This window comes from Nelusetta ayraudi, unplaced genomic scaffold, assembly GCF_046127955.1.
Source record: "Nelusetta ayraudi isolate G7.1 ecotype Tasmania unplaced genomic scaffold, CSIRO-AGI_Nayr_v1 ptg000136l, whole genome shotgun sequence".
NCBI lineage: Eukaryota > Metazoa > Chordata > Actinopteri > Tetraodontiformes > Monacanthidae > Nelusetta > Nelusetta ayraudi.
In genome coordinates this window covers 908,221-979,962 of record NW_027466186.1, presented here as the reverse complement: position 1 = coordinate 979,962, position 71,742 = coordinate 908,221, and the positions used below count along the sequence as shown (strand labels likewise).

Genomic DNA, 71,742 nt, shown 5'->3' with positions numbered 1-71,742 from the left:
TGTACTGCCAACCTCCTACACCACAGTCAGCCTTTTGTCACACTAAGATACTGTCCCTGATGGGATCAAGTGTTTTAGTCACAGGTAGCATTGCTCAAATTTCAGGAAGGTTTAAAAAAAAAAAAAAAATACAAAAAAAAATACGTTTTCATCATGTGTGGTTAAATTTTTTCTGAACTTTCTGTCAGGTCACTATTTGTTTGTCCACCTACTGCAGAGCCCGAGTCTTTCCCCCACGACGTCGAGGGGGTGGAGTCCTAGCCGGAAGTGATCATCGTGCTTTGACCTCAGCTCCTGAGATGATTACGTTCCGTGGACCTCGGCGTTCTGTGAAATGGGAACAACGAGGCATCATGTTAGCGAGGCATCAGAAAGACTTCTCCTTTTACCCTGATGATTAAGGTGGAATCTCTATAAAACTCTGCATGAAAAGTCATCTCGGCCGCTCGCTCTCCTTTCAAACCCGACTCCCACTTCATGCCCCGTGTCTAATCGGAGAGTCACTGACTTCACTGAGAATGTGGGACCGCGACGTGGAAAATGTGTTCTGCTCTCCTTCTCGCATGACTGGTGGGCAGAATTTGAGATATAAAAAAAAAAAAATCTTTTTCTTCAGCACTATTAAAGACGGCAAATAAAAGAGGAGCAGATGCGATGGTGGACAAAGCTGTTACAACATAATTGAATACGTAAGGATACCGTCATAAACTATCCTCGAACCCGTTGAGCAAATCTCAAAAAGGAATATTGTCCAGCAACAGCTGCCTTCACGTATCCAGGATGACGGCACATTTTCTGAAGGTTCTAAATGATATGATAATTCATGCTGACTGTCTCTTGGTCATCCTAAACTTTGAATCCGTGTACAATAATATGAATCTTGATGACAGATTGGAAGCTTTTTGATGCTGGCCCACAGGTTCTTTACCTTGGTTTATCGTTGCCTAGAACAGTGTGTTTCTCCGTCATCAACGGCCTTATATTCGTGCTCACCGGCCCAGCAACAGTTCCCACGATGTAGTGACGCACTTCAAAAGTGAGGTTTCATTTGACTTGCTGGAAAATTCACTTTCTGTTGAGTAGAGCCAGTTAGACTTTTTGTGCCAGTTAGACCAGAAGACTTTTTTTGTGTTGTGGTGTCATGCAAATTCTAAATTACAGGTTTAACACATATTAAAGTTTTAGGTCTGTCTTGCAGTCCTTCCAATAGGGTCAGAGAGTTTGTTATTGTTACATTTTTAGTTAGTTCACCAAATGCCTTATTAACACTTAATGCAGTTGTTGTAAACAATTAAATATTAATTGTGACTAAATGCTCAAGAGAACGTTCAAATTTAAAAAAGGATTTTTTTTTTAAATCTATTTTTAATCTATCTTCCCAGAAAGTCACGCGAATGACTTTTGATTCTATCATGAAACTAGCTCATTTTTACAATAACCTGTGTCTGTCACCTACATCCACACGTCGCTTCCTGCAGGTTACTAATGCAGCACTGCAGCATCTTCATACGGTATGAGGTGCAGCTGCTATACAATGCAAACACAACCAGCCAGAAGGGGAGAAAAAAAAAAACAAACTAAAAGTCCATCATGTAAACCTCAAAGACATGATTTGGCATGGACTGAAGGCACGGGATCCTCCACAGTGTGAACATCTAACGCTTGGACAACACAGTAAATCATAACTGTTGAACACGGCTTCATCCTCTCTCAGGATCCCCCCATAAATTTCACTCAAATCGTGACGGAGCAAAAGGCCGTTTCCCTTCAACTGGAATCAGTTCCTTTTTTTAACGACTTGCTCCGCTTTCACCGTAATGCATGACTGTTCCGGGTATCCCCATGGCAACCTGCTCACTCGCGTCAGCCTCCAGTAATGTCATTCATCAGTCGCGCGCACGGCAGTCTGCGCTCACGCCGCAGTCTGTTTGTTTGAGTCGGCTGAAAACACACGGATTAGAGAGCACCCCGGACGCTGTGGAGAGGCGCACAAGGGATCTCTGTGCATTAAAGCAGTGCGTGTGCGTGCACGTGTGTGTGCGTTTCCAGGCAGCGGAGGAGCGAGGCTGACGTCAAGCAGCTGTGACCCTGGCTGTGCGTGTTTACCGCTGCGTGAAGTGTCTCCTCGGGCCGACCGAGATGCCTTCCGCGAGTCTGTGATACGCTGTTGTGTAGCTCTCTCTGTGTATGTGTGTGTGTGTGTGTGTGTGTATGTGTGTGTGTGAGAGAGAGAGACAGAGGCCACGCGACACGCCAGGCGAACCCATCAACAGCAGCAGCTTTTGAAGGGTGTTATGATGACGAATAAGAGCGGACGGAAATAGACGCTCTCTCCCTTTCATATTTCACACCGTGAGGGGGAAGTGGGGATGCACGCAGGGGCGGAGCTAATGGTGGCCAGTGGTGGTCGTGACCCCCCAACCCCAACCACCAACCCACACGCCCACGGCAGGGGGGGTAATTTGACAAAAGGTCTTCCACTTCCACACTGCAGCATCTCAAGTCACACCTTTGTTGATTTTTTTAAAAATGTATTTATTATATGTATATACATATACATATATATATATATACATATACATATACATACATATAAATATACATATACATACATATACATATACACATACACATATACATATATATATATACATATACATATACATACATATAAAAATACATATACACATATACATATACATATACATATACATATACACATATACATATATATATATATATACATACATATACATATACATATACATATACACATATACATATATATACATACATATACATACATGTATATATACATATACGCACATATAAATATACATACATATATACATATATATACACATATATTTATATATATATATATATATATATATATATATATATATACATATATATATACATATTCATATACATATATACATATATAGAATAACACAAGTGGCATGTCGTCATTTCAGATATCTACTCATTGCCACCCCCGTGTGAGTCATGATCTCACCCTCTGGCCACCCCAAGGAAACAATTCTGGCTCCGCCACTGGACGCTCGCATGGCCTCAAACCACAGCTGTCACCACCATGTCGATGTTTACACGGCTGACTATTAGGAGAGGGATCTTGCGCCGAGCTGACGAAACTCCCCGCTGCGTTGTGTTATTTATGAGCTGGGAGCTCGCGCTCTGTTAGCGCCGGAGCATCGTTGATATTAACTTTACCTTCTTCGTCATACGTCAGGCTTCACACTCCCCAGCTTGTGTCAAGTTGCTCCAGGTGACTCGTCTTCCAGGAGAGGGTGCATCAGCTCTCTCAGCTGCAGACTGGGATGGTTCCAGCGCCCACAGCAACACATTTCAAGGCGAAGGCCCTGGCAGCAAACAACAAGATGTCAAGTGGGTGAAACTTGCGATTTTCAGTTGGGGTGGGCGGAGCTTGAAGGCTCCACCTGAGGCTACTGTTTCCCTGTCAGTGCCAGCTTCCTGTGTTTGCTATCAGTGGTGCTGGCAGCTTGATGACAAGCGGTACTAGAAGGTAAATATATACAGGATTCGGCCGAAAGGTGGAATTTCATTTGTCTGTGATTATTAAAACCGCACTGGGAAACTGCTGGAAGCTGGCTGTAAAGTTTTGTATGTTAACTAGGTGGTCTGGTTGCAGTTAATGTGCACTTGGGAAACACTTTGTTTTTTCCAAACTTATTTCTGCTACTTGCCACATTTTCAGCATTAATTTAAAAAATGCTAAATCAGCAGCTGCTTATTTTAGCAAAATAATCACTCTAATACAGGCTCCTAAAAAAAAAAACTTTGTTCTTGAGTTGTTTTAACTTAAAAAAAAATAAAACAAACTGCAGTCATTTGTAATAATGTTTTATGCACGATGACTTGAAAGACAAAATGTTCATGCTTTCAATTTGGAATACTGAAAATTACAGTCGTTTAATTGAGCGAAGAGAGGGGCAAGATCTGTTTTGTGGGAAGACGACTTAGAAGCTCACCACACAGGTCACCCAAGTTGAATGCACATTTGACGTTAATTGTTTTTGTCGTATTAGATTAATAAAACCCAGTGGGTGACGATTATAAACAAATACATCATTGTCTTGCTGAAAAAAAACAGAAGCAACACAAAAAATCTTTTCAGATTTCTCGAAATAATTCCTGGAAAAGCCTGCATGGTGCCTGGCGAGTTTTGGGGTATGTTTGTTGGGATGTGCTGTGCCAGCTTCTGGTCATATGAAAGCTGTTTTACTGAATCTAGATAGAGCTGGAGGTGGCCGAACTCTCTGACCCTTCTAATTTTAAACTTAAACCGCACTTTGTGTCTCAGTACAATTTTTCTTTTCTTCACTGCTGCTCAGTTGGTTTGCGGCAAGCTGAACCCTGTAACTGCATCATCAGAGATACAGATACATGCGCACGGACACACACACTATCAGGTGTTGGTGGACTCAAATGCACGACAACCACTGATGCAGTTCAAGAGGTTTATTGAAGAGTCGAGGTTGGGCAGTCCAGGGTCGAGAACCAGTGCAGGCGGTGAGAGAGGCAGGCGGAGGCAGGGTCGGAGACGGGCTGTTGTCAACCGGGGAACGAAGGAGTACAACAAGGAGACAGGCGCTGGACTACTGGTGCAAAGCAAAAGAGATAATCTGGCAACGGGGGGAACACGGGAGACTGGTTAATAAAGGCAGTGCAGATCAAAGGCGAAGATTGTTGGCTATCAAGATAATAGGGGTAGATTGGTGGCTATCAATATCAAAGGGCGTTGGCTTGGAGACTAGGGGTGTTGGCTTGGAGACCGTGACACACACATACACACACATGCATTCATTTTACTAGATGTTCGATTAATTGAAATACTCCACTTTTACTGTTGTGTACCTCTGGCAGTGCAACTTTGGATTTTTCTCATAAATATGATGATTTATGAAAGTGTTATGTTCTTGTAATTGTTCAAAAAAAAAAAAAATAGCACTTTTCATGCACTTGAAACATCTTTGCATTGACTTTGTGGGTCAAGACAGAACTATTATCCTGATTTTTTTACACACATTAACAAAAGATAGTTTGGAAAGGTTGAGACAACCAGAGGAATTCCACGTTTTCTCATTTCAATGTGTTGACTGAAGTATAGCTTGGATTGTGATTACCTTATGCCACTGGTGTTTGATGATGATGATGATGATGATGATGATGATGATGATGATGATGATGATGAATAAACAAGCATTGATGAGACGTCCTCAAAAAGCAAAAATCTGATCAGTGTTTTTTGTTTCAAACGGACATTTACTGGAACATCTAAGCGATTCCTGTAACTCCAAAAATAAACCATGCTCCTCTATTAAGGGATGGGCTGTAAATGAGATGATGATTCTTCACTCACACGATGACTAGCAGGTCTGATGCCACAGCTTTGACAGTGGAGTGCAAACCCTGGCCTGGTTGCAGCTCCCGCAGAGTCAAGCCTGTCCGTCATTTCAGCTGGATGCTTGGTGCCAGGTCCAGAGAACCCAGAGAGGCAGCGCGCTGAGCCGATAATGGGTCCACACTCTTACCATCACCTCATTACTCGGCTTCTGGGAAGTCATGCTCAGGACAAATAAAAAAAAAAAGCAACATGAAAGCATTCCTGCTACGTGGCACAACTGAACCTGGACCTGAATCCAGACACATTTCAACTGAAAATTGTACTGATGTATTGTTTTTTTGAAAAAAAAAAAAAAAAAAACAAGTTCAAATCAAAACTTACTCTTAAAGACAGAAATAGTAAATAACAACAAGTTGGGGAAAGACAATCAGACTGATGGTACGCAGACAATAGGAACGTTATAAAGAGGATAGTAACATGTTCAGAATAAAACAGGAAGTGTTTGATTATTTTTGAGATATAAGATTACCTAAAGTCAATCTGATAAAGACAACCTACAGCATCTACTGTACCAGTGCCTTGCCGCAAATGGTGGAACAAATTGCATCCATTGTCTGATGACTCCTCGCGTTTGCATTTGTCATGCGGTCTTGGCATTTCTGAAACACGTGTCCCAGAACTCGAAGAACCGCCTAGTGTATTTTCGCCATGAGCTCACTCCCAGTTGGTGTCAATCCACATAGATAAGATAGGCCCAGACAGGAAATTAAACACACACAGCATCCTGTAAATTTCAGAATACATAAATTGGCTCCCGATTGTAAGTAAGGACAGTCTACAACTATTCACTCAACAAGACTGCCGTCATCTATGCCATGGAAACATACAGCATTTTAATGCACTGGGCCAAGGAGTATTGAGTGTTGACGGCGATACACAAACAGCCTAGTAAACTGCAGCGAGCACAAATTTTAACTTTGACTTTTGTTTTTTGGAGCACGTCGTAAAAAAAAATGTTTGATTCAACTTCGGACAGAAATACAGTTTTCCTTCTTCCTTGTGGTTCTTTGTGTTTATGTTTAAAAAGAAAAGTGTTCTTGACATCCTCCTGACATGTATGTTTTTGTTTCATGACAGGAGTCACGTTTTGTTTCATTCAGCTTCATTCAACAAAATGCACATGTAATAAATGGGTGGAGGTTCAGTGTTTTAAATGAAAAATAATACAAAAGATGGAAATCAAAAAAGATGGATATGAAAAATAAAAAACAAATTTTAAATACGCATGGCAAGGCAGTGAGTCATTGTAGTTCAACTAGTTCATGGCTGGGGTCTATTGTTCGGATTCCTACTCCCTTAATTCCAATGAACGCACCGCTGGCGTAATTGCACGAAACGCGGCGCGATGTCACCCGAGAAGTTCAATTTTTCCACATTGAGAGATGATGCGATGAGGCGACAGAAGCATCAGTCGCTCCCGACAAGAGAAACGCGTCCGCTGGGGCAACATTGTGTGTCATCGTACACTGACTTGCTAGGCATTCTTGCATTCGACGCTCGTCACGCTTGGTGTGACGTTGGCGAGCGCGACGCTACGACGCAGCTGATTAGAAACGTTTCAATTTTGTGTTCCCACCTGCTCGATTACGTAGCACATATATGAGTAGCACTCGCTCATGTTTTGGAGGCTGATTTGTTGAAAGATGGAACTTTCAATGCAGTTTCAGTAGAGGTTTGACACAACCCTTACTGACAAATGGCCACAGGGAGATCAACCTGTCTGATAAAGGAAAACAAATTAGCTCATGTGCAGCCTGAAGAAAGGACTTGCGCACTAACAGGCACTGTAAGAACTCACTCACTCTCCCTGCTATGTCTCTACATGCCACACAGTTACTGTGTGGTGCATAAGAATCTCATTTCCGACGCTTTCCCTTCCATTCCCCTGCTTTAAAATACAGACAGCTGCACCATCTGTCCTCAGGGTTTAAGCTCAGGTTTAAATATGGCCCTTTTAACCCTCCTGAGTGCTCCTTCACTTTAACAATTTTACCGCACGATCCTTTTCTCCCTTTAGGAGAGCTGCAGCCACCGTGGAAGAAGAAGAAGGAGGGGAAAAAAAAGAAAAAAAGTCAGATCTTGAAAACATGTTTGATTTACAGGGTCACTGAGGGAGCTTTCCAAAGCAGGTTCACACAAGCGTAGGCTGACTCATCCTTACCAAAAACAGTGCTGCTTTCACAAAGATTTATCTTTTCTATGCTGGAATTCAGCACATCTTAGGTCTGAGGTTTGGGTTGGGAGGTTCCTTAGGTGCATTAGAAATGTTCTGTCACTGTCCCAGTCGATCTCTCGCCTTGCAAACATCTCTGGCTAGAGCAGCCGCCCTCATCCATTCTGCTCTCTGGCAGCGGCCACCTGGACGTGTGCGATTTGAACCTCCTCCAGCAGTTCTCCTCCATTGTGACTGAGTGAGTTGATCCTGGCTGGCACTCAGGCTGCTGTGGTTGCTGGTGTCCTCCAGTCACTGGGTTCGTGTGTGCACCACGTCTTCCCCGCCAAGGGGAAATGTGATCAAGGTGCCTCAGTCAAACCATAGCATGTGTTTTAAAATAGCTCCACCGGTGCTTTGTTGCTCACGTGCACCAAACAGTCGCAATTACATTGGATGCAAGACCTTTAGAAAACAGGTCTCAAAAAAAGACTATTAAGGCGCCAGAGTAAATGAAAATAAAAATTTGGCTGTTGAGCTGCATTCTTCATCAAATCCAAACACTCTCATTTAACAACTTTCCTTTATCTGTTCATTAATTTAGCTTTTTTTTAAGGCAGTCATATGGAAGCCAAACCAGGCAAGTGCCCACTTGAAGAAGACAGCTCTCCATAAGATTTACAGTAGAATAAAGGGGAGTGTCATTGCCAAGTATGTGCATATATGCGTACTGGTGCACACAAGCATGAACCTCATATGTGCAGACATGTACAGCTGCATTAGATTGTGAACACACTGAGACAGGAAGATTTGTGATCCTGAGCTTTATTCAACCTCGAACCAATTCAATCAAAACTTGAGTCAGGAAAATCTCCTTTTGTAATTTCATAAAAGGAAAGACAAATAGAAAGAGACTCCTTGACTCAACCTTCAGGCTTCAATCTGGCTTCACTTTTGTGGCTAACAAATCATTTACTGAACCTTTCTGCAATACATCTATATATAATTATCATTATTAAATCGGTTATTTGCTTTTAATATAACTTCCGAGCTTTCCACTACCTCATGAAAGCCTTTCAGTCTTGGCTTTTTTCTTGAAAGAGTGTTTTAATTTGAAGCAGCTGTCTTCAGCTAAGAGAAACAATAGTGATATGAGCTGTAAGACCGGATGATATCTTAAGCACTATAAACACTAAAGCAGTGACCGGCGGGATGCTAAAACACTATACAGAGACAATTGGGACCACACAAAACTGTCTCATCAGACCTTGACCTTTCACCTATTATAACTGAGCATAAACATGCAGTCAGGTCCACATTTATGACAGTGTCAGCAGTTAATTTTCGCTTTGGTTCGTGACAGCAGGTTTTGGTGCGATTGCAGGACTATTTTTGCACCCAATATCTGACTTTTAGCGTGTATCTCTACATAATTCGATAAAATCATCACAACAGCATCTGAAATCTTACACACTAGTTGAGTGACATTCTTTCTCCAGGGGTTGCACAAACCCCAATGGACAGATTTTGCTGACTTGGACTGAAGGCACACACACTCAATGCATGAATTAATTGATGAGGAGGGGTTAGGAAACATGAACCTCAAAAGATTTCTCCTCCCCAACGCTGTCAGCGTGTGACACAGTGAGAATACAAAGTGGCTGTCTCTCCCACAGTACCCCAGACAGCCTGCAGCCACATGGAGCACTTCGAATTGTGCAGTTCAATTTCAAAGCGCTTGTTTTTGGTGCCGAGGACCACGTTGCTCAATCTCTGCAGACTGAAAGTACCTAACGGAGAACCAAGAATCTGTCGCAATTGGCCGAAAGCGAGCAGTAATGTTTCTCCTTTTGGAAGTGTCTCCCTCGCTTGCGGCTTTGGAATCGTCAGATCCCTTTGACCACTTGGACGCAACGCGTTTATGGACGCTTGAACCTGGACCCTCTGCTGAATTAGGCAATACCTATGTTTTTTGTTATGTCTCCATAGGCTGATCCGCAAAGCACGCTGCCATGTTTAACAAAATTCGATCTGTGAGGCTGAAACTTTGTAATCAGATACAGCGATTCTGTATTAGTTGGCTTACCATAGGTGATGGTGTTTCCTGTTTTGGAAAGGGACATGATGACTCGATCACTGCACCGGGTCGTTGCGGCCATGCCTAATAAAAAGCAGAATTAGATTCTTCACATGTCTGGAAACCAAGCACACGACGGAATCAAACAGCAGAGGGAGGAACTGGACGATTAGAAGGGTACAGTAAGAAAAAAAAAAAAAAAGAACAAAAATAATGGAAAGAAAGAACGAAAAGTACAAATATTGGCACAAAAGGGGAGAAAAGTGAAACAATGATCCCTGTTATTGTTTCAGCTGAGGAGCATCTGCAGCCAGGAAGCTTTGAACAAAAGCTCTGTGGTGGGCCTGAGTGTGTCCAGTTACAGCACCGCGTCATAAAATAGGCGACAACTGCACATGCGGTTACATACGTCAGGTTTTATGTCGTTGTGGCTGTAGCGGGGATTGCAGCTGCACTCGACGGCCATCGTTTGATGCCTGTTCTCACTCCACTGTGGTTTGTGCAAAGGGACCAGCGGTGCCCTCTCAAAATATAGGCGAGCAGTGCCGGGACATTTGATAGGGTGTTGAGGAGAGCACGGGCACATACGTCCAAATAACCACATATTGTCTTTTGCGCTCACTTTTTTTTCCACTAAGTGTAATTTAACACTTGACTAAGGGTGCACATTAAAGGCACGGATGGATGTTTCGCATTTCAACTTTGAAATCTTTCTCATGTTCTTTAGAGAGAGTCCATCAACAGTCACATTTGGCCAAACTGGAGACGGTCCATATTGGAAGGTGATTGGACAAACAATGTACATGTCACATGCAAAGCATACCTCTATCCCCAACCCCAGCATGGCTTATTAGCTACTTACTGCTACTCACCTGCATGAACTCAATCAAGCGGAGAGACTTTCAGACTTCAAATCTCTTTCATCCTCAATCTTGCTGAGACGGTTCAACCTTCAGCTCCTCCATGAACTCGAAACCTCTTCACAAAGACGCATACACAAGGTTGTTTTTTTATTTGTTTTCGTTTGTGTGTGTGTGTGTGTGTGTGTGTGTGTGTGTGTGTGTGTGTGTGTGTGTGTGTGTGTGTTTGACAGAAACTCACCACACCAGGATAAATTGGAACCCCAGAAACTGATAAAATGCCTGCGTGGAGCTTGGCATGGCAACCACCAGCAGGAGCAGATGTAGGCACTCCCTCTCTCTCTATTCCCCCTCTCTATAACTCCACGTTGAGTCCTCTGTAATCTCTCACCCTCTTCGTACCACTCCCCAAATGTTTTGCTTCCCAGATTTTTGTGCGAGGCTGTCAACATGTGAGGATCAACGCGGCTGCGTTCCAAAACAACACGCTTGGGTTCATCAGCGCGAACTCATCAGCCCCATGACCTCAAACTGGACCGTAACTTCGACACAATGACTTCATGAAGCTGAGAGGAGAGGGCCTGTATGGGGGCAAAAGGAATAGTCACAGCACTAAGCAAGGCAAATGAGTATTTTTCCTTAAAACCTGAGATTGGGGTGTCAATGCACCTGTTAGTAGGATTTAAGAGATAACACTGAGCAAAATACTTTTTTTTTTTTTTTTTATCTCATTGTAAGACTGAAGTTACAGTTTTTTAGGGGCAAAAGAAATATCCAGGTATCTAAAACTTAAGCGCAGAAATCTTTAGAAGTGTTGCACATAGCATAGATAGATGCTGATAACGCATGTGCTATTTTCTAATGTTACTAATAAAACTGTATTGAAAGTTTCCCACATATATGCTATATTTGCTGGACAACAACAAAAAAAATATGACAGATCTCTTGATTTTGGAAAGACAAAAATTACGAAATGAATTGCTTTGTCCATTTCAAAATAAATTATTTTGTAAACAATGGAGATTTATGGTGGATATTTTTGAGTTAAGACAGTTACCATTGGATCTTGGCCTGCTGTGGCATTCAATCACTAGACATTCCTGGATAAAACAGTCATCGGTTTCCTGAATCAATATAAATAACCTTGTCAATGTTTACAATAAAAAATGTCTTATCTTATCTATGTCTTATCATGTTTGTGTTGTGGCTTTGTCTGTGATGGAAACCACAAGGTGTTGGTCGAGAATTGAACCAAGGAGCTCAAGGACCACAGTCAGGCTTCCTCCAGCCTGAGATATCTGTCCTGATGAGATGATGTTTCATTTTCTTGTCCTTCTCTCTCTACTTGCCCCTTTTTTCTGGAAAAAAAAAACAACAACCCAAAAACAAAACATTAAGTGTAAAGTCTGACCTTTTTTGAAAAAAATCTTCAGACCATGTTGAAATTTTGGTCTCTTTCACCTTCTTTGTTTCAAGGAACACTCATCTGTGTGTTTCAGCAAAATCCAAGCCTTGACGCCAATCTTTCAAAAAACAACAACAACAAAACCAAAAAAAAATAGATTTTAGGTTTGTTTTGATTTTTGTCTGGGTTTTGTTTGTTTTGGACACACACACACAAAAACACACGCACTCACAAACAAGTGTTGTACCTCTGGTTCACGCTGGGTTTCGATCTTGTGACCGCCGTCTTCAGTGTGTAATGCCAAATCTTCTTTTGTTAAAGTCTTCTTTCTTCTTTATCTTCAGATCTTCCCCCTGCCCCCAAAAAAATAAGAGTACAGTGTGACTTTTTTCTCAGCAAATTTTGGCCATGTTGAGTTTTTAATCTCTTTTTTGTTTGTAATCTATTATTATTATTATTATTCATTCATCTTCTATACCCGCTTATTCCTATTCAGGGTCACGGGGGTCTGCTGGAGCCTATCCCAGCTGTCTTAGGGCGAAGGCAAGGTGACACCCTGGACAAGTCGGCAGTTCATCGCAGGGCCACATAGAAACAAACAACCATTCACACTCACGTGCACACCTACGGACAATTTAGAATGTTCAATTGACCTCACATGCATGTTTTTGGACTGTGGGAGGAAGCCGGAGAACCCGGAGAGAACCCACACAGACACAGGGAGAACATGCAAACTCCACACAGAAAGGTCCCAGGCCCGGGCCCCGGAATCGAACCCACGACCTTCTTGCTGTGAGGCGGCAGCGCTAACCACTGCTGGTTTGGTTTGAAAATGGTAGTCCCTCAAAAAGTACAGCAGCTGGAATTTTTCCCTGTTCCAGGAATTAGGACCATGTTCCTACCAGTGGACATCTATTTCCAAATGTGTTGATGCTGTGGAAGCATCTGTCATTTGAGTTGAGAAACTGCTTCGCTGCGGCAGGGTTGTACTTACCTGTGCTGAGGCAGGTGTGCGCTGAGTGGTAGGGATTCCACTCGCACAGGTACGGGCCATGGAAAACCTGATAATTACTGTCATCTTTATCCAGGTAAGTATAGCCGTGCCTCGCCGGTTTTCACATCTAAGTGTTACTCCATCGCTTCCATATGGAGACTTTCGGGGGAAAAGCGGTCGCTTTTGGGAGCCAATGCTTTCACCGTCAGGCTTCTGCGATACAGTGGTTCATAAGCCTTTAACTGATGCAGTTTTAGCTTTAATGAGCGCTTCAGCGGAGAGGCATGTTGAAAATTGCTACTTTGGGCCAATAAAACATTAACACCAAGCTCCTGGTAGTCCTTATCTTTAAAAGTGTCCGTCAGTGCTCCAGTTATAACCTTTTCAAGCGCAATTCCTTTGGCTCTCTGTGGTTCCCACAAGTGTGTTAAGGGTGTTACTGGGTGTCAACTACCTAACCTAACTTTAGATAGAAATAAATAATGCATTATTATTACTGGGTAGATTCAAAGAAACACCAAGACACAGGAAGCGGTATAGCTTTTGTGTGAAACAAGACAATTAACCCCTAATTCGTAAATCAACAAAAAGTGTCAGTTGTAATCAAAGGAAAATCTTTGGCAGTTAAACTTAACAGGTGGTGTCAAGGTTTAAGGGAAGAGTGGGAGCTAAAAGTGAACTGCAATTACCACCGAGAGAACGTACATGCTGCTGTGCATCAGATGGAGGCTCATGTTCAGGGAGGACTTTTAGGGCACCTAAAAAGTCTCACAAGCAATTTCTTTTTTCTTTTTTTTTTTGGCACCATTATTGTTTTAAATCTTGACTTCTTTTATCACACTGTTTTACTAGTTTTCCCAGGGTATTCCAAATTTTTTGCAGATTAAATACATTACATTCTTAAATCTTTTGCAATTGCCGATGAAACACAAATTCAAAATGCTGCCTTGATTGTGTTTCTTGGTGGAGCACAAAGGACCAAATCTGATAGGAAAGACAGAATGTTTCTCTGATCTTCCAGCCCAGAACTGCAACGTTTCAATGAGATCATTCATCTGGATTTTCTCAAAATTTCTGACTTCATTTAATGTATTTTTTTAGCCATTGATGAGCAATTTATCAAAGTCTGTGAACTTGTTTTGCTTTTTTTTTTTTTTTTTTTTTTAATTACAAACAAAACATGTTTTATGAGATCTGCCAATGTAAGCTTCACCACTTTGCCCCAAAAATCTGAAAAGGAGTTTGAGTAGGTTTTGCCTAAGCAGTTGTTTAGCGTTACTTCAATTTCCCATGGTCAAAAACACTGCTACTTTAAAAAAACAAAAACAAAACAACCCTAAGCATTATTTATTTTAGAATTGTTTTGAGAGGAAAGTAGTGCCAATACAAAGCCACATAAAAATAGTGCTAAATTTTATCTGGGGAGAATCACTTCAGGCCTCTCACCTGACGACCTGCTCTATGAGGTGCAGCCATCCTCTCTGCACATAACAGGAATGGATAGCGTCCAAACTGTGCAGGGGGCCTTGTAACGGGCTTATCGCCAGGGAGCCTTGGTCATCAGGACAGGAAATGAACGGGAAAAAGATGGTAAAATGGGTTCTGCTCATGACTCATCAAAGAGACCTGGCAGTCAAAGCCTTACAGTCTGGCGCTTGCCCTTCAGCTTCTCTGACGTGGGCTGTTCCATAGTGTAAATGCACTGCAGGCACATAATTTGAAACACTGGTTGAGTAAAATTTCGAAGAAGAGTGTGTGTGTGTGTGTGTGTGTGTGTGTGTGTGTGTGTGTGTGTGTGTGTGTGTGTGCGCATGCGCCTCTGTCTCTACGTGTGTGCATGTTTTACTGTTTGATTCCGGTTGCCTGGACAAGTAAATAGATGTTGCAGATCCAATTCATTTTGCCTGGGTAAATAGTGCCTTGCAAGATTGTGTCTATGCAACCATAAAGATAACCAAAGGTTGATTTTTAAATCAAAGGCCAAATCTCGGCTGTAGGTGAATGCACAGAAAGAACAAGAAAGGTGAAAGTGGAACAGGTCTAAGCCTGTTTATCAAAGACCTATGTGACGGTATTCTGTTTGTTTTGTTTTGTTTTGTTTTGTTTTGTGTAACCGGCTAAAATTTGGACATTAGACGCAAAACATTTCAGAAATTATTCTCAGAATGAAACCAAAATTCAGGTTAAACAGATCCACATCAACATTTTTGGTGCTTTCAGAAAAAAAAACCATTCTTGAATTCTGATCAGATTTTAAATCTGCTAAACATTTTAGTTTATGGAATTTGTCGTAAAAGCAGGTGGATGCAAGCAAACTTTAGGGGACGTTTGTCAATTTCTAGGCCACCGAGGTTCTATCGGTCCCATTTGCTGGCGGATGTGTCAGCGCTGGGCTCTCGGACCCCTTTTTTTTTTTGTTTCAGGAAAATCTCCAGCTGGCCTTGTGTGTGGAATTACACCCCAGGATCCAAGCAGGGTAGCCTCACAGAAAAGAAAACAGCTGTCAGACAATGAATTACTGTGCTGTGACCAGACAAGTGCCTTTGCTAGGAGTGGATGAGGAAGCTGGGAGTGTGTCAAGAATCACACACTCACACGCCGTCCCTCGTGCTGTTCTTGTGCTCACGTTTGAATGCAGATGCTTGTGAACTTTACATGTGAACAAAATCTCAAGTTGAAGCACTTTTACTATCTGGACGGAACACTTGCTGGTGTCGTAAGCCAACACAGCATAAACCCACTAAGGTTGAAGATAAACACCCCGTGTTCACTAATACATTACAGTCCTAAGAAGAAGAAGGAAAAAAAAATCTCAGACTTTCTCTAAATGCTATTTGTTTTTTTTTTGTTTTTTTATTCTGGCGAGAGCTCTGAAAGGTCGGTGCAGCTAACTTTGGCAGCAGGGTGGCTTTGCAGTGCAAACAACGCACATCCTCAGACTGACCCCGGTGAACTGAGCAGGCGGCTTCACACAAGTATGTCTGAGCCCAGAGAGCTCAATGCTGCCTCAGTCTCGCACCACTGTTGGGGACTTGAGCTCAGCTTTCTACAGCTGACACAGAGCCCCTGAAGTGGCCTTGCTCAAAGACTGCCGAGGTTTCTGGTTTTGGTCTTTGACAATATAATTCTTAAGTGGTAAGTCTATGTCAAGAAAAAGTTGAGACAGTGGACGATATACTGACGTAAGAGTGATCTGGTATCAGTCATACTGGTGCATAGCACTAAAGGGAGACAAAACTATTGTCTGACCAAATTCTTTGACACATAGTTCTGTTTTGGAATAAGATTGTTGACAGAAACATAATGGCTTAGTTGACCTGTGCATGATTAGGAAATTAAGAGCAATAAGACAAATTTTGTAGATCCAGGATCCGTCTCGAACCCCTTAATGTCCGATATGGTGATGGACAGCAATCAGGATGGTTTGAAATTTGACGGGAATCTCCATGTTTGCAGATGACATTGTGATCTGTAGTGAGATCAGGGAGAACGTGGGGGGCGGGGAGAGGACTGAAGGTTAGCTGCAGCAAGACAAAAAAAAGTGTGTGTGTGAGTCAGTGAGTCCCAAGTGGAATGAATGGATGATGTTACAGGGAGTGGAGAAAAAGATGATGGGATATTTTAAGTACCAAGGGTCATCAGTCCAGAGCAACACAGTGCGGATAAGAGGAGCGAGAAGTGAATGCATGTATGTTGGAACCACTGGAGAAAAGGGTAAAGTGTGACATGTGGTAAAAGTGATGCTTCGTGTTTACGTTACGTGAACACTGGAGTCTTCAATTCTGCATCTCTTACTCCTCACAGAAAACATGAACTCTTTCCTTCAAAATTTTTTTGCACATTACAATATTGCAGGCTGGTATCTTCAAGTGCATTTTTCAAAGAATTTTACAGGATGTCTGCTCTTTGATTCTCAAAGTTTAGTCTGTCTTTAATAAACAAAACAAAACAAAAACAAAACATCTTCTGTGCTCACAGCTTATTGTTATGTTCAAAAATGCCAAAGAAATTGACTTGTACGATGAATCATGTGCAGCAATAAAATAATCAGCTTTCTGACTTTGTCAACTGTAAAACCGCTCAATATGAAAACAAACCCACAGCCAGAAGACATAACACCAAATTTTGGTTTGTGGTGTCTCTGTTAACCATATTGGGGAATGAATGTTCTTTTCAACGAGGATCGAATAACTTCACAGGACACCTGGATCCCTGAGATTTTAATTCAGAAGAATCCTACAACCGTCTTGCCAGACTCCATGGTAAAGTTCAGTGTTACATAACTGATCAGATTCCTGATAGTTGTGATGAATGGAGGAAATGAGAAAAATGCTCCTTGCAATGCCCTTCTAGCTTCAGAAGGAGACAAATGGGAAACAGGAACATGTCACGACTGAACTTGGACCTGAACCCAAAGGCAAGACTCACATACAACTCAAGCTCATTAATGAAGGGTTTTTTAAAAAAAAAAATCTCTCTCAGTGAACTTAAGGAGGAAAATTGTCAAACTACAATAATTACAAAAAGTCACCCTCAAGGAGAACATGGAAGTAGAAATTAAAACCATCTTCATCATTCAGAAGAAACAAATAGCAATAGAACACAAAAAAAGCAAAAAGGTAAAGTAAATTCAAAAACCTGGCTTGACCATCAAAGTTGATGTGGAGTAGCTGCTGGATCTGTGACATGGAAGAGGAGAGGAAGTGCCACAAGATAAAGAGAAACACAGACTGTATAAACACACAGTGTAGCAGGGAACAGGTGGAAACAATTAGGGTTGGGAAAGACAATCAGAGGGACGGCAAAGTTATCTGACACAAGAGAATGGTTGCATTTTCAAAATAAAACAGGATGTCAAGGTACTCCCTGGACATAATAAAACTAAACATGAAAAAAATCATTAGAACGTCACACTTCAGTGAAAAAGGCGGCTGCAAGACTGAATGAGGATGGTTATTTTCTATTAGAGGAAAGAAAAAAGGGCATTCAGTGTATTTAAGCCCTCAAATTGTACCAACATGAAGCCAGAAGCTGTTGCTGCATGGCTCAACTGGTAGTTAAAAATGTGATTCTTATGCTTTGAGTGTGATAAAAATTACAGCGGCATTGTTCCTTTTAGGAAACATAGCATATCAAGAGCACATAGGTGAGAGTCTCAACAATCCTCTCGTCTATTTGGATAGTTGAAAGCGTCAGGATGAGTTGTTTCCTGTTTTTAGTGACATAACTGGAACATATTTGCATTTATATTTAAAACAAGTCTGACTATTCTTTGTTCATTAAAAAAAGTGTTGCCCACTCGACTCGGCCATCAATCAGATTTAATTGGAAAGTAATGAAATCCCTGTTTTAAGCAATAACGCCTTTATGGGGATCAGGATTGCCTTATCTTGGTTTGGTTTTACGGAAGGGTACAGTGCCCTGATTCACACTAGTCTGGTTCTTTCATAGGCCCAACGTATGAAATTACATGGCTTTTATATCAACTCTGCCATCTGGGTCCTATTACCTCAGTGACTGATGAGACAGGCTAAAATGTTTTATTTGACACAGAGACAAGGAGACTGTGGTTTAGCCAGCAATCAGGATGGTTTGTTTTGTTTGTTTGTTTGTTTGTTTGTTAGAGTTAAAAAAAAAAAGAGTGCTATTCCACATCGTGTAGATAAAGTCTCTAACCCAAGACAAGAAAGGAAACAACACGTTAGTTTGCTTTACTGAACGTAATGCACTGAATAATGCGTAATACGTAAAGCAGCTGGCACATACCAAACAGTGGCCTGCAAGAGTGGACAAGGATGTTCTTGTTCTCCAGCATAGCAGCTAAACAGTCAAGTCAAAAAGCCAGATACGGATTGTGGCTGCATGACAGTCAGTCAAGAGTCTCTCCCTAGATTTTCATGCCAGCGAAAACCACAATCGCAAGTCCAATAAGTTAAACAAAATAAGAACGACATCGGAAATCTCCGACCTGCCATGTTCTGCTGGATCGCGATTATCTGTTGTGTCATTTCAACCCAACTCAAAGCCTTGATGTTCTAAATCAAAGCCGAAACCTTTTTCTTTTTCTTGTTAATGTCAATGTTTGAACGATGGATTGCTATACTCATCAGACACATTTCTGCAAACAGTCACCAGATCTTGCAGTCAATCACATATAATGACATGTAAATATGTTCACAGTCAGAAGAGGATGATACACATTCTGATGTCAGATCATTAGCTACAAGCACAATTGCCAATTCAAAAGAATGTTGTCTTTGGGAACAGTTAACTGTTTTGTTGCTTGCTTTTCATAAAAGATTTAGTGGTTTTATTTTATATGAATTTTCTCAATTCATGGCATTCCCCAAGTCACATCAACTTCACACCGACCATATTCTAACCTCCTACCTTGCACAAACAAACAATTGCAAAAACATGCCATCATCCAACACACATCCATTCCGAATAAGCAACTAATTATCGCGTTGCTATGGGCGTAGCGATGTTTACTGGCTGTGTGATGGGGGAGGTAAGCCTGCTCACAGCAGAGACCACCCAGCACATGTAGTCGTCATGACAGACATGTGTTGCTCGCCGCGCGCTACATGTGACCGCAGCCAACAGGCAGGAAATGCACACGCTCCAAACATAAACCTCTGGGCCTGCACGGTTAGTGTTGGATGAACAAAATCAATACAAAATGTCTTTTGCGGGGTTAATCGATCGTAAAGGACAGTGTTGGTTTCAACGAAAGAGCAAAGAGGAAAAAAAAAACTTTTGTTCAATCGTTTCAAATTTGGTCTCAAACATTTATATCTATAACAAATCTGCTTGCTGATCAAACCGAAAAGAGAGGCCATAGTAATCCACTGCTTGATTGGTTCATTGTGCAGCAGGATGTGGCGGCAGACCCTACTTATCAACCACAACGCCCTGCACCACAACCCTTATTTCCAACTGAGCTGCACAACAAACAATAAAACCGCGTCAATCGCAATGGATTTTTTAAAAAGGTCTTGTTGCGGCAAGTGCGAAATTCTGCACAATACAATCCTCTCAAACAACCCATCTAGACTTTTTAACACTGCAAACCATCCAATATGCAATTGATTTATCAGGATGGATGGGGAGAATTAACATCAAACAAAATTGCTAGCATGCAAGGTTCCCTTCCTGTTCTTTCATGTTTTTAATGTCACAATAAAATCTGCAAACACACAGTTACATCACAAAGAGGCAGACGTTTGCTCATGCATCGCTCCGCTAGTGGTACCGCCAACATTGTTTATGATCCGGCCATTCGATCTGGAACCTTTTCCAGCCGTCGTGGCGAAGTTTTCTACGTCGATTCCTGCACAAGTGACCACAACACATTGACCCTGCAATCAGGAGGGCGGAGCATCTAACAATGCAGGGCGAATCTGCATTTGCCACAATATTAATCGCAGAGCATGTCATAAAACTTCTGCACAGTGCTAATCTCTTTTTCCTGGTAGTTCAAAGTCAGCCTGCAATGAGGGTGATTTATATCCAAGTCGTAAATATCGCACGCTCTAAAATTTCTTGGCTTTATCGCCGGAGAGTGTTTGGACTTGGATACCTCCAATTCTTCAGAGAGGCAGCAAAATTAATTGTCTCTCAAATACTCCTTCTTCTCTATGAGGCATCGAAACCAGAAAATTTCCTTTAACTCGGTCATCTGAGGTTTCTTTAGGCTTGCGGGCGCCGCTGCTTGTTGAGCTTTTAACTCTGAAATGTCTGAAAGGTTTCATTCAATTCAATCAACTTTTAGTTGACCTTCGCACTTACCACAAAAACAGGAAGTGGCTGTTGCATGCTAATCTTAAAAACCAAAGAGCTGCAAGTAAAGCTGGAAGTGAAGTGTGAAGTGAAGGCGCTCAACTGCTTGATCTTTTTGCAATAAGGAAGAAAAAAGAAAAGCACTGAGACTTTTGGGGGTTGAAACTATATTTTCTGTGCTGCCTTTTCCAAGTGTTTTCAAGTTTAGTTAGAGATTAGTTAAAAAGGGCTAACCTGGTCAAAAAAAAAAAAAAAAAACTTGACCGACCCACTTTGCAAATACAGGCCAAGCCTTTCCCAAACATTTGCAATGGGCTCCAGCTCCTCTTCCAGATGAATACGTTAAATAAATGTAGTGGATTCTGGACTCATTCCATTTCGGTCTCTCTCGCTCTCTGCCTTCACCAAACAAAAGCCCCGTCCACGTGCCAAAACAGCACAGCCTTGGTCTGATCAGCCCAGGGGCGGCTCACCCGAGCCTTGTCGCCTCGTCGCCAGTGGTCACAGGCGGGTTCAGTCCGTCTTTGATGTGCCGTCACGTGAGCTGCCCTCAGCGGAGAACCAGAACGCAACCCTTGAACGTTAGATCTCAGCTGTTGTTGATGAAGGGAAGACAGACGGAGGTTTTGCAGGGGTTGTTGTTGTGGTGTCTTCCTCTCTGAGCTCTCTGATATTTTGCACTTTGCGTCGGCGCCCAGTTTGGCTATGACGTCATGGGACACGACAGGGCCCTCTGAATGACGGCACTGCCGCCCACCTTCATTTGAGCATCCAGTTGACTCTCGCCTGGCAAAGTACTTTGTCAGTGGAGATGTGTCCATTTGCTCTTGGTCCGGCCTCTCTGTCAAATTTGAGAACCCATTGTGGTCCACGAGTCAAAAAAGTGTGCCCACCTCTCTACTAGGCCATTCTTAGAATTCTGTGCTGTTTTGTGAATCACAGACGGACATTTTATCTTTTGGGACACTGAGATCGAAGTTGTTGCAAAAGGCGCATCGATCAAAGTGCCCATCTGAATTGCAGTTTTAATGAGGATGCATTCCTGTCATCAATTACAACATCCCAAATAGCTTTCAGTCTTCACACTTGGTATAATGTGATTTCAATACCTGATGTTATTTTTCATCAAGAAATCTTGCATGCAGTTGCTCAGTTCTAGAGTTAAAAATATATACACTGATAATTTATTCAGAGTTATTCATGCTGTATGTACTTAGAAATGTCAGTGAGGTGACAGTTCTGCTAGTAATCACATTACTGTAGCTGAGGACGTGATCGCTGCATTTCCTTTTGCCTCCCAGTTTTAAAATGTACAAAAAAAATGAAAGTGTTTTATTTTAGAGGCTGTATTTTTTCCTGTTAAAAGTCAACCTTAGTTATCTTATTTGGGAAAAATATGGCTTTACAAAAGAATACAAAGTTAGTTACCAGCTGAGACGGTTGAATAATGCTGAGAGGGAACTCTGTCTCGCTTTCCCTCTCTGTCTGTCTTGTTCAGCTCTGTCTAGCTCTGTCCCAGTTACAGAGCTAGACAGGACGCTCATCTGTCTTACAGGTATTGAAACTTACATAAGATAAACCGTCTAGCTTCACTGACACTAATCCCTGAGTAGAAAGGATCACCTTCCCAGTTAGCACTCTGTGAACCTGTCTTTTCCTCTCCTCGCACACACTGCCAGCCGTGTTAGATCCATTACACTTGTGCCTGCTCCAGTTTCTCTCTCTCTCTCTCTCTCTCTCTCTCTCTCTCTTTGGTACCCACTTGCTTTCACACCTTATCTACCCCCTTGCCAATGCTATAAATCACTCATCCTCCCAGTTCCTTTTTTATTCTCCCTCTCTCCTTCCTGTCAACAGAGACAGACGTTTATAGCTGCTCATAAATCTTCAAACTTTAGCAACAAAACCCATCGGTTTCCCGTGGCCCTTCCAACTCTCCCCACCAGCACCTGCTTCTGACGTCATTGTCTCTGCAGCAGTGTCCAGTTCCCTTTTTATCAAAAAAAATTCCCATAACTATCCAACAATACATCAACATCATTCCGCCGTAAGGCAAACACTTGTCTTGCATGGCCACTTGTTGACACAACCGCACACAACAGCTTTCCCACCTTTCCCGTCATGTTTTTTCTCATATCTATCGAGGAAACGTTACCACGGTCTCAGCGAATGAGAATAATTAGCACGCAGCAAATTCCTGCAGGTTAAACAACTTGAGCTTTCTGTAGTCTGTATGTCTAGTAAGAATAAAGGTAATTGCAAGAGCTTTGGAATTGCAGCGTTTTTAGGTGCTGTGAGTGGTTGCAAGTGTTTTGTGGTGTCGCGTTACTCATTAAAGGTGCAGGATAAAAGCCAAGCTTTAGCTTCGTCATGTGATCACGGGGAGCTCTGTAACTGCGGCCAGACAGCAAAAAGATGAAGCCACCCTGGCCCAGCAAGGTCGAGCCCCTGCAGATGTTTAAGGGCTAATGATTGCAACAGGTTTCATTCATTTCTTCCACCTTTAGGATCTGTGAGTTGATGATCTCCTGAGCGGTTTTAATGATGCCTTCGAGGGGCTTTTTTGTTCTCGAAAGTACAGTAGGGTTACTGTGCTGCAATGAAATATGTGATGACTGACTCCAGAATTTGACCAGCAGCTGTTGAAGAGGCAGCCTTCTGTTTCCCGCACAGCAGAGAGTGAAGTATTTTGCAGCAACCATTAGACAGTGCTACTGGGTCCAACAAAAGCATCGTCAAGTAAAGATTTTGAATATTTTCTGCAGATTCCGTTGATTCTCACCCACTTTGCCTTCTCAAGTCCAGTGTCATTTGTCCTTTTTCCTTTTAGCTTGAAACACAATTGTTGCCTTGTCTTTAGCTCTTCAAATCTTATCTCATGACTTGTTGATGACATTCTGTTTGTTTTTTTTTTACTCCTAATGGAATTACTTGCATATCAAATTAGGTTGTCTGACACAACGTTGGTTGTGGGGAAAAAAAAACAGAGATCAGCACATGCCCTTGTGGTACTTCAAATCTATATTCCAGTTATATTCTGTAATATTTTGGCTACTGAGGTCACAAAATTTAGGTTCAAAGTCAAGTTGTGATACATCCATCCCAAGTGAAACCACATTGGCCAAAGCACACACAACAACAACAACAACAACAACAACAACAACAACAACAATAATAATAATAATAATAATAATAATAATAATAATAATAATAATACTCTCAAACAGAAAAATTAATTTTTCCTGTGCCTCCTTAAAAGCGAATAATAACAGGAAAGCATACAGACATAATTTGTGACATCCTGAACAATTCAGAAGTCAGTTCTTAACTGTTATTGGATTTCAAAACTTTGGAAATGTAAAGCAATAAAACGCAATTCAATAAAATGCAATGTAACAAAAAGCAGCTTAAAAATCAAAGCTTAGTGTTCATGGTCATATTTTGGAACGTAAGATCATTGACATGGAAGTCAAATGCAGATGTTGGTAGAGAGCTTGAAAACGGATGGATTGTTTTTTCTGGTATTGGAAGATTTATGGCCTCACATAAATGTACATCTCAGCTTCCAGTTTTACTGCGGTGGAAACACAGAGCTGTAATTACCGAGCAGAAGTAAGCATTTTCTGAGTTCATTCTAGCAGTTTTTGTTGCCAATCAGGCAACTATAGTCTTCGGTTTCAATATATGTCATGAGATCAAATATATTTATATATATATTTTTTTAAATGTGATTGACATATAGACTTTTTGGATGCAGTTTGAAGTGAGGTAAAAGCCCAGGTCAGGGTGGTTTAGACATTTTCTTTGTAGCTACTTCGTAGCTGAACAAAAGATTTCACCACTTTCCCAACTACCTGTCCTACCTTTCACCTAAAATTGGAGTCTGAAGATGAAAGGAATCCATTGAAACAAGGTATAGATTTAATGAGCCCTTTTGGACTACATGGACTACCTTTTGGTCGCTAAGGGTTCCCCGACCACTTCAATGCTTGACAATCTCCAATCCCAAACTTGGGCTCACACTTACTCGATGAAAGTTTTAAGCGATCTGCAATATACAGGAAGGGAAAGGAAATGTCTGAGCTAGAGTGAGTGCTTTCTGCTCTGGTATGCCACTCCACAATTTTCCCCCATCTGTCCACTCCTGTGAAACCTTTGTGAGTGCGCACAAAAAAAAGTAGCAGTAATCTTAGACGGACGTATCAGTCCATCAAAAACAACCTGCGAGGAATGTGAGGTATCTGTGGTGGAAGTGAGCTAACTATCTCGGGCCGCCAGACCAGCGGTTCAAATGGAAAAGCTTGAAGGTGTGCCAGAAGCACTTGCCTACCTGAGGTAACAGGTCTGAGTTGCTAACTTGCCAGCCCCTCCACGGCCATTGACAAGGATGAAAAATGCTTCTTTCCATTTGTACAAACTCGTTTCTGGGGAATTTGTTTACAAGCTTGATGCTTTAGGGATTGGTGGGGGGTTCAAGCTCTCATGCAGTCTGCTCAGTAGTTATCCCACACTCTTAAAAATAAAAAAGTTGAAATTAAATGTTCTAGTCGCTGAAATTTTGGGTACCAAGCCACATTGTAAATCAAAACATTAGTTTGCTTGCCCGCGGCCACTGCTCCTCTCCTGGGGACTGTACTCCCAGCCAGGCTGACCCAGCAGTCAGTTTGGTGAATCCGCTCTCCAAATGGTCACCACTTATTCCATAAATCTTTCATTTGGAAAAAATTTTGTACAGCATGGAGAGGGGAAAATGGAGAGAATCCAGTGGAGACGGCCATCCCCCAATAAGTGTGCTGGAAAAGCCATTAGGGACGAGGCGAGCTTGCAGACTCGCACGTGGGATAAAGAACCATAGGGGGAATGACATGCGTCTGAGCTTTTTATTCAAAGGTAAAAAGGTTATTACAGAGACGCGCACCGCGTACAGCGGGGGATCCACTCTGCGGTTCGCAAAAGTGATCAGCCTGCTGGCGGCTAAGCTACTGCGGTAAGAGTCTCTCACAACTGACTCTTTAAACGTTTAAATCAAAGCTCCCTCAAATTAGGAGGGCTATTTTCATTTCAGGCTACGTCTCAAATTAAGGAGCAGAGATTCAGGCCCTCTGGCACCATTGTTACACCAATCGGACTTCTTTAGAGTAAACCACAAATTGGAGGGGTCCTTTAGTAGAGATTTGGGTAATCTGTGTTTAAGGGCGAAGGCTGAGACTGGAAGCACCAGCAGGTATGAGGAGCTGATGGTAAATTCTAAAGTATTCCTGCTGTCTGTTGGTAAGAAAAGATGAAGAGGCTCAAGTTCCACACTTCAGCAAGACTGTCATGTTGATTTGATTCGTGACCGCAGGATCAAAGGGCTGTCTAGCGTGAAATTAAAGCAGAGTCATTTGAGAAACATGGTCCCAATCTATAATGTTGATTTTGGGACTCGTTTTTATTATGATTAGCAGATTTTTTTTAAATTTTTTATGCAGGACACACGGAAACTATGAGTAAGAGAACCATGTTAATCACTGTTATTCATCATCTTTGGTAGTGTACAATCAGGTATCTGCCGCTAACCTTTCCTCTGATTACAAGCTATTGTGATTCCAGACAAAAAAAAAAAAGGATTCATGTGTTTTTAGAATATCTATGCATTAATTATGCCATCGCTCATCGGCAAATTGCACATGCAATGGGCACTAAATCAACCCATGCCCATCCACATTCTAAGCTATAAACTTACATCTCATTTATTTTCTATCACCACTTCTCATTCTCCAAGAGTCATAAGGGTGCTGAAGACACAGACCACCCAGAATAACAAAAGCATTTCAAATGATTTCAAAGTCAGACAAATTTTCATTCAATAAGTTTCTTTTTTTTAAATAAACTCTTTGTCTTGTCAGAGATCTCATGTGACCTTGTTTGCTTGCCGTACGGTGGTCATGAGACTCGATCTGGACCGTTTTAAGGGTGTTATTTTCTTGATGTTAGAATTAAATCAAACATCTTCGATCACAAGTCTTAGGTCTTGCGTATTAAATTAAACATATTTGATTTAATTTTAAACTCTTGGTGCTGGCAAGAACTTTCCTATTGGCTGTTGGAAGTGTTTCATGCAGAGCAACACAATTTGCTGTAGCTGTCTGCTATTTGGCTGCACGGTTTCTCACATTCATGTTGAAGTCAGTTTTTAAAAGCAGAATCTAAAAATAAAATAAACAATTCTCCCATTATATCAAAAAACCCAAATAATGCCCAGGACTGACTGATAACAACAGCCACTGGACTTGTTTGCCCTTTTTATGTGGAATTTACTCACTGAGCCCACATGGGGCAGCGTAGCAAGTTATAAACTGACCATTCACACGTTATCACCATAAAAAGTTGGGTTTACTGCTTTCACGCTGAACAATCTCATGATTTTCATTTCATTTTTTTATTGTTTTCACTGTGTCTCGTAAACATCGGTCAGTCTTTACTTGACTTTTGTCTGTTGTTTTGGTGCTACACAGCAACAGTAACATATGTTTTCCAGATGATTTTCCCGCAAAATGGTGTCTGGTTGGACACATGTTTGTGAAACAATAAAGACAAGTGTTACGTGCTTTCTGAATCCAGGGAAGATGCTGGATGGACAACAACAAATTGTCACGGCCAGATTGACAAGATTGCCTGAGCATACAGAAACGGTTGATAAAAAACATGTTGGGGTTTGGCTCATTTTAGTGTGGCAGAGTCTTTCCAGTGAACCAATGGGCCGACCACCACTCCTGGCTCCTAATGGCTTTGCTGTTCACCAAACTATTTCTAGCCAAAAAGGGCTGCTATCATGAAACTTTTGAGATTACAGTATTGACGAGGAGTTTGTGTGTGCCACGAGATCCGCCAGTAAATTAAAACCTGCCTATGCCTGCAGTCGTGTTTGAAAGCTGTGGGCTCAACATCTGAAAGGAACCCAATGTCCAAAGTAAACAAGCATAAAAAAACAAATCTCAAAGGCAATAAAATCCAAAATAACAGATGACTTTTGGATCGCTTTCTGGGCAGCACAGCTGTCTAAAGGTTGACGGGGTGAAAAACATTCTCATTACCAATGCAAATGGACGACCCAATGGAAATCTATCTCAGGATACAAGAAAAATGAAGGAAATCTATTTCAGAATGCAATTAAAGTGTTATCTCGGTTATTCCCGCTGTGTCTCAAACAGCGTGGGGGAATCCATAAAGCTAGACACACATTTTCTTAAGTCTGTCGGTTTGAAATCAATATAGACTGGACAAGATGTGCAGTACTTGTGGTCGCTGCACTCTTGGCTGTCTGACGATTCCATTCCCCCTGCAACTCCCTTGAAAGTGATGAGCCATCACTCAGCAAGCTGAAGCAGATTTTATGAATAGGCATATTTGCATTGATTATTTAAAAATAAAAGCCTTGCAACGGAAATATGGAGTACATTAAACGTGACATTTACCTCCCCGAGAGAAATTTTCACAAGTTCCTTTTGTATTTCGGCTGCACAAGCGCGACGCCAACCCTGTCAATCATCTCCCTGAGGACTCAGATGATGAGCTGTAAATGCTCTTAAGTGTCAAGGATAATGTCCTTATCACGTCTGCTATATATAGCGAATCTCTTAGTCATTCTGAGTTTTCTTCTTCATCTCCGCCCTGTATCTAGGACAGACGACCATGTGACCCGCGTCGCAGTCAGCTGTGTGGCCGGACAGTTTTATTATCAGCCTGACACTTGGACTCGGTCCTGTCCGGGACCTGACGCCGGCTGCTAGCGCATCGCTGGTGGCGTGTGGGAGAGCGAGGGAGGAAGAGCGGGAGGGAGGGACGGAGGGAGGGAGGGGGAAGGTGGGGTAGTGGGGTGATGGAGAGGGCGAGAATTTGATGAGCGAGGCAAAGATAATTCATTCTACAAAAGGGTGGAAGTCTCTATTTTGGGCGGATGCAAATCCCCTCACATTCAGCGACAGCGCTTTTCTGGCAATTCTGGATGGGCCTGTCGGTCCTGCCGGGCCCAGCAGGACGTGGCAGTGATTTAGCTCTCCGGGTGAGCGAGCAGAGAGCCCATTCGAGAGCCACCAGATGACTCACACCGGTCAAATAAGCTCTAGAAGGGTAAAAAATAGAAAAATTAGAAAAGAAATCTGGAGTTAATCAACTAAGAAGCCATTTTTTGGTTTGGCTCCGTCTGGGCTCAACCAGTGACGGCTAAGTTGATCGAGACACAGGCACATGGAAAAACAAGAGGGACCACAATCTTTGTTTTTTGTTTTTTTTCGATCTTTTATTGATGAAAACGTCTTGAACCTTTTTACCCAGTGGACACGTAACATAACAGAGAAAATAGAAAGCTGATGAGAACATCTGAAAAGCCCGACAACAGATTCCAAAAAAAAAAAAAAAGCACTGTGGCACCGAAAGTGTCCGACACAGTTATAAAAAAAAAAAAGAACAATCATAAAAAAATATACATACGAGGCAAAGGGTCTTCAACTCTCTTTTCAGACTCTTTACTTACACCACACACAAAAAACTGGAAAAAAAATCATATTTGAGACAACGGCGTACGAGACAACGCAGTAAAAAAAAAAAAAAAAACCACGACCTCTAGGCGACAGGCACGACCACTAACTGACAGTTAGACGGACTGGGGCTCGGCTGGCGGGACTTCACTGAGTATGGACAGACGGTACACAGTCTGCGCGATCCATAAGGAACCACCGACATTGGACAGTCACTGTGAGGAGGAGGGGAAAAATGAACCAACACACAAGATAAAAAGGAGGCTGAGAAAGAAATTTATTTCCATCACAGGCTGCTGGTCATCTGGACCTTCCGTCACATGCTTATGGATAAAGAAAAACCCCAAAGAAAATCCCTTTTTTTTCTGACAAAAGCTGCAGAGTATAGTGAGTGTTTGAATAAGTGGCTTGGCAAAAAAAAAAAAAAAAAAAAGCTGAAAAAAAAGCTGGAAAAGCTGTCATTGTTCCTATATTCATACACGGTTTCTGGAGTATAAAAACCATTAATATGCACTGGTAAAATCAACGGCGTGTGTCAAATGTGGAGTTTCCACTTGTGGCCTGCTGAGGCTGGTGTGAACGCGTGCACCTTTATTCCGCTTCCGCCCCATCGGTCGGTCGGTCGGAGTTCCACAGAGAGCCGACCGAGATCGACGGCTGTGTTTTATCATATCGTACAGTAATGCAAGGTGGCCCCAGAGAGACGAACCCCATCACCAGCTGCGCCCATCTCCCCAGGCTGTCTCACTCCCTGTCTCACTCCCTCCCTCCCACCCTCTTGCTCCTCCGTCTCCGCTTCCCCGACGCGCTATCGTGTCGACGGATGCCCCCCCCCCCCCCCCCCCATTAAAAGCTTCAGGGCTCCCCTGAGAACACAGGGCAGAGTCTCCGCGGGGGACCCCCAACCACCTCCACCCAGGCCTCTCACTGCACCCCGCCCCCCTCCCACAAACACCACCCCCCCCCCCCCCCCCCCAACAGGGCCCAGCTTCAAGCTCTTCGGCCGCAGCTGAGGAATTCCCTGCCAGGGTGCTACAGCAAACAGTATCTCATCGTCCCAATGGTCTGTTTCCGCAAAATATCCGTCGGGCTGCGACCAGGAAGTGCGCCTCTCTCGTCAGGGGCCACCTATTTTTGTTGTGTGTGTGTGTGTGTGTGTGTGTGTGTGTGTGTGTGTGTGTCACTGAGAGGAAAAAAAAAAAAAGAAGCACCACTGTACAAAAAGAGAGAGTGAGAGAGAGTGCAACCGCGTCGTTGCCCATGGTGCGACCGAGTCTGTCGTCCTTCCTCTCTCAATAAATACTCAACCACCGGTGATCGTTGGTGGACGTGTTTGGATCCTACAGTTAAAAATAATAATAGCCCCCTCCTCCACCTCCCAGCCCCTCAACCAAAACACTCGGCTGCTACTTGAGGGCAAAAAAGAAAAATCCACAAAAGTCACATGGCGTTTGTTGCGCACAGTCGGCGACTGTGTGCACGATTTTCACAGATACATTCACATGCCTCCGGTGCTGCTGCTGCTGCTGCTGCTGCCCGGTGTAGGGATAGGAGCGCTGGGGCTGTAATCATACGGCCTGCTCATTGGTTTCTCCACCCCCCCGCTGAGAGGCAATAGGCACTTCAGAACATGTACAAATAGACATAGGTTCATATTTCTTTTGTTGTTTGTTTGTCTGTCTGTCTGTCTGTCTGTCTGTCTGTCTGTCGCCCGTTTCAAAGTTTTCGGAGGTTAGAAACAATCAAAAATCATCTTTGGTCTGAACTCTGTAAACAACAGGAACTGTATCCAAAACTGCGACATTTCACTTCGGGCTGGTTGAGTTGAGCTTGGTGGTGGTGTGTGTGTGTGTGTGTGTGTGTGTGTGTGTATGTGTGTCTGATGCAGCTGCTTGGGTCTACGGTTTAGATTGTGCTGGCTAATCAATTCCTGACAGATTCAATCAGTGTTGTACACTTTGCTTTTAATGACGGCGGCTGCTGCTGCTGCTGCTGCTGCTGCTGCTGCTGCTGCTGCCGCCTGCGTAGCCTTTTGGCTGTGACACAGCTGCCTTCATAGCCTTTATTTCCAAATTAGACCTCGGCCAACGCCGGGCAGAATCTAACTGCGTACCAAGAAAAAATGACGTACGCACATCTTAAAGCAAACGCCCAGCAGGTCAACACTGCAGGTCTGCGTCGCTCGTCCCTGTGTAAACACATTGGCCCCCCTCTCTCTCTCTCTCTCTCTCTCCCTTTCCCTCTCTCCTCCTTCCTTCCTTCCCTCCCCGACTCAGTTGCAGGGCAGCCAAGTGGAGTACGCCGGCGGCTGGCACGCGAACATCGGCTGCACCTGCGCTATGTAGTAGTTGCTGAAGTTGCCATCGGCCACGTAGGGGGCGGGCTGGTAGTAGCAGGTGACGTTGGCCACGTTGGGGATGACGTTCTGCTCAGCCAGCACGCGCACCGCCAGCATGGCAATGAGCCCCAGCGTCTGCCGCCGCTCGTGTCCCATCAGGCACACCGTGCTCTCGTTGACCACGCTGTGCAGCGTGGTCAGGTAGTCGTACTTGCGCTCCTCCAGGCCCACGAAGTGGTTCTGCAGGTAGGACTCCAGCTTGCGCTGCTGCTCGCCGATGTCGGAGAAGTCGATGAAGAAGCGCGAGCACATGTAGCGCTGCAGCGACTTCATCTCCGACTCGGACGCGGCCCGGAAGCCCCTCACCAGCAGGTGGCAGTACTTGAGGAGGCCGCCGCCCCGGATCTCCTCGGGGCTGCGCGTGCAGATGACCTTGTGGCGCAGGTGGTCCAGGGCCTGGGCGAAGTCGCCGTAGACGCTCTCGCCCACCACGGTGGGGTGGAAGGTCTCCGCCATGGGGTTCCGCGAGCACTCGTAGAAGAGCAGCAGCGAGTCCAGCTTGATCTGGAAGGAGTCCACGCTGAACTCGAACTGCCGGCGGAGGGAGTCGACGAACTTCAGCTCCACGTTCTTGCCCCGGTTGTTGGACAGCGAGATGAGGCTCCAGCGGTCCGAGTCGTTGCACACCTTCACCATCTTCTGCACGTAGGCCTCCTGCGGAGAGACGTCCGTCAGTCAATTTTTAAATTAGAAAAAAAAAACTTCAGATGAGAAAAAACATTTCCATGTACATTCTGCATGAATCAATCTTTGCTTAGCAGAGAGATAACTTCCAATAAAGGCAAATAAAAAGAATCATTTTCATATACATTCATGCTACATGCATCTGTGTTCTGAAGCTCCTGCTATTAATCTCATTGACCTAAATATTAACAATGTACTCGGATAGCGGATCTAGGTGGTGGAACTCTGAACCTTCCCTAATTGGCTTGAGGGAATCCTCTTAACTGCAAAACCAACCTTTTACTATGACTGAACTAATCTAATTGTACATCTAATTGTTGTTAAGCCGAACGGGCACAAATTCCATTAAGTTTTGTCACTTATCTAAAAGTAAGCATGAGAATCGCGAGGAGGATGGAGGGCGGAGTGGAAGGGGTGAATGGTGGTGTGGGAGGGCGGGGGGGTGTTTGAGGGGGTCAAACACACGACGTACCTTTAACGTCAGAGGGGTGATTTTCTCTTTATTCACACAGTCCGGTAAGAAATCCAGCAGGCAGTCCAGCACGATGTCCTTGACAGTCTGGAAGTCGCTCTCTCCCTTCATGTCCGCGCAAAATATCAGGTCGAGGTCCTTGAAGCCCAGCCCGCTGTCCTCGTGCAGGATGTGGCTCGCGGCGGAGCCGTTCAGACGCACGTCGCGGACGCGGATGTGCTTCTCCTCCATGCGGCTGCGCACCACCTTGACGATCTGCCGCGGCTGCATCCCCAGCGTGGGGAAGTTCCCGCGGCCGTGGATCGGGATGGTCTCCGTCAGGATGGCGTCCAGCCGCTGCACTTGCTCCCAGCTGAGGACGCTGACGCCGCTGCAGTCCGCCGCGTCGGACGGGCAGCCGACGGCGGAGCTGCTGTCGTCCTCTGACATGGTGCCGCGAGAAAAATAAAAATAAATAATAGAAAATAAAAACTTTGTCGGGCTGTAATCGACTCGAAATAGAAAAGGATCGTCTCAAGACGGCGTTTGCGTCTTTACGCACACAAGTGGAGAGATTCTAGGTCTAGGTCTTCATCGGGATCCCAAGTGTCTGGCTCACTGCAAACTTATTGCAAAAATAAATAGATAATCTTTAAGCAAAAAAAAAAAAAAAAAAAAAAAAAAAAAAAGTAGCACCAAGGCAAGAAAAAAAGGTAAAAAGGTAACAGCTGCGATGGTCTGCGCAATACAGAGTTTTTAAGAAACAAGCAGCTTCTGCTCGGAGCTCCAAAGCTTGCAGCGGCGGTCAACAAAACACGGCAAACACAGCCCGCCTCGCGAGGAGAGAAACGAAACTTTCTCCCGTCTTCCGCCTCTTTTTAAAACGTTCTGTCGGGCGCAGACCGTCAGTGCGTCCGAGCGCTGCGCATCACAGCCTTTGAAGGTCGCCGATGAGCCAGGAGGGGGTTTGCTTTTCCGGCTGTGACTCCATCGCCCGAAGGCACGCCTATGACTGTATGAATTTGCATGAATAAGTCGCTCCACGAGCCGCACTTCTTCTTCGCTTTCTTCTTCTTCTTCTTTTTTTTTTTTTTTTGCGAAAGCGCACCGATCAATCAACCGCCCCCTTCGGTAGTCTCGTGGATTCTTACGCGCAGCGATCCTACATTTTTTTTTTTTTCCTTCTTTCTTCTTCTTCTTCTCCTCTGTTGCGATTCTCCTCTTGCTGCCAACTAAACGATCCCGGTAATGTTCTCAGGAAATCCAGCCCGCTCTCCCCTCAACGTAGTTCACTTCAACATCTCTCGCTCTCTCTCTCTCTCCCTCCCTCCCTCCCTCCCTCATTCCTTCCTCCCTCCCTCCCTCTTTCCTTCCCTTCCTGACACTTGTGCGGAAGTTAACTGTTACCTGCCCACCGGACGCGCCGCGTCCGTCTGCAGCGGCTGCAGCCTGTGCAGGGTGTGCGTCTGTCTGGAGATGAGAGCCGAACATCGACCACCAGCCCGCCGCCGCCGTCCCTCCGAGGACCACCGACTCACATGACCACACGGTTGAGACCATGCACCTCCCTCCTATCCCCACGCTGCTTTCATGACACCCGCGACGCCTTAGGGGGAAAAAAGAAGAAAAAGAAAAAGGAAACAAACTGATGCTCGTTGGGTTGATTGATTTGCTGTTTGGAAAGACGCGCCGTTTGTTCTGCAGAGCCGTTGTGCAACATATGACATACTAGAGGGAGATGGCAAATAAACAGGGGGGGGGGAGAAATGGCTTTAAAAGTACAGTGGAAAACCTCCCATTCAACTGTTGCATGTCCGCATTACTGTATGAAGCCGCCCTGGTGTCGCTACGTCGCCCTCTGTTGGCGAGTTTAGGTTCTGCTGCATAGCCGCTCATCCTCTCAACGCATGCTCTGTTTCTATTTAACGTGAACAGTTTGAGTTATACCTGTTCATACAGTCACCAAAGCGTCCCCCCAGAACTCCCAGACTAAATCAGGCAGGTAATATTGCCTTGATCCCGTAATCCAGTTGCCCCCAAACCTCTAACACCCCCCAGCCTCGGTTTGCAGCTCAGCAGAGATGCCATTTTCACCAGAAAGAAGTCCTTTGCTTGGGGCTGGATTGCAGCTATTTTATTGTATTTTATGAAAAAAAAAAAAAAAAAAAAGTAGATCTGCTCCAGGTGTGACATCAGGAGTACTGCGCACGTACCCTTTGATGCCCGTGGTTCGGAGAGCATGTGACAGGGGGTCGGGCAGGGGTTCAAGCAGGAAGCGGAGGGGTCAGTGGGTGGCATCTGTCACCGAGACTCCATTATAGGCAGTGCAAAGCCTTGCGTCACTGCAGCCGCCCAGCCCTGTAAACCCTGCTTATCCCATTTACTCCACTGCACTCGCATCTTAACTCTGCGCAGGAGAGGCTCTGGCTCGGCATAGCGCTCGTGCACACACACAAAGCCAAAGCTTTATGTAGGGGTGTGTGTGTGTGTGTTTTATTTAATTGCTGCACTTTTCAGAAGGTGTGCGCAAAAAACGCACAGTTTTGGGAACTGGCTCCATGTGATGTCATAAAGGGCACATCAGAGATGCACCTTCAACGTTAGTGACACACCGCCAGCAGGTTAAGCTGCATTTTTAGACCACTCCTGGGCATACAGGGTGTTTTGTTTTTTTCATCCCCTTGCAAATATCCTAAAGGTTCAGCAAACAACGCCTTAGTTTCAGAGGCTGAAACCCTGCACTTTTGTAAATAGGGGGCTAAATATGCTGTTTACTAAGATCTGTTGAGTCTTGTTTTTGTTTGCTTTTTTTTCTTTAGATAAATGCAAAATAGTTAAAATCTAAGAAAGAAAAAAAAAAAGTTTGTGCACAACTTTTCAACTTCATATCTCGCCTTTTGGCAAGTGGCGCGGCAGGTTAAATAGTGGGTCATTATCGAGCTCCACATCTGGAAATTTGCATGGAACCATCAGGTGGATGCGGCGGCCTCGTCGATGTGTTTGCCATGTGCGGAGGGGAGGCGGCCGCCTCGCACCGAGCCAAAACCGAATCAGAGACGCTGTCAGCAGGTAGGACGCAGGTCCAGGACGGAGCTCCGCTGACGAGCTGCTCGCAAACACACGACTCATCACCTCATTAGCGCTTAATGGATGATTCATGCGGATGCGGTGACTCGGGAGGAGTGGAGGTGCTGTTGTCATGAAATTAAAAGGGAGTTTTAAGCGCGCACACGTTCTCCCCTCAAACGGCAATGACTTTGTGCGCTTTTCTTTCTTTTCTCCTTTTGTTTTTTGTTTTTTAAGATAAGAACATCAACAACTTGAACCATAGGAAGAAGTGGTCAATATTACCAATGCACAGAACATATGGAGACTCCGATGTATACGAGGGAGTTAGTTTCCCTGTGGAGCCAGTACTTCGCTACCCCGTCTCTCGGGATCGTTGAAACATTTTCCGCCCACTCAAGATTAATAAAAAAGATTAAGAGAAAAGACAGCAGTGCAATTGTATTTTCCTGTAAGAGCCATCTGACTGTACAGGCAGTATCGTCTTAACCAAGAAAGAGAAAAGAACCTCGCTGGCCGATGGGCTTCAAAATAACAAAGACAAAGTGTGTGTGATTTACAATGAACAAAACAAAGAAACGAAGACATATATGTATATGAATACATAGATGTTTTCATAAAATAACATTGTGTTAAATTACTTAAGAAACCTTTGTGACGGATTAAAAGTGCTTCTCCCAGTGATCTAGACTGGCTAATTAAAAATCAAAGAGACTTTGAAATAACAAATAATTGATGGATTCCCGCTCTCAATTTGAGCGCTCGTGTGTTTGGCTGCGTCTGCCTCCCTTCCAACAGCTGGATGAGCTTCCCTTAGGCATAATTATTTGAATTCCTCTCTCATTAGGAACAAAACCCTGTGCCTGTTTCTACCAGACTGACCTTCGTCAGGGGAGGAGAGAACGGAACAGCTTGGGCGTGTTTACAGGGGCTCGCCTGGCCTGGCCTGGCCACGGTACGGTGTTAGGGTGTTTGCACTGGTGCTTGTTATATCACACCAAATGTGAGGAAACAGGCCAGGAGGCAGTTGGGCGGTTAACAAAAACAACACGCAAGTTCACCAAGTCTTTTGTGAGCGCAGTGAATTATTGAAATATTCTCATATTGTATCAATTTCTGATCTTTTGTTTTCTTCAGAGAAATGATATAAAAACCAAAAAGTTCTCCAGGGAACAACACCATTTAACCATCTGCTTAAAACGCATTAGCATTTTTTTGGGCCGTCAACATGTTGAGCTGGGGATAGAAGCATGGTGGCTATGAGGCCAGTCTCAGAAGGTGCTGGTGGTTACTGACAGGTAGAGGTGTCAGCGAGGTGACAGTACCCTTTGCGACATCACAGCAGGCTAAATTGTGACTTCTAGATCAGCGGGCTGAGCAAAAGAAGTAAAGGATGGACTTTTCCCATTCCTGTCCATTGATAGTCTCGAGCAGGCACGGGCAAACCCCGGCTCGGGGGCCTAATGTGGTCCGTTGAGCTTTTTAATTCGGCCTGCCAAACTTTGAGAAATGATATTAAGTAAGTAAGTCATAAAATAACTGTATTTCATCCATTTGTCAATGTTTTTAGAGTCATTTCAATAAAGAGCTAAATACCACGGGGCTTCAAAGACACATATTTTGTTGAAGCGGTTTTGTTCATTTTAGGACCCATTGTGGCCCACCAATCAAAACGTTTGTCCACTCCTGGGCTAAAGGCACATAGTATTATTATAGCAATATTGGTGAGGTGAGTACTGCACATTATTGGCTACTCAGTTATTAATAACAGTCAATGGGAGGAGAGTCTTTTTGCGTTGTCCTTGGACACAAAGAGGACCAGAAAATGTCTGTGAGGTGAAAACAAAGGTGCAGCAATCACTTCCCCACACCCTCCTTCCTTTGTGGGGAGATAAGTGTGTTCCCAGAGAAGCTGCGCTATTTCGCTGTCAAAGAGATCTTCATCGCTGCTGATGATGGTTAGTTTTGGTTTAGCATCAGACAGAAACTGAATTTATGCTCTTTTTTTTGTGTTTTTCTTCAGTGAAACCAGCTCCTCGACTACACCGACACAGAGCTGGTGAATCGTTTCTCGGATGCTAAAAGTGAAGCGTATGCACGGGGGTGAAGCAGCAGCAGCAGCAGCAGCCGCCTCGGCACAGAGAATTCCTTTCTTCCAGCTCCGCCATAGATCCTCGAGGAGGAGAGCTGGTGGGTGTGGTGGTGACTCTGGTTTCCGGTGATCCCGTCAGATCACTGCCGAGGGTTACAGAGGGGGTCTTGTTTCGCTGGGAGATAGAGAGCCTCAACCCTGCCCCTCCACCCCCCCCCCCCACCCAACTCACCTACTCAGCCTCATTATAAGCCCTTTGTGATTCCACCGCCTGCAGGTCCAGCGGCCGTAAAAAGAGGCCGAACGACGCTGCTGCTGAAGCACTTGAGATGTAATAGATGCTACAGACACGCTGGGATAATAGTGGAGCTCTGTACACCGTGTGCCGTCTCAATCTCTCTGGCTGCACTTTGCTCGGGTGGATTGGCGTTAGCAGCACATAGGCAGCCTTCCTCTCTCCCTCCCTTCCTCCCCACTGTACTGGAGACGTGCTGGAAAAACACATCAGGCAGCCACACCTTCAGTTTACAGGCTTCGAAGCGCATCTCTCCGCAGGCGCAGCTATTTAAAATAACAAACGCGTCAAATCACTCGTTTAGCATGGGGGAAAGGGGAAGGAGGATCCCCATCTAGGCAGTCGGTTGTTTATGCAGAGTAAGATCTATGATCTCTGTGTGTAGATTCTCAGTCAACAAGGCCAAAGGCAACCACAGCTGTTTTTTTGCCCTCAACCATTTGGAAGCGAAGGAGACTTTTATGGAAGACCAAACCAAAAGGAAGTCCCGCTGCCTTTGACTCAAGCGCTCAAGATCTGTTACCCTGAAACAGGGTAACAGCAGAGCTTGGCTTATCTTCTGGATAGGATTTCAGCGATTTCCTCATCAGTCAGGGGTGGAAAAAGCGATCTCGTGTTTCAACCCCATCTTGAGTGAAGATATTGAAAGGCTCCTTTCATGTGTCAGTCTACTGATACTTGCTTAGCCTACAAGCCCTGAGAAGATGAAAAGCCATGAAAAAAAAAAAAGAAACTGCCCCTTTTCATGTGTGGCAACTCCATCAAGTACCCAACTAACCCTTCAAAACCCATCCTTGGCATCTCATTAACAACATCATACTTCTTTTCATGACCAATTCTTGCCACCTCTGCCATGAACACATGCTGAAATGTTAGCCTCCAGGCTAATGTCTGCCTCCAGGCTAATGTCTGCCTCTAGACTGGCTGGAAGCAGCTTTACTGAACCGATGGCCAGAAAAATGTTATTGGCATCATAAAAGAAAAAAAAGAAAATCAGTCTCGCAAGAAAATTGCGACATTTATTGAGTCATGTACAATGGTGCCATGTTTCCTGCAGCAAATCCTGGCATAATATTGAAGTATGAAGTATTTTTTTTATTGAATAAAAGGGACTATAAATGTTTTTGTTAGAACGCCATTGAGACATCAATGCAAGTATAGACGTTCTGAATTAAATTTGAATCAATATAAAAAGTAACGCTACATCCCACTATATGTCACACATTGCTTTCAGAAAAAAAGGGGATTCCCAAGTGTGTTTTATGAGACTCTTCTGAAAACAAGGAAGCAGTCGTTCCGTTCCAAAGGTAACAGAATTATAGTTTTATGTGGGCTTCGGTGGTGTTGTTTTTTGGCCAGACAATTCCCAGGAGTCTAGTCATCGTTTTAGGGCCGCAGGCAAACAACTCTTGTAAAACCCGCAAATTCTCATGAAACCGAGAAAGGGGAGATAAAATGAGTCGGAACGGGCATGTGAGGCCCTCGCAAACCGTCACCGGTGTTACTTCTGTACAAATCCAGACTGGCGCTTCCTCACCGAGGAGCTACTGATGCTCTGATGCTAGGCTATGAGTTTCAAATGAATACAGTGTTCAAAAGTTTTTCATGTGAGAATCTAAAAACGGCCGACTCAAGAGGTTAAGGAAGGTGAAAAAAAAAGTTAGAAAATGACTCTGCAGAGAAGATTATGCGCATATATTAAGTTTTAGCAAACTAAATAAATAAAGGCTTCAGGTGCGCTACCACAGGTCATTCCTGCCTGCAGCCATTAGGCTGTAGAACTGCACTCATCTATTTGCAGTATACACTTGCTGCTGAAATTATGCTTTCCCCCCCCCCCCCAGTGTGGGATCAATAAAGTCCTTTTATTCTATTCTATTCAGAGAAAACTGAAAGGTTGCAGTTTTTCTTTAGGGAGAAAAACTGCAACTCACTCGCACTTTACATCCGTCATGCCATTCATTGAATTGGCACATGCAACGTCACAGGACTTTCCTGCCGAGAGCCACGTGACACCGAGGCTGTCAGACTGCCAGGGTGAGGCAGCCAAGAGTGACTGAATGACGGCAGGCAGGCACGTTCTGGCCGTGCTCCCTGAGCGCAGTCCACTTCCTGAGGCCCTAATAATCTCCATAAAGCTGGCAGCGGAACGGCCGCGAGGAGGACAGGTAATCCCGGGCTAATTGGCTCCATGTCTAACTGGGATTGAGCGGGCCGCTCGACCCGGCGCTCCGACTGAGACGCAGGTCCGCGTCCACTCCGAGAGAGCATATAATAACTCTTAAGTAACTCTTAAGGGACTTACTCAGGAGCGGAAATGCATTAGTGAAGCTCTGAGAAGATCAAGCGGTGGAGCTCTGCAGAGAAACTGGTGCGAGTCTTTTCCTTCACCTTATATTTCATTCTTTTGAGCAGATATGCAGTGCAGCGGTGGCCTGGAGGTTGGCGAAGGGAGCTTGTGATCGATTTGTGTGGGAAACTGCTTGTCTCCACCCCTATCAGCACCACTGACTGGAGGCCCCCGCAGCCCTGACTGGTCCGAGTTCAGGTGAATCGTGAATAGAGCGCATCAAATGCAGACGAACAAATTCCCCAAGGGGATCAATCAATAAAGATGAAAATCAGCTTTTTTAACAAGCCCTTTGTGACATCACAAATGACACTGATACACTAACTTCCAGGTGTTCTTTCTGCCCTTTGAGATCGCCTCATGTTTGTCCCTTTCCGAACAAACTGTGAGGGAACATTTCAGTGGGAGGCTGCAAACAGTGGGCTAAATATAGCATTTTTGGGGGGTTGATCCATTATGCATGGCTGAAAGTGAAGCTATATGTAACATAACGTGTATAACATGGGGCCTTTTAAAGTAGCATCTAAAATGAATTAACCCATGCTTACAACATAGCCGTCTTGCTTGCGCTTTACCGTATAACCATTGTGTCACGGTATTTATGACTTGATTTTGCACTCCATGTTCCTGTCCATTCATAAAAATACATTGTACTTTTTTTTTTGTACATTTGTATATATTTTACTCAACTAAGGCTTTTACGTTTATCATTTTCCCACTGGGGACAATTACAGTTTTTTTGAATAAAATTAAATTGATATTGAAGCTGAGGGACACGTTATGAAGGACTAATTATTGCACAAATGAAAATGCATGTCAAGCACAAAACTACACAGGCGAGATTAAGATTTCTCCTCAAAGTGCTCAATGTTTTCACCATCTAATTTCTCCACGTTCAGCACTCCTCATGGTTGGCAACAGACAAGGATTAATAAGGCATACTTGGCTTTGCTCAGAATATTAAAATTAACATCACATCTAACTAAGTCCAGTGCAGCGTTGTTATGGTTGTGTGTCTGTATAAAGTTGAGTGACGCTGTCAGAGTAGCGTCCTCTGTAATCAGTCAAGCCAAGGACAGCAGGAACGTTGCTGACAAGGACACAAGGAAGCCCGTTTTTCAAATAGTGCGAACATCATATCCCCAAACAATAATAATAACAATAAAAAAAAAACATCATCAAGGTCTTAAAAAAAAATCATTCACAAAGACAGACAAACAGGACATTTGTCATCACTTGCCATGAGAATTGTAAAACATTAAAATACAGACCTGAATGCAGGGACAGTTGGAAGAATCCTGTCATCAGCCAGGCACCTGGTGGAGGACGGTGTTGTAAAGCAGCAGTGTTTCATTAAGCCTTTGATTCACGTGTTGTCCCCACTCTGACTAATCGATCCTAATGTGCAATTAATATTTCCCCCGGTGAGCCGTCTCTTCCTGACTCCCGATGTGATGCTCTACACGCAATTACATTTAATCAGACCCCTAAATCGCCATACTCGCTGCTCAGATCAGGGTCAACACAGTTAATCACAGGCTGAGACTCGATAATGGCTGCTTGCTCATGCAGGGCAGCTAGAGTGTCAGGAGACGGCCGGATTAAATGTTATCTTGATTAAATGCGGTGAGAGCCACATCTCCTCGTATCGGACAAAGATGTGCCATTAAGAAAAAGGGAAAGACTGTAATTATGCGGAAAATGACACCGGTCTAACCTTTCATCACATCTTCTGCCACCTGTACAGAAATAGACTGGAGACGCACTCGATGCACAACGGAGAATTTATTACATGCCTTTTGCCTTTTTCACATTCTTTGATGGCTGCAACAACAAACAAACCAAAAAAAAAAAGAAAAAAGAAAAATGGCATCAAGAGACAAGAACGGAAAAGCAAATTATTTTTTGCAAAGGTTTTTGAGGTTGTCAGAATCAGTTGAGTGGGACACGACCCCGACTGCGAAGGTTTCCATTTCACTGTCTGAACGGCTTACTTCAAACGTAGAGATCATCCACAGTTCGGGCCATCCTTCGTTGCCGTTATCCTGCCACTCCTGAACGACTGAAGCAACCAGTCAAGGTAATGCAAGCATGTTAAAGCATACTTGCTGTTAAATGTTTCGCTGCACCTCTGACGCGCTTGCCTGTTCAGAGTTGGCACGACTGTTCTTCACACACACTCACTTCCACTCTAAAGAAACTTTGAGGCTTAAACACTTTCTCTTTGGCAACTTCCATTGAGCGCATAACATTGAGACGCAAGAGTTTGCTGCTTTGTGTAACAATGGCCTGCGAGGTTATAGAACGAAATGTAAAATGCGCTGAAAAAGAAAGAAACGGAGAAACCCGGGGGAGGACGTTCACTTATCGCCAGACGGACGACAGAAACAAAGTGTTGAGGAGCGACGACTCAAACGTTTGCGTAACACTGCGGAGGCGACTATCGAACGGGGCTTCGCCCACGCCGGGTGGGAGGAGCCACGGAGGCGCGTCACACTGCGGACTGATGGATTTGAAGGCGCTGGCGTTGGGAGACCGAGAGGGACTTTCTCCCTTCCTTGGCTCGCGGGAGCATCTCCGCTGGTTCACATTAGTGTTTGTTCCAGGTCGGCGCTGCTATCGGACCCTTGGAGGCCCTCTCCACTACAATGAGCTCATCGGGGTTGTCGTGCGCCCGGTAATGCAGCAGGAGTTCCTGAATTGCCCGCTCTTCAATCTGCAAGGACAGAGGGGAGGAAATTAAAGGCAGTCGCGGAGGCGACCAAGACCGCGCTTCGTTTGTGCGGCGGGACGGAAAACGCTGACGCAGGACACTCGATAATAGCGCCGGCGTTTGAAAAACGGCGAGCAGAGAAAAGCCGCGAGAGGGGAAAAGAAACTGGTTTGGTTGAGGTGCAGACAGACGCCTGGCATGGTCTCGCGCCGCGACGGCTGTCGGGGGACAAAGCTGGAAGCTGGTCATTTTTGAGCCAAGCGCTGATTGAGGCAGGATGTTTAAAGGAGCAATCTGCAATTTTCACGGAGCTCTCGCGGTGTCGTTTCTTCTGAGGTGGAGCATCACATCACAACGTCCTCTTGTTCAAGTAGAAGTAGCAGTGAAAATACACTATGACAGATACAACCTCAAATCTCTTGGTACCAGGTCGTGTTTCCAAGGACGACCAATTGTTATTAATTTCATGAAATTATTTTTTTATTCATTTGAATTAATCGAGTTGTTGTGTTGCGTTATTGCAACTAAAGTGGATCAAGTCAATTGGTTTACTTCAATGATAGTATATGTACTGTATATACCTCACATCATTTAAATGAGTTCATACAATTGTCGTAAATGAGTGCCATTAATGTATCAGGTTTGCCTAACAAGTAAAAGATTTTATTTATTGATGCTCAATGTATGGTCATTATTCTACTAAACTGACTAGAGTTAATTATACTAACTTTGAGCACTTCTTGAACCTACAATGACTTGAGCTGCTTCACTATAACGTTTCAAGGCCCTCCCGTATCATCAAATGATTTGAGTTGACTGAACTCATCGGGTTTTACAGCACAGTGGTGGACCTGCATCTGACACAGAGCTCTGCTAAAACATGCGAGCGGTTCAGTTTGATTTCAACTGACTTCAAATAAACGAAACAAAGTGAATAGAAAAAAAACAAAAAAATCCTGTGTTTGGTAGCAGGTCTGACACTGATTAATGTCTCTCCTTGGTCATGGAGTTCTGGTAAGAGGAAGAGACCCTCCAGATTTAGGGCTATACTATGTTATACTATATGCTAGCTCATTCGACATTCACACTCTTGCAGCATGATACACTTCGATCGTCACTCGACATTTTCCATGCTTGCCGAGAAGACGCGAGCGGAGCGCGAGTGTGAAGCCTCGCAGTGAAAAGAAAAAAAAAAAAAAATTGGCCATTGCCTCTAAACATGGACAGCACGAGGATGGATGCCGTGAGACCGCCCTCCGCGAGCAATGCACACAGCCACACGTCAGCACGTCACCTGAATGAGCGCCAGCGGCTTCTCCCGGCTGCGGATCAGCGCCTCCTCCTGCTGCCTCTCCTCCTCCACGATGGAGGCGAAGGTCACCGGTGAGGAGGGGGGAGGGCTGCCCACTGCTCCCAGCACCCAGGGCCTGAGGAGGGGAGCGGGTGAGGAGGGTGGGAGAAAGGTGATGACAGACAGACAGACAGACAGAGGGGGTGAGCTTCGGTGCAGCCCAGAAACGCGCAAGTGCGCGGATAAAGGTCGAGTCAACAACCACCGAGAGGCTCCTGGTGGGGGACGGAGCCGCCGCCCAACCGAATCTCACGATTCTCTTACTTGGTTCCAATAAAAGAATGGGAAAGATAATGCAGCTCACGTCCTCAGCGTGGTGCCAGATCAGAGGCACCGTCAACGATGCAGGATGACATTATCAACAGGATGATAATGTACTGATTTCACCACATCAAAATGTCACGGTATTGGCTTTACTCCAGCATTTGTAGAAAGAACAGAAAATAGCAGAGAGAGACGGAAGGACGGAAAGAAAAACTTTGGTCACGATGACGTCACAGGGTTGAAAATACTATTGTGTTTTATTGCAAATGTTGTGTGGTGAGCCACTCAACAATGAGAGGCCGCCGCCGTCTCACTCGAAACCCACTGGTCTGCTGAAACCAGGGACGGCACTCGGTTGAATTGCACCGTTGCAAAACACTGCCGGCGTTCGACAGGCAATAATTTTATGAAAATGTGTTCTTCATATTTCCCATATACAGTAAGGGTAAGCTACAGTAGCAGCATACAGCTTTGCTTCTATGGAGATAATCTGAACTGATCTGAGGCCAGAAAATGATCGACGTTTCCTTCCATTTGCTTACACACTAATTTTCAGGACATTCCTTCGACATTCTGCCATCTAAACAATGCTTAAATGTCTCTATGACTTCTGGAGTAACAACACCAACCAGGTGTTATGGCGGCTTGGCACTCATAAACAGAAAATGTCTAGGAAGGTAAAGGGCAAAGAAGAGAGAGAAGGGGAGATTTAAAGAGGTCTACCCGAGCATGGGTAATAAAACAGCCCGGTGTTGGGCTACAATATTGCTTGGCCCTCATATGAAGATATGAACATAAGATATTTTTCTCCAGCATAGTGTTCAGGAAAGCATCATTTTGTTTACCACTTGGGTTAAAGTTGAAAAGTACTGCTTCACTTCCTACACATTCATTTCATTTCAGCCGTGCAGAAGAGACTTGGTTGCCACTTGGCGGAAAGTTCCAAACAATCCAACCATATCCACACAAGAGAGAAGTTAAAGTTTCTGTTGGGTTCTATCAAACATTCATGCAACAGTTTTTTTTTTTTTATCCTTTTATAATCAGGCAACTTAAAATTTGTAGACTCACGCACACGCAGATTTCCCCCCTGCTGAGACACTGACTCAGTGAGCTGACCAGACCAACAACTGGATGTCCTGCCACCACTTTTCAACAATTAAACAGGGGGAAGACAGCCGTTATTAACAGGATCTGGCCTTATTTGTAAAACATCACTTTTGTAGGAGCTGGACATGATTGCAAGTCTGCTCACCAGCCACTTTATTAGGTACAAGGTCCCACTGCCCTTTGATTCAACGGCCAATCGTATGGCAGTTTAAGCATAATTACGAGATGAGGTGCCTAATTTTTTTTTTTTTGTCCAGTGAATGCAATGCACTGCCGTAATTACTTACATCAGAACAAAGATTATTAAAAAAATAAAAAATAAAAAAATTGTATTCTTATGCTTGTGATGTCACCAAGCTGTGTTGCCGTTTCCTATCTGTAGAATGTCCTGAATACCGTTTCCACAACACGACATAACATCCACACAGAGGAGCGAAGCTGCGCTGCATTACCGTCGTTAAAACGTGGCCAAAATTACACGCCCGAGCAGTCGGACTGAGGCTTGCTGGGTTCCTTCGGCAAGTAGAATCTTGCATTTTTGCCAGCGCACGATAAAACCTCTGGCAATGACCAGGCAGTCGTCTCAACAAAGCCATCCACGACGGAGTCTGGCCAGTGATATGGAAATGTGCATTTCATTCGCTTTCGACATGTCCATCTTCTGCGCTCGTTAAAATCCAAGCAGGAAGCTAAAACCCTGCTCGCTGTGATCCAGTAGTGCGGTGCCGAGGCTTCCGCCGGCAGCAACGTCAAGGGCCCCGCGCACCAGTGACTCACTCGGCTGTTTGTCACTGCGAGTGTGACGCAAACGCACAGCGCCAGGAGTTCCACGTTGGTTGGGGGAAGTGGGGGGAGAGAGAGGCTCTTCCGCAGAGCCAGGAAGGTTGCCTCCGTGTAAACACTTTAAAATGACGTTCGCATCGAAAACGTTCCTCACTCCGTCGCATAATACAATAAAAAAAAAAAAAAGATAATGCGCTTTTATGGTGAGCCGATGTTTTGCTTACACGGCCGAAAGAGTGCAGTTGTTTGCACAGCTGTTTACTGAATCATCCTGCAATGTTCGTCTCGTGCCCGCCCCGGCGTCAAGACTCCCAAGTTTGACTCTAATAAACTTCCTGCAAAATCTTTCTACCCGGTCAGCGAGCCAAATATAAAGGTTTAACCTTTAGAGTTATACCACATATGCCATATGCGTGTGATCATAGAAAATGATGTTTCGGCCGTGCTGCGTCTTTACAAATTAAGAGTAAAAAGTAGTGAGAAGAGGAGAACGTGGCAGGGGAAAAAAAACCCCACTTTGACAGCGATTAATCCAACCATACCCGGCTTAGCCGATTATTCCAAACTACACTTCTTAATTTCCATGTTATTGCCTTGTACGTTTTTAAACTTGCAGCCCTAAATGCTCTCTTTGTTTTAAGTTCACTCAAAACCTCAAACGTCAGCTCGCACTGCATCGCAAAAAGGAGTTTTGCGGAGTCTTATCAGTCGTTTTGACTAACAGGTAAGAGGCGCTCATAAAAAAGCATTGTAAAAATGTCATTTAGATTTTAATGACTGCAGGGTATAAAGTGTTGTGTGTAGTGTCATGTGCCTGTCTGTGGGAGGGAGCCTGGCTGCACTGCCTAATGTGGGCACTTCAACAGTGCCCCCCGATGGACACGAGTAGGCATATCAGCTGTATGAATAGCAGCAGCTCCTCCTCACTGAGGAGGACACTCACCCACTGGGCCTCTCTGGTTCGCTGTTCTCACTGCATTTGAATGTGACCTTCCGGGCAACAGGGGGCGCAGTTGAGGGGAATCCCTGGGTAGCGCGGACTTTCTGGGCTACTGTCTGTCCCACTCTGACCAACCGGTTCTCTTCCTCCTCAAGCAGGGCCCGAAAAGAGCACGAGGCTGGTGGGGACTGAGCTGCTGTTGCCCTGCAAATCACAACACACCCCGCAGAGGAACGGAGGGACTTCAGAGCACATTACAGAAAACCACGTACCATGATGTCATCATTATCTTTGATTTCAGCTAAAAGCAGCCTGCACCTATAGAGACAATACTGCATTTTGTGTTCTTAAGTTAAACTTAGACAGCTGCAATCAACATTACATAACACATTTATGTCAGTAAGAGTCATATGGGAGAAGCTGTCTCACTGTAGCCCAGTGGTTATCAAACTTTCTCTGTCAGGCCCCCAAGAAACTTTTTCATGTTGGCTAGAAGCCCCAAATTTGACGTGGCTGTGTCTTGAGGGATCCCGATGAACCTGCAAGTGGCCCCATGTCTCTAGGACAAAGTTGACTTTTGACACCATAGACTTGCATGGCATTAGTGTAGCCTCAATGAACTATAATACTGCACTCTGAGTAAAGCAGCAGCTATTGTTCCCCATGTTAAGCGCATTTCACTTTATAACAGTTTTCTCAAAAACCGGATGCCGTTTTGTAGAGATTTGAGGTTTATTGTATAATAAATCAAAGTTGCTCCACTGGAGTCCAGGACAAAGTATAAAGCTATAAGAAGCGCGTTACGTAAGACCTTTCACGCTAAAATCATTATACATGTAAACCCCGAACAATCACAACTGAGGTGCCAGTTAGTGTGATGTGCCTTCACACAAATTTGTTATGTAATATTAAGTCCACGCGTTGAGAACTAAACAATCAAGTGTGTAACAAAAATACCGCCTAAATATCTTTAACATTCAGTGTTTTAGAACTTGAGATAATGATGTGGATCATGGCTGCAACACCTCTGGCTTTTACAAACATTATTCAATTGAAAAATGATGGAAATGCCGTTAAGGATGATCATTTATTCACTTGTACACCTGTGCTGCAATATAACTGTCACATTAAGTTCCTGTGAAAAATTGAAGTAGAGTGAGCTTCTCCATTTTTTTTCTAATTTTATGCTATTGAACTGTCAAACCAAACTCAAATTTCCATTGGGAGCAGTGTAAGGCTATGCGAGGCAGAAGTTAGTTTGCAGCGGTTGCTCACCAGGCCTTGCCGCTGCTTTTAGATGGGTTGACTGTGGAAGGTGGTTTGGATGCACTGGACTCCACACTGGCCTCTTTACTGGCCATGGCCAAGATCTTCCTCTGCTTTTGAGACAGTTTAGCAGGAGTGGGGGAGTGCTTGATGCTGGTGCTGACACTGTAAAAAAAAAAAAAAAAAAAAAAAAAAAAAAAAAAAAAAGATAATAAATGAATTAAACAATGTGCACAGTCACTCAAGGACTCAGCACAGAACTGTGCGTTGACATTTTTAGAGTAAGAAAAGACCAAACTACTCGATACACAGGTGGAGGACAATGAACTTTGGTTTGTCTAATACGTCGGCAATAAAACTAGACAGTTTTAAAGAAGTGACTGAATAGCTAAGAGCTTGTTTCAATACACAGAGCATCGAACACAAGTCTCAAGCCACCACGTTGCAATTAAGCTCAAACCAACTCAATTTCTTGAGCTTCAAGTACGTAGTGCCAACAACCAAATAACTGTCTGTGAATCAGCTCATTTTGACAAATATGCATTACCAAAAAAAAAAATCTACATAGCAGTGTGCTGTTGCATCATGTGGCTTACGAGGCTATTTTTATTAGAATATTGCCAGCTGTTGCTGTGTTTTTTAGCTCCCCTGCTGTTTTTAAGATCCAAGATCCATTCTCTCATTATCTCTGCAATATTTACTTTAGAGATTTATGGCGCTTCAGAGCTCTTGAGTCGAAAATTAGACATCTGGCTTGACCTGGCTCATAGCCAAAAGGGCAGATCGATACAAATGAGACGTTTAGTTGGACACAATTGAATCAATGTGAGCCGGTCGAGGTAAATTCTTGATGTCGGCTCACTGCGTCAAGGGAAAATGCAAATAGACCGTTTGATACCTTCCAGGGCTTTTCGGAGTAGCCCCGAGGGTTTGCCGAGAGCTGGCCTCCATGTCCATGATGGCTCTTAGATCCAAGACTGGGGGTGGATGAGCTGGACTGCAGATTGAATAAACACGGGGCTCACCTCTCAATATCAATAAATCACTTTTGTCTACAGAAGAACAGTGGGTGGACACTGGATTAAAAAAAACTTTTTTTTCACAACCTTAACAGCATTTTCTGAAGTGTGAAGCCAAGAGGGAAAAGGCCGTAATATTGCAGATGTTCTGATGGACTGTGAAATGTGTCTCACCTTGGAGATACTTTGGGAATGGTCCTTGGAGCAGAGTTGGGGGGGGTGGGGAATGCGTCTCGGAAAGAGTTCGGGGTGCTGGGCGAGGCCTTCAGCTTCTGGCTGACAGCCTTGTCATCCTGCGAACGACGAACAAGTTTACCCCCCCCTTCACGCAATGATCAAGAACAATCACCGTTTGTCACACAAGATTTCTCAATCAGGAGGCACATTATTGCCAGAGCTCGGCCATTCACCTCCACTCTGTCGTGGAAAACGGGTGACTGCATGTCTCGGGGACTGCCGACTCCCATGCAGCTGCCCTCCGAGTCGGACGTGAGCAGCTCCTGCAGGGACTCGGCAGAGTTCGCCTTGCCTGACTTCACCAAAGACGGCGAGATCACTGGAAGGGGGAAAGAATCTGTGAGTAACATTACCGCACACAGCATATTCCCAAAACAACTTGGTGCTTGGCAAGCGTGTGGAGAGAATGATTGTGATGCATAAAAGACGGTTCGTGAGATGAAAAACACACTTCTCGACAATTGATCCGTTGTGTGTCGTAGCTCACCTGCAGCAGGGGGGCTCTGGATGATATCAGACAGTGTGTATCCGCCCGAGCTGTCAGAGCGACGCCGAGGTTTCTTTTTAGCCTTTATCTTTGCCTTCTTCAACAGAATTTCCCTGTACAAGTTTAAAAGAAAAGACACTTATTTTTCTGATTTGCCACTTCTGCAAAGATCTGAGAGATGCCAACATAGTACAATATCTTTATGTTCGCTGACCTGCAAGACTGATCCAATTCTGCTTCTGGCTTGGAGCTAAATGCTGGATCAAACACCTCATCCTCATACATACTGAGGTCTGGGGCAGCAGGATATGGAGTGATGATCCTCTTCTGCATGGCTGGTATCTATAAAAGATAGAAAAATACAAGCTTAATTTACTGGCTCAAATGTATTCTGCTGTCAATGTGATATTTAAAGTGAAGTAGCGCTGACCAAAGGGAACCACTTCCCTTATTACCGCTAGGTGTTACTTAAACATACTATGATCCTTTGTTATCCTCTCATGCTGCCAATGTTGCGAACTGAATTATTTTGAGATATTTAAAGAGATGAGAGATAATAAAAACGTTAAAAGTCAAAGGGGTGTTTACACTGAACCGTGCATGTGATTGTGCCACAGTGTTGTGCTGTCGTCAGTGCATCCGAGAAGCAATTTCTTTAACTTGGCACTAATCTGGTGTGCTACTGGGAGAACTGGTCAACATACAACGAGCAAACATTGACGTGATGGAAAGGGTGATGCACACTACGCTGTTTCCAGGAGCTGTGTGACTCACCATCCGTCTGTAGGCAGCAGAGAGCTCGACGAGCACTTCATCACTCAGAACATCGAGCGCTCTGAGATTAGCACAGAAATGTAAGAGAAAAAAAAAGGGGGTGGAGAAAGAAACACACAACATTTAAATACATATTTGTAATTCTTTGTAAATACAGACTACATATCAGCATTTGATGTTCAATATTTTGATATATACACACTGGAGAGACTTCAATAAAGATTGATGTGTATTTTCGGGAAAATAATCAACAAGCTAAGAATTTGTCTGCCTTGCAAACAATCAAAAAACAAAAAACTTTTCATGTTGAACATGGGCTAAGCCATTTTCATGCTCACTTGGACTCGAGCAGGGCAGCCATGTTGAGAACCATGAACTGCAGACAGGAGAGTTTCAGCTGCTCCGCGTTGTACAAGGCGGCAAACTCCAGCACCTCGGCAGCATTCTTAAGAGTCACTGCAAACGGGAGAAGCAAAGACGGAAAATTGATTAAAAAAGAAACAAGTGTGTCTAGACTATTATTATCATCATAGTTTATTTCTTTTTGCTTTGTTGGCACTCAATGCACTACAAATCAAGTCCCTTTGTCTCATTTATAATAAGAACACATTGGAAAAATGTGGACAATATTTCATAAACTCAGCCATTTCCAATAGCTGCCTACGCAAGCACAAAAAAGAACAACACATTTTTCCCATTTCAAAGGGCCCCATTATGAAAAAATAAATTACTTTTCCGGCTCTTCAGTGTGTAATTTTGCATAACTGGCATGTCAACTAAGACAGAGCACGGAAAATGACAACTTGCATTTCCAGGTGGGCTGGCTTTACTTGGTTACAGCGCTAAAAGGAGCTGTTTGGATTATGCTCAGTTTTCTATGTCACAAGCTGAGCTGATTATCATAGGAATGCATCTGAAGACTTTGAAAAAAAAAAATCATTACAGGCAGCAGAATTGAGCTGCTGGCCAATGAATCTGGAAATGGCCATCATAGGGCCCCTTTAAGGTGACTTCTCCATTAAGTCTCATATTTTACCATTACCTTGATTACAGCCGTCAATACATAAAACATATAACACGCATAACAACAGTTAGAAGAGCAACATACAGTTCTCAGTGATGGCGACCTCACACATCTCCTTCAGTCGGGTGATGAGCAGCTGGTCGGCCACTACCAACACGTTGCAGATGAACTCGACATTCAGAGACTCTGTGGGAACATGTAAGCACAAAATGAAGTCTTTTTGCTCCATCTATTTCTACTACATGCTGAAAATTACATTACCTTTAATGGTGGGAGACTCGTCTGTGTAGATGTATTCCAGGATCACTTGCAGAATCTCCGAGCCGGTCGGCATCTCCAGTGCAGTACAGGATGTGGCCTGAGGAGGGAGCACGAGACAAAAATGATGTAGATGGTGAACATCATGAAGTCAACTAAAAATGAACAAACAGGCCTGGTTGAAAAAATAAAAAACCCAGCCAACCTCAATCCAGGGGTTTCCAAGCATACTATTGAAGTATTCTGGGAAGGAAAAAGGGATTAAAAAAATAAATGAGAATCTCTTTTATAACATACACAAGGCATATTCTGTCATGGTGACTGAAATTTAATATATGTGTATTTTTTTTTCTATGTAAATTGGTGGAAGTAACTCACCTTGTCTTGCACAGAGGACACTTTTGTGACACGGAAACTCTATGCCATCTTCAGATTTTAGAGTGACATCGCACAGATAGGAGCTACACAAACACATGGAGATGTGAGAAAATTCAATTTTTTTTCCAATTGTGAAATTCTTTTTCATTTTTAATATATTCACCATTTTTTCTGGTAGAATTTGGGTTTATTGCCAGTTTTCTTATTTATAACACTGATCTTTCCACCTTCGAATTTGACTCCGTCCAGTCTGCCAAAAAAACAAAGGAAAGAATGATTATAGCAAGAACTGGCAGCGGTTTTCATGATGCCTCAGTGGCTGAGCTTCAATAAAGCATTTTACCGTCCAATTCTAAGAATATTGCATTGGAAAAAATGTATTTTAAATAATACCGAGTGGCAAAACATTGATGTGAATGGCAACAGACATGTCTGGATAGATGAGAAGATCAAGGCGTTCCTCCACTTGTTCGTTCACGTCATTCCATCAAAATGTACCCAATGACATGTTTATATCATAACAATGTTTGGTTTTGTTAACCTCTGCTTCTTCTAGCCACTCTGCAGCATCCTATGACATAACTGTGCTTTACATAGCATAATTAATTTGAATCAAATCATTTAATGAAAACATGACGCATTTTATTTCCTATCTCTTTTTGTTGTTTAAGAAATCGTTTGTTTGACCATTTATGGAAACTCAACAGCATTTTCATGTATTCGGTGTTCTTGGCTCTCACCGTGCAGACAGGTTTCCCAGACCCAGCTTTTTTGCAACAGCCTGTAGGCTTTTGACGGGATTGGCTCCTCCCTCACTGGCCCCGCTCTTGTCCCCTTTGCTTCCTTTCCCCTTCTTGCCAGGCTTGGCGTTCTTGGCCTTGGCCTTGTCGTCGTCTCCTTTGGCTGCAGGTGGAAGGGAGCGGTACACCTCCAGGGCTGAGCGACCTCTCAACCCCAGGTCCTGCAGGCTGCTGATAAGCCTCTCCTCCTCCTCCATGTTCTGGCCAAGACAGGCACGAGAGCACAGTATTTGTGGTTACTCTGCATTTTTATGACAGTGAATGCTACTGGGGATCGTTTTGTTTTGTTGTTTTTTTTTTTTAAGCCTTACCTGGGTTTGGCCCGTCAGGGTCGCGCTGCCTCTTGGCTTGGCCCCGTGCACGAGCAGCTCACAGGAGTCGGTGTAGATGAAGCGCAGAGCGTATTCCAGCATGTCCGCTGGGATCTTCTCGAAAATGATTAAATCGCAGCCCACGGCGTCTTCGCTCTTCCTCACTTCTCCGTCGAGCTCGTCGGGCACCCCAAAGCGATCTGACATGAACAGCTTCCGGAAGAACTCGGACCGCATGGACAAGATGTACTTGTGCGCCGGAAAGGTGCGATTGCCGGCCTGCAGCGTGACGTCGTGGATGCTGTCCATTTCGTCAGACTCGTCGAGGAGACGTCGGAAGTGTTGCGAGAAGGACGACGGCGAGACACTGGGTATCTCATACAAGCTGAGTTGCAGGCACAGAAATGTGTAGTTAATGTTTTGCTGATCATTTAAAAAGCACAAACAATAATGAGATGTGTCTGCAAAAAACAAATTGATTCATAAATGCCTACTTTTTTTTGTTAAAAAAAAAAAAAAAAATACAGACCAAATCTGCTTTGCGTCACAAGTATCAGAGAGCACATTGAAAAAAGGTGTTGTAGTTTACTCACAAGAACAGCAATTATCTTAAAAACAAAAATAACATCATTCATCACAATAACAGTCACATGGTTTTTTTTTAATGATAAGACAACAGAAATATACCTAGATGTTATTTATTTTGACTAAATAATGAGTCAATACATAAAAATCAAGACAATTATTACATAAGTCAAGGGTTTTGGAATGAATGTGTTCCACTTGTGTACGCCCAGTGTCCCATTACACAGAATGCCTTATGGCTTCTATTTTTGAGTTGCCTCTGTCACATCTTGTCAGAGCAGCTGTTGACAATTTCTAAGAAGCTGCATTGAAATATACATTATTAAAACAGCATTGTTTTACTTCAGAAGACAATCTCTTACTTTGCTTTGGGGTCGGACTGAAGGATTCCAAAATTTCGGCCCTTGGAGTCCATGGTGACGCTGACGGCTCTGTGGACGTATGGCAATTTCTCCAGACGGATCCGTTCATACACTGTTCCAGCATCCGAGTGGCCACACACCTCCACACTGACCTCTGTGGATACCAGGAAGCATGGAAAGCAATTTGCTTGAATAATGTTTTAAAAATAAAAACATTTCAAGATAAATTTTTAGTACAAAGAATATTATCAATCCACATAAAAGTATGTCTTCCCTGTTCTTAACATTGTATACTTCACACGCAATAACTTGAATAAACTATCATTCTAATAAAAAGTATTAAGCATAATAATTAAGCCTATTAATATATTTTGTGTTATGCTTCTTTTGCTTCGTTTTTCCATTTTTAAGGTGAACAATTCACAAAAATTAGGCAGTGGATTAAAGAAATGCAATGTTAAAATGGTTATAAGCTTTCGATTATAACTTAAAATAACTTTTAAATAAATAATTGTCACCATTTTAATTCAAAATAAATAATAGCTTGTTTCTGAAGTCGCTCACCTTTCTTTTCCCCGTACTTCCGATACTCTCCAGCCCAAACGCCAGTGAAGCCCTCCCCCTCCTGAGTCACAAACATCATGCCGTTCTTGCTGAGAGCGATGTCCGACATGAAAACCTGACGCCCATACGCCCACCGGCACTGTCTGACTGAGCTGCTACAGGAACGCCAGCAAAACACCTGACAAAGGAAAAAAAAAAAAAAGCGGGGAAACAGTGGAGGAAGCAACTTAGTCACAAGAAGCATCTATAGGATCTCACATACAGACGGCTGGCTGGATTTAATGTTACGCAAGAGTCTGCGTTCACCTAAAGTTACACAACACTAAAGTAAGAGTAAGTAAGAGCCTAAAATATATTCTGATGTTTCTAACGTTTGGAGACTGCGGCAGAGATTTTGTCCCCAGTGACATCTCTGACGCACGTAAAATCCAGAATAATAAGCATTTCCACATCAACTTACCCTGCCAGCTTCATCAAGAGCCAAGATAGCCACCTTCTCTCCTCCCCCTTCATTTAGGATCTGCGGGACCACGCGGTGGTCGAGGCTACCTCCGCTGACCAGGACCTTCTTGATGTTTAGCTGCCTGAAAATTAACAATCAAACCCCCCGAAAACGTTTAAGTATTGCGTGGAGATCATACATCTTCCATGCTAATGTCTACTACATTTATCTTTTTCCAATGGACAGAAACAATCTTACAATCAATTAAGTATTTGTAGTTTGTTGATTCTATACAGGGTGCCATTTGATTCACCTTGAAGCTATTTTTTTACACTGGTAATCAGCCAACAGGTAGACGTCGCCCTTCTCGGTCACCACCACCGTAGCTCCGTCGCTTGCTGCTACCATCGCTATGGTGACATCCTTGTGGTGCAGGGCTGAAACTTGCCGGGGGGCCGTAACACACTTCTCTCCGTTGGGATCCAGCAGGTAACCTGGAGATCACGGCACAGGAAAGCATAAGACACAAAGTTACGCTAAGCTAATTCAATGCACCGTTTTTACTTTGTCAGGAAGCAATCCTCTCATTTGCCCTTGTGGAACACAAATTGCAAATTATAAAGGACTTTTGTAGTGCTTCCAATATGAGCACTATTGACAGACTATAATTATATGATCAGCCAGTGTAATCATAATAATAACATCAGACATCAAAAGCATTCGACTAAGAGCAGCTCAGCGTCCTTCTGTGTTTTCTCCTCCAGAGGACCGAGAGCAAACATAGCATGTATTGCAGTGACGTTACAATATTTATTTTTAAACAAAATATTTACCAAAACTGTTTGCGCAATGGAAGTGCAACACAGCTTACCAAGCTGGCCTCCATTGAGGCCCATTGTATAGACAGCCTCCCTGGTCCACAGCACTGTGTGGAACCTTCCAGCAGCAACTCCAATCACCGTCCTCCCTTTTAAGGTCTTGGAGAACACCTGCGTGCACAGCATAAGCAAATAGTGAAACTTCAGTATCAGAGAGACTCTCAACATAACACTCAGACAGCTTTTGAATGTGTTATGTACTTGCAAAAATGAATAGGAAGACAGTAAATTCTCATTTAGAAGAAAAAAAAATATTGCAGAGAATAAAGATTGTCACTCTCCACCTCCTACCTGCTTGGGGACGTGTGCTGCCGCTGGAGGTGGAGAGAGACCCAGTTGATGAAAGGTGTTGAGGCCAAAAGTGTAAACGTAGCCTTCTTCCGTCAGCACCACTGTGTGGTCTTTGGCTGCTGCCACCTGAGAGCAGTGGTGGGACATCAGACCCTCCACCATCCGAGGAACCTGGCGAAGAAAATAAGAGCAATGAAAAAAATAAAATAAAATAAAAATGAGGGCTAGTCCGGCTATGGCTGACAACACTCACTACTTCAGCTGTGTTTTTCTCACAGCAATTCACTCATATACAACTTTGATCTTTTGTGCCATACACTGTTAATATAATTTTCGCTTGAGCTAATGAGAAAAGGGTGAGATGACTGATACAATATACTGACGTACTAGACCAGTGTATCAGATATCATCAGCAATCCTCAATATGGCACACAATGGGTGGAAAAAGACATTGAGTCATTATGACTATGAACTAACAAAAAGCCCAGCAGGGGAGGGGAGGAAGGGGGAGAAGTGGAAAAAACAACAGGATTTCTAGATAAGTGGCTTGATATTTTACAGCTTTCACAGCCAACACATCTAAATTCAGAACAAACATAACCAACTAGCAGTGATAACGCGCTAAATCCAACATCCTTTATAAGCTGCTGCATTTCAATAACTGATATGTGCGTCACCTTGAATGTCCTCACCAACACATACAAAACCTTGAAAATCAATAACGCCGACGTTGATTGCATCCTTCTTAATATATTAAATTATTGCAACCTTGTCATTAACCCTCTACATGCCTGTTGTAAAATGCAAGCTGTGATTGAGAGGAGGCATATTTTATGATATGTATATCGTATAAGTCACATTGATTTCAACGTCCAAAGCAATTCTCACCAAGTAGGTCTGTTCATCTCCATGACCGAGTCTCCCTCCCTGTCCATGTCCACAGGTGAAGACTTGGCCTTTCTGTGACAGGAACACCGAGTGAAATTTGCAAAGGACCACCTACAAGGAAAATAGATAAAAGATAAAAAAAAATAAACGTGAATTGTGAAGCTTCTTTGTCTTTGTTTGTGTCTGCAGCTCCAGTGGTTTTCAACCTTTTTATTTCCAAGGCACAATTTATTAATCTGTCAGGAACATCTCACGAACACAGCAACACAACATAACAGTCAAATGCACACAACTCAAAGCTCTCAGTTCTCAACTGTACTTGTATGTGCATTACAGCTTTTCAATATATGCGTGGTTTTTCTTTAGTTCAATGGAGAGTTTATTACATGTTTGTTTTCTTACTATGATCCAACAGATGATGTTGCTGTAATAAGTAATGCACATTTTGTTAATCTACTGTATGTACAATATGTACTGTATGGGGATATTTCAGGGACACATGTGGACTGAAGCCGACAGTGTGAAAAGCTACACCATGTGTGACCCACTGTCCTTTTCTATAGCGACAATGCCTACCACGAGTTAGTGCAGATTAAAGAGCTTGTCATTCACAGTTTGACCTTATAGTAGGTCTGCGGAGCATCTCTTTCCGTGTCCCTGGGCCAAGCCCTCGAGTAGTGATAGTAAAACATGGTGCCAATAAAGGCCAGGCCAAGTGGAAAAGCAAACATCATTACTAATACATTGCTGCTCTCATGCCTTCAATGGGCATCGACGATGTTTCCCAAAGTATCACATTGATTCTGGACGTTCACCCACCTACACGCACACCGGCGTCGGTCACTTAATTAAAAACATGTCAGTGTTGAATTAATATTTAACCTTTGGCACCTGCTGCATTAGGCCAGGAAGACAAAGGCTAAACGCAGCGCAAATGGGTCATTGTGTGGTCATGAAATCGGATCCATCTGTCCCCCGGTCACAAGGCTTTATGAAATTACTCAGCATGACAAGTCCTTCTTGGAAGGTACACACACCCACACACACACCACACACACACCACACACACACCACACACACACCACACACACACACACACACACACACACACACACACACACACACACACACACACACACACACACACACACACGATTTTCTTGCATTAACTTTAAACACACAGTGGTGAAAAAGGTTTTTCAATACCCTTGAAATGTCATTCAATCTCAATTATTGTTAAAAAAATAATAATTTGCCAGAGATTTTTTGTGTGTGTGTTTCAAAAGATTTGGTTGGTCAGAGACACACAAAGAAATGGAAATTATTTTGTTGTTCATTGTAAACGACGCAAAATAAGAAACCGAACTGTAAAACGATTTTACAGTTTTATCCATTTCAATTTAGTGACATCCGGCTCTATTAAAACCCCACGCATCTGGTATGTGAGGATAGGTCGACGTGATGCCAGCAGCATTAACCACCCTGGGAGCAATGTAGCAATTAAAGCATGACCTCATAACCATGCTGAGACATCCTGGCAACATGGTGTAACCGCAATGGGTCAGTCAGACCTTTACAAAAATACAATCTACTTCAAACGTTCATTGATCTTTGTTTTGCCTTAAAGAGCACTGAGATACGTGTATCTGACGCATCCAGCAGACTGTAATCGTGCAAAGACTGATTCAACAGACAAAGACTGGGGCAGGAAATTAGAAAGCTAATCAGCCCTCTCCTGCTCCATAAACAGCGGCCTCTGTTTAACTCAAACAATTAATAGTGTTTGTCCTTCCCGTCTCCCGCCGACTCCCAAGTCAACGGTTTCTAAGAACAATGTCTATGGTTTGCCACAAGACGCCAAGCAACGTGATTTTCCGTAACCGCACAAACTCTAATGTAACTCATTTAAGGACTCATTAGGTCTCTCATGCATCACAAATACTTCTGCATCAGTGGCTTCACATGGACAGAGTATGAGTCAGTATGAGCCATGGTTCAAAATGAGAAGTGCCCCCCTCCACACATTTGATTTGCCCCAAAGACAGTGTTATGTAACACAGAACCTCCAGTGACGAGATGATTTGCTGGTTTTACCCATGTGCTGTATCTGCTCGAGAAAACCCAGGTGGGTTTTATTTTAGTCTGGCAAAAGTTGGCACAGATTAGAGGTGTGAGGCCATTACGTGTGTGACACAAGAGGGCTTTTTTTTTTCTTTTTTTTTTTATGACAGGGAAGACCAGTGCTCTGAGAAACCTCTAAAGAGCTGGCACAGCAGCAGTGTGTTACTGTCGCACCTGCTTGATGTAAACTCCATTTCTGGCAAACACGTCCACAAGCTCAGGGGACTGTCGGCTCTCCTGATTACCATGGCCGAGGCTGAAATTAGTATTGTTTCCCCATGTGAACACTTCGGTTGGGTCTGTAAGAAATACGAAAAACACAACACAACACTAAGTCTCTGGCACTCAACACTAAGCTCTGCAGATTTATGGTAACACCATAAAAAAAAATAATTCTGCAACAGCTTTTAAAAGCATGGCAACGTCTGAACGAGGCAAGTGACTTACCGGTGTTTTTAAATACAATGTGTGATGGTCGGTCCTTCATTGTAAGGTCCAGAACAGTAAGGCCCTCTTTATCCAGGGTAGACAGGAGGCCACCATGCTAAAAAACAAACAAATAAATAATAAGAGGGATTAAAAACTTTTTAAAAAGGAAGAAAAATTTAACAAGTTTCATGTACTTAATGTACAAAAACATGTTTTTAAGTAATTTATTAATACAGAATTGTATTTTTTTAAGATGCTGTAAGATACCTTGACCAGGGATATGAGACAGTGAATCTGCCCGTAGAAAGCGCTGCGATGCAGAGCCGTCCAGCCTGACTCCTTGTCCTTGGCCATCAGGTCTCCCCCCTTGCTCTCCAGCAGCCACTCCAGAAGCGCCTTCTTTCCCAGCGAAGCCACCATGTGCAGGGCGGCGCGGCCAAACTCATCCCGCAAGACGGCTGCATTGTGGCAGTGTGAGGACAAGAACGCACGCAGCTGGCCCTCAGAGCCGCGTGTCAACGCTGCGACCACGTCATCAGCGTGCTTCAGTGAGCGGCATTTGGGGGTACAATCTGGTGGTCCCAGACTCATTCTGAACTCCACCAAATTACTAAGTGAACCCTCCCACCCTTTTGGAGTTTAATGGTTTTACAGAGAATTATCAAACAATACTTCTAAAAGCTCAAAAATGTGACAAAGCAAAATGTCCAAAAAGCCACTTAAATTGTACCATAATGAAGCTGCTCTTGAAGAAAAAAAAAAAAAAAAAAGTCAAAATGGGTTGGAGCGCTAGAATTGTGCTTGTGTTGAAGTTCCACTGCACCCTAGCGACTCCAGGGACTTTTACTCTGACCTTTGTCAGTCCACCATCTCAACCAAAAAGTGCACACAAACTAAGGTGCTTATAGCATGCAATGGCATCAAGAATTTACAGGAGACAAAATGTCTTGTGCGGTTTTTGTAAAAAAAAAAAAAAAAAAAAAGTATACACTGTTGCAAAAATAATTTCTCAACTATATTGTCATTAATAATTTATAAAAAAGCTATTTCTCAAGACACTCTAACACACTGACCCTCAAACCTTCAACCACCTAACTTGAGGGGAAAGGCTACCTTTCCCCTCAAAACACTCACTAAATCTTTCAAAACGCCATAATTGTAGAGTGTGCCTAAGGGGGAAAGAGCAAAATTGAAAATGACTTGTCAAGATTATCAGTGACAACACTTGCACGACAAGCAAATTGGTTCAGAGAGCAAAATTGACACTGGTTTCCAAAATGCAAAAGGTCAGGTCAGGTCAAGCTCAAACACAGACAGGAGGCCAGCGCACGTCTGCTGAGCAGGCAGTTTTTAAGCAGACAGCTGTTTTAAAGTGTCGTGTCATAATTTTTTTTTTTTTTTTTTTTTTTACATTAGTTTGCAGAGACTGAAATGTGTTTAGCAAGAGGTTGCACTGTAAGAGGAACGAGAAGGAGTGTGACTTTAAAGAGAAGGATTACGTAACAGGAGGAGTAAGTGGAGTAACACTATCTTCATTTTAGAAATTGTCTGAACGCCACATCACCCCCTCGTCCCGTTTCACAGGGGACAGCTGCTGACGCCCAAAACCAACAATACAAAAATGTATTTATTAAGTTCTATTACGTTAAAACACATAGATAACGTCTCATACTCGAACTAGCAAACACAGCATTAGCACATTAGCTAAGTTAATCAGTATTCAGTATTAGCTCACAGCAGCCGCAAAAAAGCCGCGTTAGCGTCATCAGCCAAGCATGCAACTTTTTAAATTAGTCTTTAGAGTCAACTTACAAAATGAGAAGATTTTTTTTACGTTAAAAATTATAGCTGGCATAGCATTAAAAGCTAGGCTATGACACATCATCGACGGCTAACATTAGCTAGTCTGCCTGTAGGGGAATCTATCTAACGTCACATTATTTCTTTACCTTCCGTTAGATGAAAAAACGAGAGGACACGAAAAAAGTTGCAAGAAAGACGTAGGTCCACTGTGTCATGACTGCAAAAAAGACAAGGTGGAGGTATCCAGTTGTGCAAATTTTGACAGGTCCCAACGACTGAAACCCTGTAGGTTAGGTAAATACACCAAGCACTGTCGAGACTTCTGATTGGACAGAGCTTTTGTATTCTTGAAAATGATTGGTTACTTTTTTGGGGCGCGTTCGTTGTGACTCGACTTCGCTGTTGCTGCAACAGTGATGTCATAGGAAACTTTTTTATTTATTTATTTATTTATTTATTTATTTATTTATTTATTTATTTATAAACTGTATTACTTAGATCGTTTAGATTATATTAAGAGAACCTATGATCTAACATATGCCATCAATGCTATAATTTGACTTTATACAAAAAAAAAAACATATTCTTTATTGGCGTACACATTGTAGGATTAGAATATTTTATTGTTGTAAATATCACTACAAACGTTGATGTCCTAGTCATAGTGTCTCTATTTTGATTTCTAATAAAGTTTTTGCCCATGCAGTTGGAAAAATCTTGTTTTCAGACACAGTCCTCTGTTTATTTCCTCGTAAATGGATCAGGATTCACAATTGACCACGTGTAAAAAATTGCGTTATTTGCCAAAATTACCCACCGATAACATTTGTACTGAATAATGAAAGACTGGTTAAAAAAAAAAAAAAGAAAAGAAAAGAAATTCTCTAAACAACTGTTAATATTCCTATGAAAGGTTAAGGGAAGCTTTGGGGTGTTCAGAGCAGTGCTGAAAATATTTTTCCCAGAAAAGGCAGAATTGTAATTATTTGATAAAAATCTAAAGTAGTAACAAATATGTTGGCTCCCTATAAAATGCATTTGGACATCGTACAACTCAAAATAAAACTAGGAGGAATTTAGTTTACTCTGAGTCACTGGTCTCAGAGTAAACTGTGTGTGTGTGTGTGTGTGTGTGTGTGTGTGTGTGTGTGTGTGTGTGTGTGTGTGTGTGTGTGGAGTATCGCTTTCCGCTTCAATGTAGGTTTCATGGCATTACATGGATGACTGTCACATTGACCTACACTGAGAATAGGAAGGGGTCAAAAAACGGTAAAGCTAAGGTTACACAGGGATCTACACCGAGGTTTCCCAATATGACATATTGATGAGCACGCCCTCTGTCACCATTCATGCATAAACACATTCACATTTTTCCTGCAATGTTTCCTAAACAGCAAACACTTTTGTGTGATTTTACAAAAGGAATAGCAGAAATAATCCAGGGCATTGCTCGAATGTCATTCCATGATGTCCAACAACTACAAAATTTGTTACTCAATATAATTCATGAAGTGAAGTCAAAACCAAAAAAATAGGATAGAATGAGTAACTATATTTAGTTTTTCTGGTTTACCGTGACAATGGTTCAATTTTATATTGGCTTTACGTGCTTTATAAATAGTTGGAGTTAAAATTTAGAGTTTAGAGCCCACTCTTTTTTTCAAAGGTGTCAAATAAGTCTCTTTTTAATGTTATAACCAAAACTGTTATTGTTGTTTTTAATCAAATAAAACAGATAGATAGATAGATAGATAGATAGATAGATAGACACTGCTTTTACCAAACCTTCCCCATACACTTATGATTATGTCAATGTAAGCCTTAAGTATTTATTGTTTTCTTTTATTTATAGTTATCCCCAAGGCAATTTATAAGTTCAAGCTTGTAAATAGTCTCAGGATTCACTTAGCGTCACGACTTACTAAGAACACTGAGTGCAGTGGAAGACAGTAACATTAGTAACAGCAAATGAGATGGTATAAGACCGACAAAGAACAAGTACTTCTGCTTATATTTATGTATTCAGCAAAATTGCGTAGTGCGTAGTGAATCCAGGGACTTGAGCCGGGTTATTCTCCAGAACGCCTGGGACGTCACCGGAGCGCCCTCCGGGACCCCTGAAGGTGCTCTGACAACCAGTCACTGGGCTGGATCCATTTGGAAGAGATATTCTTCACGATTTCCTTTCTTCCGGCTAATGGTATTCGCATTAATGTTGACATTTTAACCCAGTATGAGTATATAAGAAGGAGGTTAGACTAAATGAAAATATCGTATAAACTCGTAAGAGTTTTCGTGCCACCCTCGTCGGCGGAGAAATGGTATGTTCCCTCCTTACGGAGGTCTGCACACTGCTGCCGCCGTGTTTAGTCTTTCTCACCACCAGATTTTCAACCCACACGCCGAGTCGAACAGCGATCCCTGGCACCTTTTAGGGGCTCCGCCGCAAGTGAGTTTTATCGTTTTGGAAGCCGGACGAGATACTTTTGTGTAGACTCGTGAAGACGTGAATCGCGTCGTTTGAATCGACACTCGGGAGGGTTACGGATGCGCACAAGAAGAAAAACCGAAGTTTCCGAGCAGCAGCAGCAGCAGCAGCAGCGTCGTCGTGATCGCAGTTTTCTCTGTGGAAATGTAGATTTATTCAACGGGAGGATGTTCGCGAGGTGGCCTCGTGGAATCTGAAGTCTAAGTTGAGGGCGCACGAGCGCGTGGAACGCAGTTGAAAAACTTTTCCGCCTGATTCCGGTGGAAGGAGGCGGGGGGGGTGAGCGACTTGGATTCCCGGAAAGCGGTCTTTACGCACGGACTGCGCCGACAGATCCCCCCCTCCCACCCTCTCACCATTCCGAGATGCGCCCGCCTTGCGTTCGCGAACGCGGACGATGCCGAGGAGCACCGGCGCACGAGTCGACGACGATGCGCCTGCTCGTGCTCCTTGCGCTCGCTCTGTCCTGCCGCGGCTGCCCGGATGAGTGCGTGTGCCTCTCGCAAACCGTGACGTGCCAAAACCAGAACTTGGACTTCATTCCGCATTCCTTACCCACCGACACCAAATCCCTGGTCGTCACGGGGAACCGCATCTCCCGCATCGGCGAGGACTCTTTCCCGACCCCGATGGAGCACCTGACGGATCTCAACTTGAGCGGGAACGAATTGGAGGTCGTCGACGCCAAGGCGTTCGACAACTTGCCGAGCCTGGCGCGGCTGGACCTGAGCGACAACGAGATCAAGAATTTCAACGAGAGCGCGTTCTCCATCAACAACACGCTGGAGCTCCTGAACCTCAGCATGTCCTTCCACAATTACACCTACATGTACGGCGTTCTGGGCGCCCTGCAGAGCGGGAACCTCTTCCAGCTGACCGTCTTGGATCTCTCCAACATCGACGTCTTTGTCCCCCCTGACAGCCTGTTCTCCAGCCTGCCCGGCCTGGTCAGCCTCAGCCTACGGAACAGCTCCATCGTCTCACTTCAGAACGGGACCCTGAGGGCGCTGGCCCTGCGCGACCTCGACCTGCGGGACAACAACCTGAGGAATTTGCCTCCTTCCGTCGTGGCTGAGTTCAACCGGAAGCCAGGGCTCCGCGTCCTAATGTCAGGGAACCCCTGGCACTGCGACTGCCTCATTGAGGAGACCCTGTCGTGGTTGAAAAACACCACGCAGGTGGTCGACGTTGACAACCTGACCTGCGCCGACCCCACCGCCCTGAGGCGCCGCCACCTCCTCCATCTCCAGTATTCCCAGCTGAAGTGTCTGGGCAACATGGAGAGTGTGCTGGAGACGTCGTACGTCTTCCTGGGGCTGGTGCTGGCGCTGATCGGCGTCATATTCCTGCTGGTGCTATACCTGAACAGGAACGGCATCAAGCGGTGGATGTACAACATCAGGGACGCATGCAGGGACCATATGGAGGGGTACCATTACAGGTACGAGATAAACTCTGACGCCCGCTTGGCCAACCTGAGCATCAATTCGGACGTGTGAGACGGAGGTGTGATGTGGGCTTGGAGGGAGCTGTCCCGAACGCCCGCAGTGAGATTCCCACATGACTTCTACTGTTATGGTTCGCATGAAAGTCTTCCTTCCCCTTTTCGCCTTTTCCCCCTTTTTTCTCCCATGATGCCGCTCAGACTTGACCTCTATCACTGCTCCTAACTGACCTCCTCCCAACCCCGCCGCAATCTCCACTCAGTCCCTGCAGCATGCCCTAGAAGTAGCTGGTGGCTGTGATGTCAACGGTGTTTCTTCTGTGTAACATTGCATGGACGACGAATCGTGGTGAAGGTTGCAAGAGTGATTTGTTTGATTTTTTTTTTACTCGACCAAAAGTGCAAACGGACGGAGAACGTTGACTCCATTCTTTTGAAGGGAAGACTGTCAAAAAAAAAAAAAGCCCCTGTGTTGGTCATTGCACCCCTCTCATTATGCCTCTGCTTCAGAGAAATGCTATACTGCCTGTTCAAGAGTGTGTTCTTTTTAACATGTGACTTTGTGATATATGACTTTTTCGAATGATAATCGTACATGTTGCATAGTTTTTTTTGGATATTGTCATTGGATGTAATTGCCCTTTTAATCCTCTGTGAAGATATTCAGCTAAATAAAATGCCCTCGGGTTGCCAGTTCATGTCCGAACTGCGGACCTTTTTAATCTTCAAAAGTGGAGTCTTTTGCAAGGAAGGGATTGATTTGAGTTGATTCCCGTGGCTGTTGACACTGTTTGATATGATGATAACTAACTTTTGCACCTAACTGCCAACGAGTTGGACGGCATGTAAAACTCCTCGGTAACGCCCTGAGCGCTATTTTCGTCAACAAGTGACTTGATGAAGGGATAAATTTCAAATTTAGAAATCGAGTAGAGGCTGGCACGCTGTGAACATTTAAATGAGCTGCTTCTGTTTGTCTGTAGGTTTAATTGTTGCCAACAGTTAAATCTCATCCAGTTTGCTTCCTGCTGTGAATCTGATAAATAGCCTGGCTCCGCTGAGAATTCCTCAAAATAAAGTGTGTGAACCACGGCCAGTGGGCAGGTTTCACATCCAACAGTCCCAGACTCCAGTAGACAGCAAAAGCTTTTCAATATACTCCAGCTGCAAAAAAAAAAAAAAAAAGAACGAAAAAAAAAACGGTATACTGTTTCGTGGCACATGCTAATGAAGGGAAATTGAACTCTAGATTCTAGCGGAGCACACAGAGGTATTATGGAAATCAGCTCGAGAGGCTTTGCTCTCTTCACAAACCCTATTTTAGCAGAACTAGCGTATGCCAAAAGACTGTAGTTGTTTTTTTTTTTTCATTACCCAAATTCAATCAAGCCCTACCCTTATATTCTCTGCCCACACTATAGCATTTAGATTAATCATTTATATGTAGTGTCCCTTTGAAGAGCATTGCATTCCATGTTGCCGTCTGGCAGCCTAAATTAATGGAGCTGTTTGTTGTGTCTGCGCACAGGAGTCTCTGTGAACTTCCTTGGCCTTTTTGAAGAGCGACGAGATGGATAATAATACCCCCCCACTCTTCCGCGCAAACACCAAAACAGTCTTTTAACGGCTTAGCGTTGGATAGCCTGCAGCTACATGTCACTTGCAGGAGAGAACAGCACAGATACTCCCTGGTGCCTTGCAGCAACACTTTGTTGTCGCGTATTTGATATAAGAAACAAGGGCAATAGGACGAGGAGGAAATCTGATTATGCTGGGTCCCCTTATGTGTGAAGTGCCCGCAAACACACGTGAATATGAAGCAGTGTGATATGTGCGAAGAGCTTAAATGCGTTTTCAGGCCAAAAGCGAACACTGGTATCGCCAGTGTTGCGTTGCTCAGTCATAAATGGATCATGTTTTGGATTGTTCTGTTAAACGTGGAATGCAATGATGCAAGCCTGCACAATTCTAAATCCATCGCTGCCCTCGCTGACCGTGGCTGACATTACCACCATCGCTGCAATATATATTTGCTGTACAGGTCGCCGTTGTGTCTGCGTTCATGACATCATCCAGAGGCGCATGAGGTCTCTATGAAACATAGCACTGGTATTGTAAAGAAATTGGGTGCTCATCTCGTAAATCACATTGCTTCTGGCACGAGAATGGGGGGGTGGAGGTTTCAGTGGTCTGAGCACACCTTCAGGGTCGTGCGCTGCGTCCTTTTTCAAGGCATTTCTGCCGTCGGTGGCAGCCATAATTTTGATGGCCCATTGTGTGGTTATTTTGATTTGACACTGTGTAACACGATCCATGCAGTCTGCCGCTTTGGCTGGTGTAAATGCTCTGCGTGTCTCCCGCAAAAAAAACACAGCAGTCACTCCAATGTCTCAGAGGGCCCAAGGCGTGTTGTTGCACCTCCACTTTCACACTTAACCCTGCCTGCGAATCTGCCAGAGACACAGAATTGCCAGTGCTGGAGACAAAGAGTGTGTAGCAGCTGTGTAAGGCGCGTTTTGTCAAGCTCCCGTTCGGGTGATCGCACCCTCAATTCTTCCCCTAATTATCTTGTGCTATTCTGACTGTGCGTTGATTGCAGTCTTTGAGGCACGCCTAAATCCTATTTGTTTGACGGTAAATGTTTCCACACTACAGGTTTTGTAATTGTTGCTGCCTCATTTGGACAAACGAACGGTCTCACTTCATGCATGACTCCCCCAGGTGAGCCTTCCTTACTGCTTTATCCCGAGAGGGGCCATACAGGTGCAGGCTGCTTACAGTCTAATGTTTCCACGGAGACTCACTGTAAGTAGTGCTCCTCCTTGCGTTCTCTGCAGATTTTCTACCAACAATTGACGTTGCCCAGCCACGCCTGGAGCTATGCTTGACGGAGCAGGTGTAATTACAGTGGGGGGATGAGAGGGAAGAGGAGAAAACTAAAGAAAGAAAGCTGAGGGAGAGGAGAGTGGGAGAACCGCTGTAAAGATAGGAGAGTAAAACAGATTGTGGGAGCGCTCCCTCTCCGTTAGCATGGCGACACGTTCGCTCGGGGGTCCCTTTGTGCTTGTTAGCACCCCTCTCCAAACAGCTTTGACATCTATATGGCCAGTCGTTGACTTATGGTGCAAGCTAAGATCCACGGAGGCAGACGGACTCGTAGCCTCCTGCTGTATCTGTCGTCTGAAGCTCATTTCAGGACAGGAGCGGGTTTGCCTTCTGAGACCTGACTTTTTTGTGAGAGCAGACTGAAATATTCTTTCTATTCCAAGGCTGCCTTTCTGTCTGGCTGTCCAATTTCATTTACTGTGAGTACAGATACTAGTGTCACGTCTCACTGAAGCATGTGTTAAATGGGTGTGAGTGGCTGGATTCTATTTGACTATGTCATACTAGTAGTAGCAGATTAAAGGGTAGATTCACAGGTGTTTCATTTCTATAAAGTTATGTGACCATTATAGACATTAATGAATGAAAGTCCTCATCGACAAGAACAGATGAGGCTCTGCGATGACAATGATGGTACTGAAAAGCGAGCTGTAACTCTAGGAGATTACCCCCAAGAACTCTCCTTTCTGAAGTCGAGTTCTGTCTCTTGCCAGACTGGGATCACTGTCCATTATGCAGAAAGAGGCTACTGCGGCCAATTATGTTCCACTCTTCATGTAATCTGTGGCTTTAACTACATATGGGAGACTTTTGTTCCTCTTCTTTAGCCTCTCAGACAGTAGGTGTAGTATCCCAATTCAAAGAACAAAGGTGTCTTACATGTTCCGCAAAATAAACCATAGATTCTAAGGGTGTTATATGGACTGTACTGTATTTAATATAGTGCACAGTTGCAACATATGAAAACAGGCCTGCAGAACAAAAACATTAATGGTAGTCAAAACACAAAAAATAATAATGATAAAAAACAACAACTGTAGTACCCCAACGTGTTACATAACCCAGCCTACTATTTGTGAAATAACTGGATCACTTTATTTCATTTCTGAATTCTACCAATTTTTCAGCCGGTAGGAATTTGACTGGACCAATCCTTCTTTTAGGGAGAAAGAGGTGGGAGCTACTTCTTCTTCAAGACATTAGCTCCACAGGTATTAGACTGGGCCATATTTCCAAAAAAGCAATAACATTAAAGGCTTTATTTTCGACTTATGGCTTGCCTCGACAAGAGGTAAGTTCAACTTAACAGTGTTGTGGAAGAAGTGTCGCCGGATGTCATTGGTGCCTATATCAGCTAAAAATGGTTCAATGGATGGCTGGATCATGGAGGCAGTGTCTCTGTCACGTCCAACAGGGCAACTACGCATCTGCATCATCAACTGATAAAGGCACCTGACCAATGGCATCCGGTGGCATTCTTTGGAATCTGGAAGACTGCAGTACAAACATGTAAAAGTGAAAGAAAAAAGATTTGTTCAATAAAGGTTAGACTTTGGGAACTTGTACGGACTACGTTGCCTATCTTTGGGCTTTGGAAGGAAGTTGAACTGCAGAGAAGCCACACAGGCAACGTGAAGAACACGATTAATTGCAGAGCAAACATTCAAATTCCTTTTTGCAGATAACAAATAAGAATCACACCAGCTGGATCAACAGTCAAACATGGCCCTGACCACTGGCCCGTTCCCGAACACCGCTCACTCAGACACCGCTACCCCTTCTCACAGCCATGTTTATTGAGCCACATTTAATATGCCGGAGCACTTTCCCTGTGTTGAGAGACAGACTGGCGGGTTATCAGATCGCCAGAGTGGCGTAATTACATTCACTGCACCGCACGGCTCTGCTGCTCCACAAACACCTGGCAAGCTGCCTCAGCCGCTGACCTTTCCATCGGAAAAAAAGAGCCTGCTATGTAAATGGTAGCTACACGGGGGCACGTTTTGTAAACCGGAATCATTATGTGGATTTTTTTCTTGTCTCACAAGTCGACGACAGAAAAGCACTCAATCTCTCCGATGGGCCACACCGTGGTGAGTCAGCGTTGCGCCGCAGCCTCGGACCACTTGTCACGAGCCTCGCCGCACCCTCAGACAACCTCCCCGCCACACACGATGTCTGGGCCGCTCTAATGTGGATTTATGACGTCGTACAGCGCCACGCTCGCGGTGGCCTCCCTCCTGTTGAGCCGTGTTTGGCTTAATGAACAAGC

At 43.9% G+C, this 71,742-nt stretch overlaps 3 protein-coding genes across 3 annotated transcripts; 1 reads left to right on the top strand and 2 right to left on the bottom strand.

Moving 5' to 3' along the window:
- Positions 1-30,382: 30,382 nt before the first annotated feature.
- tent5aa (terminal nucleotidyltransferase 5Aa) lies at positions 30,383-33,455 on the bottom strand. Its single transcript, XM_076012827.1, has 2 exons — positions 32,793-33,455; positions 30,383-32,290 (listed from the first exon to the last, which is right to left on the bottom strand). Exons 1-2 carry the CDS (start codon positions 33,219-33,221, stop codon positions 31,511-31,513), a joined length of 1,209 nt encoding a protein of 402 aa, XP_075868942.1. The 5' UTR covers positions 33,222-33,455; the 3' UTR covers positions 30,383-31,510.
- An 8,885-nt stretch (positions 33,456-42,340) lies between these two features.
- ibtk (inhibitor of Bruton agammaglobulinemia tyrosine kinase) lies at positions 42,341-62,962 on the bottom strand. Its single transcript, XM_076012417.1, has 29 exons — positions 62,799-62,962; positions 61,117-62,018; positions 60,868-60,964; positions 60,595-60,719; positions 58,300-58,410; positions 57,412-57,582; positions 57,114-57,231; positions 56,556-56,736; positions 56,261-56,384; positions 55,801-55,978; positions 55,237-55,390; positions 54,290-54,674; positions 53,919-54,178; positions 53,342-53,428; positions 53,179-53,261; positions 53,006-53,043; positions 52,804-52,900; positions 52,627-52,728; positions 51,857-51,974; positions 51,519-51,579; positions 50,959-51,086; positions 50,745-50,857; positions 50,431-50,576; positions 50,195-50,313; positions 49,900-49,998; positions 49,011-49,166; positions 47,739-47,939; positions 44,582-44,714; positions 42,341-43,290 (listed from the first exon to the last, which is right to left on the bottom strand). The coding sequence occupies exons 2-29, from the start codon at positions 61,438-61,440 to the stop codon at positions 43,165-43,167; spliced, it is 4,035 nt and encodes a 1,344-aa protein (XP_075868532.1). The 5' UTR covers positions 61,441-62,018; positions 62,799-62,962; the 3' UTR covers positions 42,341-43,164.
- A 1,828-nt stretch (positions 62,963-64,790) lies between these two features.
- On the top strand, positions 64,791-67,282 carry tpbg (trophoblast glycoprotein). The gene has a single exon (XM_076012660.1). The coding sequence runs from the start codon at positions 65,506-65,508 to the stop codon at positions 66,637-66,639; it is 1,134 nt and encodes a 377-aa protein (XP_075868775.1). The 5' UTR covers positions 64,791-65,505; the 3' UTR covers positions 66,640-67,282.
- The last annotated feature ends 4,460 nt before the right edge of the window (positions 67,283-71,742 follow it).

Coding starts and splice junctions, on each gene's coding strand:
- tpbg (XM_076012660.1), top strand. CDS start 65,506: ATGCGCCCGCCTTGCGTTCGCGAACGCGGACGATGCCGAGGAGCACCG.
- ibtk (XM_076012417.1), bottom strand. CDS start 61,440: ATGAGTCTGGGACCACCAGATTGTACCCCCAAATGCCGCTCACTGAAG. Junction 55,979..56,260: donor CTCTTGATGAAGCTGGCAGG/GTAAGTTGATGT, acceptor TTCCTTTGTCAG/GTGTTTTGCTGGCGTTCCTG. Junction 47,940..49,010: donor AAAAGCAGCGGCAAGGCCTG/GTGAGCAACCGC, acceptor TGTGATTTGCAG/GGCAACAGCAGCTCAGTCCC.
- tent5aa (XM_076012827.1), bottom strand. CDS start 33,221: ATGTCAGAGGACGACAGCAGCTCCGCCGTCGGCTGCCCGTCCGACGCG. Junction 32,291..32,792: donor TCACCCCTCTGACGTTAAAG/GTACGTCGTGTG, acceptor GTCTCTCCGCAG/GAGGCCTACGTGCAGAAGAT.